This window comes from Benincasa hispida, chromosome 3 (assembly GCF_027475165.1).
Source record: "Benincasa hispida cultivar pf3 chromosome 3, pf3_genome.v1.1, whole genome shotgun sequence".
NCBI lineage: Eukaryota > Viridiplantae > Streptophyta > Magnoliopsida > Cucurbitales > Cucurbitaceae > Benincasa > Benincasa hispida.
Genome location: NC_143480.1, coordinates 42,390,723 through 42,462,811, shown reverse-complemented (window position 1 = coordinate 42,462,811; position 72,089 = coordinate 42,390,723). Strand labels below are relative to the sequence as shown.

At 33.9% G+C, this 72,089-nt stretch overlaps 2 protein-coding genes, 1 long non-coding RNA gene and 2 pseudogenes across 3 annotated transcripts; 3 read left to right on the top strand and 2 right to left on the bottom strand.

Annotated features, from left to right (window-relative positions):
• The first annotated feature begins 24,894 nt into the window (after positions 1-24,894).
• Positions 24,895-26,822, top strand: LOC120074089 (uncharacterized). Its single transcript, XR_005480884.2, has 4 exons — positions 24,895-25,155; positions 25,248-25,371; positions 25,472-25,522; positions 25,610-26,822. It is a non-coding gene; the product is annotated as an uncharacterized LOC120074089 (long non-coding RNA).
• An 8,140-nt stretch (positions 26,823-34,962) lies between these two features.
• Positions 34,963-35,403, top strand: LOC150037283 (uncharacterized). Its single transcript, XM_090311951.1, has one exon. It carries the CDS (start codon positions 34,963-34,965, stop codon positions 35,401-35,403), a length of 441 nt encoding a protein of 146 aa, XP_090168077.1.
• Positions 35,404-36,998: 1,595 nt separating this feature from the next.
• On the bottom strand, positions 36,999-51,906 carry LOC150037282 (serine/threonine-protein phosphatase 7 long form homolog; annotated as a pseudogene).
• A 3,234-nt stretch (positions 51,907-55,140) lies between these two features.
• On the bottom strand, positions 55,141-56,193 carry LOC150037281 (uncharacterized; annotated as a pseudogene).
• A 2,209-nt stretch (positions 56,194-58,402) lies between these two features.
• Positions 58,403-60,149, top strand: LOC120072739 (uncharacterized). The gene has a single exon (XM_039025212.2). The coding sequence runs from the start codon at positions 58,714-58,716 to the stop codon at positions 59,893-59,895; it is 1,182 nt and encodes a 393-aa protein (XP_038881140.1). The 5' UTR covers positions 58,403-58,713; the 3' UTR covers positions 59,896-60,149.
• The last annotated feature ends 11,940 nt before the right edge of the window (positions 60,150-72,089 follow it).

The window sequence follows — 72,089 nt, the reverse complement described above, 5'->3', positions numbered from 1 at the left end:
AACTTTATGTCCCTTAATGAACCAAGTGTTTCACGAATACCTCGACAAATTCGTCGTAGTGTATCTCGATGACATTGTGGTCTATAGTGCCTCACTGGAGGACCATCGACATCACCTCTAACTAATATTCGAAAAACTGAGGAAAAATCAGTTGTATGTAAAGAGAGAGAAGTGCTCCTTTGCCCAAGAGCGCTTAAATTTCCTCGGCCACGTGATTGAGTGTGGTCGGAATGGTATGGAAGAGGGCAAGGTGGCCGCGATCAGAGACTGGAGGGTACCATCATTCATGACCGAACTACGATCCTTCCTCGAACTAGCCAACTACTATAGGTGGTTCGTAGAAGGATTCTCAAGAAGAACAGGGCCATTAACCTAACTACTGAAGAAAGATAGCCAATGGAGCTGGACTTCTGAATGTCAAGCTACCTTTGAGGGTCTGAAAAAAGTGATGATTGAAGGGCCGGTCCTCAAAATTGCCGACGGGACCAAGCCATTTGAAGTCGAGACTGATGCTTCTGACTTCGCGTTGGGCAGTGTCCTCCTCCAAGACGGACACCCCATCGCGTATGAGAGTAGGAAATTAAATGATGTCGAACGGAGGTATGCTGCCTCCAAGAAAGATATGTTAGTAGTAGTTCACTGCTGAGGGCTTGGAGACAGTATCTCTTTGGGGCCAAGTTTGTGGTCAAGACCGACAACAACTCCATTTGCCACTTCTTCAACAACCGAAGTTTTCGTCGAAACAGGCACGGTGGCAGGAGTGTCTAGCGGCGTTCGACTTCCAATTCGAACATAGACCGAGGAAAAGTAACCAAACGGCCGATGCTCTTAGCCGAAAGAGCGAACATGCGTCCCTATGCATGTTCGCCCGCCTACAAGCAAGTACGTTGAGTGCAATAGTACGAGAAACTGTCAAAATTCACTTGACAAACGACACAGCGGCGTAGGCCATCATACAGTTGGCCAAATAGGGGAAGACACGCCAGTTTTGGGTGGAAGACGATCTACTATACACCAAGGGCAATCACCTTTACATGCCAAGATCTAGGGAGTTACGAAGGTCGCTGATGAAGGAGTGTCACGACACACCGTGGGTAGGACATAATGGTTGGCAGAGGACTTATGACCTCCTGAAACAAGGCTACTACTGGCCAAGCCTTCGAGACAATGACATTCAATTTACCAAGACTTGCCTTGTCTGCTAACAAGACAAGGTCGAAAGGGCGATATTAGCGGGTCTGCTAGAACCCCTACCTATGCCCTCTAGACCATGGGAGAGCGTGTCTCTTGAATTCATCACCCATTTGCCCAAGGTGGGAGAGTTCGAATTGATCCTTGTTATCATCGACTGGTTCTTAAAATATGCCACTTTCATACCAACGCCGAAGATGTGCACAGTCGTGATGACTGCCCAGCTGTTCTTCAAACATATCGTGAAATTATGAGGCATCCCCGTGAGCATTGTTAGCGATCGGGATGGAAGATTCACTGGGACATTTTGGACAGAAATGTTTAAAATATTAGGGTAAACACTGAATATCTCCTTTAGCTATCATCCCTAAACTGACGGCCAGATGGAACGCTTCAACAGTATACTCGAGGAATATCTGCGTCACTTTATCGACGCTAAACAGAAGAACTGGGTCCAGTTGTTAGATGTGGCTTAGTTCAGCTTCAATAGCCAGTAAAGTTCCGTGACCAGAAAGACGCCCTTCAAAGTGGTGTGCGGTAGACAGCTACTCATGCTACACTTGGTAGACCACCTTTATGCAGGCAAAAGTCCTCAAGCACATAACTTCACTAAAGAATGAAGCAAAACCTCTGAGATAGCTCGCCCCTACCTGGAAAGAGCGTCAAGAAGGATGAAGAAGTGGGCTGATAAGAAGCGGAGGGGCCTCGAGTGTCAAGCTGGGGACAAGGTCCTGATCAAGCTACGACCGGAACAGTTTCGTTTTCGTGGCCAGAGAGACCAACAGCTAGTAAGGAAATATGAAGGTCCAATGAAGGTAATTGAGAAGGTCGGGAGAACCTCATATAAGGTTCAGTTACCCTCATGGATGAAGATTCATCCTGTCATCCATGTGAGTATCCTGAAGCCCTATCATCCCGATCCCGAGGATGAAAAATGAAATATCCTAAGGCGTCCACCAGTCACGATGAAGAATTCCGCTGAGAAAGAAGTTGCACAAATCCTGAATAAACGTATGCGCCATTTTGGAAGACTGAGACGAGAACTGACAGAGTTCTTAGTGAAATGGAAGGATCTCCCCGACGAAGAGATCAGTTGGGAGCGGGCTGAAGATTTGACGAATGCAGCTCCAGCCATCGCAGATTTTGAACAAGGTCGGTTGACGGGGACGTCAACCAATTAAGTGGAGAGAATGTCACGGTCATGCTTGTCCAGGGCCTGTTGCCCATGGCCGCATGCCCGATCCAACCCCCTTATAGCATACTTTCATATCATGTATTGTATTAACTTAGTTAGCTTGCTTTCTTTACATTTTCATTGTAAGTGACCACTCGCCCTTTTGCATATGCAAGGGTGCTAGTTGGCTTTTTGTTCCGAATGCACTATATAAGGATAAGACTAATCATCACTTCTCGATATCTGGAGTAGTACTCTATAAAGCTGTTGTTGTTGCTTATTGCTTTCTAGCCTACTACAATCTTTCTTTCTTTATTCACACTCACAAAAACTGCTTACGAAAACCTTTTCTCCAAATCCGTTTCCTAAAACTGTTTTCCCTAAAACGGGGGTGGAGGTTGTGAGAGGCACTCGTTGTGCCACCGATAGTCCGTATTCAAATTGGCTGACTTGTTCGTGAGCGGGAACAAGTGCCGCACAATCACTAAGAGAAGCTCCCGAAAGAGCGATTGTGACACTTGGCATGGGCGCATGTTGTTGGCCACATACGCATGGGCATGCTGCATAGGCTGGTTCCTCGACGCATTGGGCGTGCTTGGTCGTAAGGGTTGTGTGCGGTGTCTTGATGCTTGGCCGGGTACTTCGGCGCATAGGCGTGCTACTTCGACGCATAGGCGTGCTACTTCGACGCATGGGCGTGCGGCATATGCTGGCAATCGTTCGCTTGCTCGACCTTATATGTGTGCTTGGCTGGATGGCAAGGCACCTCGATGCATGACATGGCTGCTCGGTAGGATGCTCAACGCATAGGCATGCCTACTCGACACATTGGCAGGGCGTCCGACCGAGGCTGCTCGATGCATGGCATGGGCACTGGCTGAGGCTACTCGATGCATGGCAGGGGTGCTGGCCGAGGCTGCTCGACGCATGGGCTACCTTCCAACGCATCACCTCCATCTTTCTTCCTTTAGCCGCATGCCATCCCCAACCACTCTCCCAACGCATCAACACCACCCTTCCAACGCATCAACACACAAAATTTATACTTAGCCAAATTTCCAAATTTTCCCAAAAGTTAAACTTCCAAATTTCCTCTTTTCTTCAAATCTCCACTTTTTCCTCTACCATTCTACACTAATTTCCACATCAACTTACTCATCACACTAGTCTTAGTAGGAAACATACTCAAGTAGAGAAATTAGGATTCGGGGTTCACACTAAGGCACAGTGGAAACCATAACATACAGAACCTAAAACATTTCAAAATGCCATTTCAAACCGGAACAATGTTTTTTTTTTTTTTTTTTGAATAAAAACTATAGATCAAAATAGATTTAGCATGTGATTTTAGAAACAAAACCTACAAAGAAAATAAACCCTAGCTTGCAAACATTTTGGGAATTCTATGGAATTCTTTCGTACAAATTGGGAATGGGCACCACCACTTGTAGTCTTTCCTATTCTTGCAGGGAAATTAAGAAATTGAGAATTTTGGGATTCTCTTTAGAAATTAGGAGGATTTTAGGAAAAACACAGAGAGTTTTTGCTTCTACAAAAAAAAAAAAAAAAAGAAAAAAAGAAAAAAGAAAAAAATAGAGAGATAAAGAAAAATGTTGTACTTTACCCATTTTTTTTATAGTAACTCCCCTACGTCGGGAGTTATATTTTTATTTAAATAAAATTATGTATTTAATTTAAGTAAATAAATAAAAACCAATAACCATTTAAATCATATTTCAATGGTTCCCTCTCACATAACCTATAGTTTTAATGAGCATCTATTGTGCATTAATTTTAACCTATAGTTTTGATTTATTCAGTTTAATTAAATTAAATTTAATTAAATAATTAATTAATTCTTCAATTAATTAATCATCTAATTAAATATCACTTAGTTTAATTTTCCATTTGAATCATATTCCAAAACACATCTCTCATTTATCCTATAGTTTTAATGCGCATCCAATGCACATTATTTTTAACATATAGTTTTCAATATGAATCTTATTCATATTAAATGAATATTTGAACTTCTTTAAAATATTTTTTTCTCACATTTATTAATTTTGAATCATATCCAAAGTTAATAATAAAGTCTAAAATCAAACTCTATATTAAAATGTATCAATATATATTAAAAAATTCCAATTTTGAATTTGAACATTTCTAATTTAATTAAAGACAAATTACCTTAATACCCTTTACAAGCAAGGAAGGGAACCTAATGCACCTGCAAACCAGAAGCTCTAACGATGTGAGATTAATTGGTTAAATTCATTAACCAAATTAATCAATATTTATTAACTGCGGGTACACTCCACTAAAGGCTCACAGTTGCACTCTTCTCACTACAGATATATTTCTGAATCCATGGATATAGACCAATAACATCAAGTTAGTCCTTCACGAGTGTTCGTAATACCAGATGTGTAATATCTTGAAATATTGTTCGTAATGTAATTTCAGTATTTTATAATATTCGAGATCATTTTTTTTAATTTTGAAAATTTAATTGGATTCCTGAGGTTTAACTATTGAGAAACAAAGGTTTCAATTTAATTGAGTAATCAGTAGAAAATTGTGGAAATTGAACTTTTTATGCCACCCATATTTTAATTTTAAATTAATGTCGAGAATTAATTCCATATGGAAGGGGATTGGTTAAAGTATTTTGAATGGAAGATTTAAAAAGGAATGAGGGATTAAAAACAAAATTTGAAAGGAAAGAATAAAATAATACAAAAGGAGATACGATAAAATAAAATAAAAAAAAGTATTTTATTTTACTTTATTTTATTTTATATATTATTCTTTTTATTATCTATATAATATTCCTTCTCTCCCTTACCCCTCACGTTTCCCAAGCTGCCACCCCTACTCTCCGGCCTTCGACCCAGCGCACCGCCACCTCGTTGACCAACCCCTTCGTTGTTGATGGTTTCGCCTAGTCCCCAGCCGCGCTGCCAGCCAGTCTTCTTTGCGCGCCAAATCTTCCTACCTAGTGTCGTCCGAGAGCATCGCCCACGCTCGCTAGCAAGCTTCAGTCGTCCGCTGTCGTTCCTCTGTCCCGACTAGCCGCATCTGTCCAACACTGCCCAGCCTCGCCATCGTGGTTGCCTTCGGCTCTATTTTGGGAAAGTTGGTGTTCCTTCCCTCGAGTAAATCTATTAGCTATGGTGTTGCTTCACTATTTTGATACGCTTTTGTTTGGATTTTGAAGTCAAGTTTTAAAGAAGCCTGGAAGTCAAAGGGGCGCCATCAAGAAAAGTTGGAAGTGGTTTCGTCTTTGGGTAAGCTTTTGGGCATTTAAATTTTGGTAATCTTTCCGAGTTGTGTTGGTTTGGGTATTTTGGATTTGGACCTAAGGATTTACAGTTAGCTGTTTGCGCTGAAATTGAATGGTTGTATTCCTATGTTAGGACCGTACCTTAAGTTGATGTATTATTTTGATTGCCTGATTAGCAGTGAATCTTGATATTGAGGTAAGTAATCGTACTATTGGAACTGCCTCATGCCAGGAAATATTAAGCATGTTGTATTGAGGTTGTTTATTAGATTGATTGCTACATATGATTTCCCTGTGTGAGCTACACAAACTAGATACGCATGTAAGAGGATTGAATGCTAGCATGATTTAAGTACATCATATTCTTGGAGATTCTGTTCAATCTGAGGATGATGGGATGTATATGTATGTTATGGAACTATCATGATGAGATGTATATGCATGTTATGGGACTATGATGATGAGACGTATATATTGGGATTGATGCCCTAAATCTTGTACGATCCTATAGTTTGTAAATATTATTGAACAAAGTCATTGTCTGTTTAATAAAATATCATATATTTTATCTATTTAATAAAATATCTAATATTTTAGTTGCATTAACAACAAATAAATAAACTAACATCCAAGGTTATCTTGTAACTTAAACATGTATGTCAAGATATACGGGTGGATCATGTTTAAATGATAACCTAAATGATATGTAGTAGATGGATAAGGCTGGGTACCTTATCCTGGTGACAATACGAGTATGACCCCCTTTGTAGGTGTTACAATTATTGTAAAGTGCTACAAATGATCTGATCCTGATCATTCATGTATAGACATGTGAGCGGGTATATTCTATACAAAGGAGTTTGTATAAGTGATAACGGGTAGAAATGCACGTTCTTACAACACAAAGATATAATACAATATAGGATTGCGACGGTAAAAATATGTAAAATCGTGAAATCCATCAAGTTGAGAACATTGCGCTCGCATGCGCCAATTGCATTAAAGCAGCTAATTTACGTATTTTGTGCAGGAAAATGTGTTGGCGTAAGGCAGAATTGCGATCCAAGGAATTCAGTGTCTGAGCGTATTAGAAGATTGCGACTGTAAAGCTATGCGATCGTTTGCGTTCGCGAAGATCTGCTCAAGAAGGTCGCCGCATAAAGCCGATGCATCAAGGTGAAAGCTTAATAAATCATGATGGGACAGAAAGCTAAAGATAGTCAAATTCTAATTTAGCTGACAAGCTGTTAACGACACACTATAGCAAGTACACTTAACTTTTCGTTGACCATTATTCGACGCATCAAACAGAGAATTAATGACATCCCATCATTGCAATTATTAGAAAAAAAAATCTTCTTCACATTGATCTCTATAAATACCAAAGGCCACCATTGACAAACAAGCTTAGCCATATAGAGAGTTCGCCATAGAGAAGATAGCTAGTCGTTGTTCATAGTTTTCTTACACCGAGAAAGTGGAAGCGAGTGAAGAATTGAGGACGCTAAGAGATCACTCCTGGGAAGCTTGAAGACTGCTGGGAGGTGTTGCAAACGGAATGGGGGCCGACTCTTACGGAAGCAAGAACATTTTTTTTGGCAGAGTAGAGAAAAACACAGTGCAAAAGCCTTGGGAAGTAAGACATTGCTACCAGGCTCACTATCTGTACTTTCCATTGTCATTCTCTATTCTGATTCTATTTATAAAATGGAATTTGCATCTTTATATCTGTTCACTCTCTTCACATTACGCATGAATAACTAAACTTCTGAATGGGTTGAGAAGCACTTAGCTAACATGACCTGAGATCTTCACTTTATACGATCATCTTGTATTATGTATGCATCATTCGTCCTTTAGAGATGCTCGGGAGGGTGGTCTAAGGATAGAGTCTAGGCTTGGGAAAGTCAGATTAGAATCTAGGTTCGGGAGAGTCAGATTAGAACCACATAAGCAAGAGATAGAAACTTAGGAATAAATTCTGTTTGCTATTAACGCATCGCATGCACCCTAGAGATAGGATATGATAGTATGCAGTCACTTTGTGTATGTGTGCATCATTCATCATCACATAGACAAGAATAGAGACTTAGGAATAAGTCCTATCGGCATCATCATATACATCGCATGCGTCCTAGAAATAGGAACTATGGCATTTTCATTGAAACATGATTTTCTGTTGTGTGTGTGTAGTATGATCGCATAGCTTGAACACAATCTTAAGAAGTGTTAGCTAAATCTTTTCTCAACCCGTTCTCCGCATACTCATTGTATCTTTTGCTATTATCAACTCTTTCCTCAATTCTGCCGTATAGGATTTATATTTTAAACAAACATACCAACCAACTTATTGTTTTGATTGTTACCACAAGGGAATCAGAATTGACCATCGCATACTATCGCCATAGCCCATGTGTTTGACCCTGGGCTTACCAGGCAACCTAGTAGAATTTATACTTGAATTTTACAAGGAAAACTTGCATGTGCAACGCATACACCACCATCACAATATACATCATTATTTCATCATATTCACAATGCATCAATAAGACTGGACCACGAAATGTACATTTCGATACTAAACATTAAGAACGGTGTTATATAATAAGACTAAACATTTCGTGGTCCGGTCTTATACAAACTCTTTTGTATAGAATATCTCCGCTCGCAAATCTAATACATAAATGATTAGGATCAGATCATTCGTAGCACTTTACAACATTTGTAACATCTTCAAAGCGGATCATACTCGTAGTGTCACCAAGATAAGATACCTAGCCTTATCCATATACTATAGACCATTTAGGTTATCACTTAAACATGATCCACCTGTATATCTCCACATACATGTTTAAGTTACAACGATAACCTTGGATGTTAGTTTATTGATTTGTGGTTAATGCAACTAAAATATCACATATTTCATAAACAAAGTGAATAAAATATCAATTATTATTAATCAGACACAAGTTTGTTTATATAAGGTTTACAAACTATAGGACCCTATGAGATTTAAGTCATCAACCCCAACAATATTGTATGTGATACAATATTAGATCTATAGGTTATATGTTATATGTGATATAACCTATAATTTAAAATATATATATATATATATATATATATATAATATGATAAGCTAGTTATCATATTTATATTTATATATATTAAATATCAATTTTATTTTATTTTAAATAAAAATGAGGGAGGGAGTCAACTCTCTCCCCATCTTTTCTCTCCACCCACGTAAATGGGTGGTTGTGGTATTTGGTTCTTTGAAAGACAGAAGAGACTCTTCTTCTTCTAATAATCTGATTATCGAGATTGACAGTGAAAAAAGAGACAGAAGAGTTATGTGTTTTGTAATTATTGTTGAACAATTTGCAAATCTTCTTTCTCCTCTTTACTAAGTTTCCCTCAATCCAAAATAGTCAGAGCCCACCACTCTTGGGTTCTCAGCCTAAAAATACCGAGGAAGTCTTTGTGATGGCATTCGTTCTTGTTCGAAGTTTTCCTGAAGAAAGTTTTCCAGTCGTTCGTGTGCTGTTTGAAGGACTCTTGAAGAAAAGTCTTTAAAGGTACGGTTTCTAAAACCTTTTGTTAGCATGCTGTAATTTACATATAAATGCATATCTTGTTTCTTTGTTTTACTGTAAAATTTATATTCAATGAAAAATGGGATTTGAGATGATCTTTCTTCCGCTTATACTTCCCTTTAGTTTGGGTTCTTTCAGCATATGTATGTTATGGAACTATGATAATGAGATGTATATGTATGTTATAGAACCATGTTATGATACTTGTGATGTTGAAATCATGATAGTGTCCTCACTATTAGTTAGATACCCACTAGAGGTAGTGTGTCCTTCGGGATTCATTAGAGGTTGTGTGAACTTTGGGATTCACTAAAGGTGGTGGTTTCCTTCGGGATCCACCAGAGGTCGTGTTTCCTTTGGGATTCACTAGAGAAGGTGGTTTCCTTCGGGATCCACCAAAGGTTGTGTTTCCTTTGGGATTCACTAGAAGTGGTGCTTTCTTTCGAGATCCACTAGAGGTTGTGTGTCCTTCGGGATTCACTGGAGGTGTGGTTTCCTTTGGGATCCACTAGAGTTGTTGTTTCCTTCGGGATTCACTAGAGGTGGTGTTTTCTTCGGGGTTCACCAGAGGTTGTGGTCCTACTGAACTTACTAGTTGTAATGGGTATACTTAACTACAGTAGGATGAAATTCAATTATTCATGTATATATGTCTCTCATGAGGACTAGAAGAGTGCTTACGTCCCACCAGAGGTAGGCATCTAGAGGCATAGATGCCTAGCCTTACCCTAGTAGTGAGGTTACTTACTGAGTATTTTATACTCATTCTTTCTCATGTTGATGTTTCAGGTAACAGTAGGGACGCATCGACGAATGACAAGCAGAATCCATGATCGAGCCACTGGGACCAGTCTTAATGCTTCTGCTGATATTTTAAGAATTATTTTATGCTTTTAACTTTCAGTCTTGTTATTTGGAAACTTACTATTAAGGTTTGTTTTCAAACCTATTTATTGTTATTTATGATTTATGGGTACCCTATCGTTTGATTTTAATATTTGAATTTAATTGAGGTTATTTTAAATTACCTTATTTATTTAGCATTTATTTCGCTATAAAAGAGTGTCGTTTTAAGTTCTATGCATGCATGTGTTTAGTAACGGCCTAGTTTGAGTCCTAGGGAGTCGGGTCGTTACAAGCTGGGTCAAATTATCATTTTACCCCTAGGTTACCCCTACATCCTTATGTACTAGTGCTTCTCTAGTGAACAACCTGTTTATGGTCCAACCATTAAACAGAAACCCCTCTCGGGCCAGTGAGAGGGTAGGTCATTTGTTCAAGTCCTAGAGACACTATTTAAGTGAACACTCATCTACTTACCCTAAGTCGAGAAGGAGTGAAATCCATCTTGTATGATTATGTTCCTAGCTACCCACTCGGTATTCTCCCCAAAATGGTAGGAATATTGAGTCGACAAACTGACCACTCTCACCCATACAAATCAAAGGACAATCCCTCGTGAATAGAAGTTTATAATCTACTTAGGAGTAAGACTAAGTTGTCTAGGTCATCCTATTGAATAAAAACCCAATTAAACCACAGAGTTACATCAAGTGGTTATTTCAAGGCTCGGTCTTGTGCTTCCTTGTCTATAGCAAAAGCAGAATATATTGTAGTAGGGAGTAATTGTACTCAATTGCTTTGGATGAAGAACAGGTGAATGGAGTATGATGTCTCACAAGATGTTCTGACTCTTCTGTGTGACAATATGAGTGCAATTAGTATATCAAAAGCCAAGTTCAACACAGTCAAATTAGCATATTGACATCAGACACTATTTTAAAGAAATTGTGTTAGAGCACGTTAACACAAAAATCAAATTGCTGACATTTTTACTAAGGCTCTTGACGCTTATCTTTTTCATGCTCTGAAGGAAGCATTAGGTCTTCGTGTTTTTAAGGCATAGCAATTAAAGTCATGGGTTGTTCAACTGAGAATCTCGGCGCATCAGTTGTGGAAGCTCATAAGGCAGATCATGCAATTAACTGCCTTAATTATGGTTGGTGAGAACTCAGGAAAGTTTAATTAGGTTTTAACATCAGATTTTTGTTTGAATTCAAATTATAGGAGGTTTGATCGTGACAGGTTTCCTTGTTACATCGTGAGTTTCTTTCTCTCTCAACTGCCTATGTTTAAAATTTATGTTCTTGATTATCTCACCCTGTCATCTCCAAGGTGAGTACTCGCCAAGGGACTCACACATTTAACAGCAAAATAGTAAGATACAAAGAAAAAGCTAAACGCAAGATGTATGTTGTTGATACAGTTTCACCGCCCTCTACAAACAAATATGGTGTTTGTATGCAGGGTTTTGCTATTGAAATTAAGGAAGTTGGAGTTCCACCTTTCTTAACAGCAAGTTAGGACAAAAGTCACCGATGGGGTGAACAAGTGCCCTTTCACTAGGATGAGACATTCTCAACCATTAGACAAAAACAACTCTTGTAGCTGACTCTAACAATCACCATTTTTTCGGCCTAGAATTTGTTAACATTTAACAATTCTGCATAAGTATAACCCCTCATTTTAGGCTATAGAGTTTTGTCCTAATGCGGCCATCATACGGAAAAATCAGATTAGAATAAGAGACTAAAGCAACCTTATCCTTTTCAAGAGATCAGATAAAGATTTGTGCAGCACAACCATCCTTTAGGGCGACAATCCCAGGGTGTCTCGAGGCGATGCACAAAATGTTATCCAACCTAATGAGAGAGACCGAGGGATATGTTGTCATACGTCCCACTCCCACTTACTATGAACATTCTCTCCGTTCACCTTGTTATTGACCTACCCAAACATCATCCTTTTGAGGGATACTTCAGTGTGCCACGAGGCCGAGGATAGATCTCACGGTGTGAAATTTAGGGAGAAATGTGTAGAGTTTTAAGTGAAGTATCATATACCCCAAGTACCTTCCACTGAATGTTCTACCTAGGGATTCATTAACTTAGACAATCTGACACTGATTTAATCTAAGTGAGAGTTTAATTTGTTAAAAAAAAACTCTTGCTTTTGATAATTAAACAAGTTCGAATCAAGTCCCATAAACACTTTTACAGACTATCATCGAATTTGCATGCATGCATCAAATCTGTCTAATTCACCTATCCAGGTAGGTTCCCAAATAGAGGTGTTTCATTTCCGTCAGTTTAAATACCCTAGCCTAGACAGAACCGACCTTAGACAAAAGATCCCTTATAGATAGATTTGGTACATATTTAATCTTTTATTAGTCGATTTAATCCTTTTAAACTGATGAACAGATTAAACTTAGATTTCTAATCTCATTATAACCGTGATCTTAGGTCTATCTCAACCAAATTTTAAAATTCTTTTAAAACATGATTAAACATAAGTTTGAATGCATGCCTTTCTTATTGATTTTAGTTCTTATTTCCATTATAACTCTTATAAACAGAAACAACTAAAACCATTCATATTGCTTAGCTAGACTAGGTATTTATAACTTTTATAAATTAACCTATTTGTCATGCTTCATGCAATGTTCACTCATTACTATATAACTCTTATATAACTTGTAATTAATCAAGCATACATGCTTTCATACACCCTTATACTATAACACTTATAATATAAAGATGATACATGAATATGCTTAATGCATGCATATATTATAACTCTTATATTATACGATGCATGAGCATGCATTAAAGTAATTTAGTCACACAAGCTATTATATCATAACTCTTATAATATAGAGATGATGCATGACAAATGCATAACCTATGGTGGGTTTTAAAAACTATATGGCATACTTTATGACATATAAAAATAAACATACATCACATGTACATTCATCAAGAATCAATGGACCGAGATGATTAGCCTGAAAAATCGAAAAAATTAAAGCTATCTATTACAAAACCAACGAGCCAACCGGTTCTAACAGGCAAACCGGGTCTTGAACCACCCGGGTGAAGCATCATTCATTTGATCGTATATTAGCTCCTTGTGATCGTCTAGTGACGCTGAATGAGAATAAACGATCGTGTAGCATTAATTGTGTGCTTATGACTATGCGATGAAGCATAAAGGCCACGCAATCATGCAATGTTGGAAGGCAATTTGGGGGAGCCAGCGTTGGAAGAACGTTACAATGCTGCTCTCTGACGCTTCAGATCCAAGAGCAATTTGGAATAGGGCGGCATTGCAACACTACGGCTTCTACGCGCAGCTGGCATGACCCCAGCGTTGCAATGTTGGTTTGCCGCGTTGCAATGTTGCGAGCATATTATAAATAATAGTGTTGCGTCTCCAAGTCTGAGGGGAGAAATAGAGTGAGCCGACTTTGATAGATTTTACCTAAATTCTAGTTCGTACAAGAGCCGAAACAGAATAATTCTGATCGTTTTTGGTTGAAGACTCGAGATTTTGATTGAGAGTTCATCTGAGAGCGTTTTTGGATTGATTGTGATTGGAAGATTGATCGTGATCGTGCAATTTTATTAAAGAACAATCCGGTAATCGTGGCGAGAGTCGAGAAGATCATGATTGGCATTCGATCCTATTGAGGGGAGATCATTCTTCTTTATTAATTTATATTTTGCCATAATGATTGTTTGTTTGTTGAATACTGTTATTAGAATCATGTGTGGCTAAAGTCTTTAATTCTAGGGTGTTTGTGGATTGTAGGGATGTTACTTTGAATATTGAATTTACAATTAATTGATTTTGCATAGATTTCTAAATTGTTTGTGCTTAATGCTTTTGATTAATTGGCCACTAATTGAATAAACTTAAGTTAATTAGATGTCTTGAGAGAGAATTTAATTCGTTGGACCCAATTATTTAGATTGTTATTCGAAGTTGCATGGGAGTGAATTTAGAATAATAAGGGGTGCGGTTAAAGGGTTTTAATGTTGTAACTATTCAAGCGATAGAAGAGATTCGAGTCGATGGAACTATAAGGATGGTTTGAGCTCGAGAGAGGATTTCCTGATTTTAAAACTTCTAGCCTCAATCTATCAATTTCAATCAATTGCATGTCATATTCATTGTATTCCCTAAATAAAACAACACCCTAGAATTTTTTTGCTCTGAATTGTTCTTGTGTGTGACTAAATTTTTGTTATCCGTAGTTATAGATAAAAATAATCTTTTGGTTGCTGGATAAAATTGATGAAGAATTGTGATAACTAAGTTAGGAAAATTTTGCTCACGCTGGTTCCTGAAGACGATACCCTATTTGAGATTTATTACTTCGATTGCATGCGCTTGCGCATACCATCAAGTTTTTTTGGCGTCTTCGCCAGGGACTGGCATGAAAATTTTTTCCAAGCTTAATATTACTAAAAACTGAGTTGATCTTAATTTGGGTGTTTTTTTTTTTTTTTTCATAGTTGTTGCAAAATCCTATGTATGCGAAGAAATCAACAGGCTGAATAGATTCCTTGTGATCTAGAACTTTGAGCTAATAAGAGAGTTGAGCTTAACGCCATGGGAGACCAAGGGGGAGCTATTAGAACTATCATAGATTATTTCCAACCAGTTGTCCCTACAACCCAAACGAGCATTGCTAAGGCCCTATATAATGCAAATAATTTTGTGCTAAAACCTGGTTTAATTCAGATGGCACAGGACCTTGCATTCAAGGGAACTCCTCACAAAAGTCCACATAAGCACATTTGCTTTTTTGTGAAAATTATCGGGATGGTAAAAATAAAAAGAGTCTCTTCTGATGCTATTCGATTGAGATTGTTTCCTTTTTCTATGCAAGACAAGGAAAAATATTGACTGGAGTCACTTGCAACGGGAAGCATTGGGATAAGTTGGCCAAGCCTTTCTGAAAAAATTCTTCCCTCCAACAAAAACGAGCAGACTAGGAACAGAAATATGGACATTCAGATAGAGAAAAGACGAACATTTATTCGAGGCATGGGAATGCTATAAGGAGTTGCTACGGAAGTGTCCCTAGATGGATACCTTGATTGGTTACAAATCCAGTTGTTCTACAATGGGTTGATCAGTACAATGAAATCCTTCTTAGATGCTGCTGCAGGTGGCTCAATTTTTGCAAAAACTACCGATGCTGCTCAAGCATTATTGGAGAACATGGCTGCCACGAGCTATAATTGGTCCTCAAAATGATCTTCATCTAGAGTGGCTAGAGTTTATGAACTCAATGAGGTAAATGCTTTAAAGGCGCAGATGGCTACTTTGATTAATGTCATTAATCTCTTGTTTATAGGTACCTAACCATCGATTGCATCAATGACAGCTTGTAATGCACTCACATCGTGGGAGGTACCTAACCTTGAACAGGAAAATTATGTGCACTAAGCGAACCAATTTCAAGGAGCCCATCAAAATTCTTATCAGATGATCCAACCCACTCATTATCACCCAGGTTTGCGCAATCATGAGAATTTTTCATATGCTAACAATAAGAATGTTTTGCAGGCACCTCCAAGTTTTTCTGAAAAGAAACCATCTGTGAAGGCTTTTCTTGGGGATTTCATAAAGAAGTCGAGGAGTAGAACCAATTTCGTGGTGAGCATAGTAACAAGTCATGGGAAGGCCATCCGGAACCTTGAGGTTCAGGTTAGGAAGCTCTCATGGTGGTGTTCGAATTGTTGCTGTAATTTTTTGCATTACTTTTGAGGAGGTGAGACCAGGAACGTGACCGTTCGTGTGATCAGGAGAGGAAATGTGAAGAAATTGCCTCTCTAATTTTATGTAGACAACATGCTATATTATTTTTGTTTATCTTGAAAAACTATTTTTCTCTGTACGTTCGATGTTGATTTCAAATTGTAATTGAATCGTACGACATTCACACGCTTCCATTTGGGATTCAAGCCTTTCACATTTAAGGTTCTTGCTACATTTCCCTGAGGATTGAAATCTTTCTTGTTTAGATTCCAACAATCCTTCTTCAAATGTCCCTTCTTTCTACAATTGTAGCACTCTATGTTCTTCTTACTTTGTGATTTTGATCTTCCTTGATTTTTGCTCCCACTTGAGCCACCTTTAGTTGATATGCATCTTGTCACTACCAGAACTTCTGCTTGCTGTGAACTTACCAACTTATCTTCTTGGTTCTTGCGTCGATTTTTCTCGTCCAAGATAGCAGTTGCAATATCATCAAAGTTTAGATAGTCGGTGAGAACATTATTTGTCAGATTGATGACAAGTTGAAGTAGAAATTCAACACGTTCATTTGACTTTATTTTATAACCCAACGATGTGAGTTGAGAATATAGAGTATTCATCGTGTTCATGTGTTGTATCTTTGACGTGGATTCTGACAATTGAAGAGTATACAACTTCCTCTTAAGAAAAATCTTATTGTGAAGTGATTTGGTTTCATACAATTTTGTGAAGTGGTCCCAAATCTCCTTTGCGGTTTTCTTCCCAAATCTCCTTTGGGGTTTTCTTCTCTTCAATGCTTGACAATACATTATCAGCAAATGCTAGATGAATGTTTGACATAGCGTTCCTGTCCATCTCGTTCTATTTATTATCATTTGTGATCTTCGTTGGCCTCTCATCAATGGCTGTAAGAATAGAAGAATTCCACTATATAAAAATAGGAGTAACAAACTTTCTTTCTTATATAGGAATACCAAACTCTTTTACAAGAAGAAACTCTCTCTATTTTATCTTACTCACTTCTTATTGATTTTTGGGATGGTTTGGCAACCATGAGTCCCCATCTATTTATAGCTCAAAGAAACTTGGCCATCAAGTAAATCCATTGACTCCAAATTGTCCTTGATAGATGTGAAGGATCCAATGATTTTAATTGTCCTAGAGAAATGTTAAAGATCTAATGATCATGAATTGATCTTGGATAAAGTGTAAGATCAAATGATCCAAATTTATCTCTAAAAAATTTCTTGAATAATAAATAAGCTTAAAAAAATCTTGATAATTATCCGACATATATAGCATTAATACAATGAATTGCCGTATTAAACAAGAAAATAATAATACCAATAACTCACTTCGAATCTCAATAGTAGTAGACGTTATCACGAAAATGGTAGTTATATTGTACATTTAAAAAGAAAGAAAGAAAGAGGAATCTTCCCCCCCACAAATGGGGGATAAAATGTAGTCATTTCAGTCCAGTTCCCCTGTAGAAAATGAAGCCCAAAATGTGTTGAGAATTGCGGGCGTTACAGTGAAAGAGCCATTATTAGACATCGCAACATGAAATAAAAAAACTTGGAGAATGAACATGTTGCCAATGAACGAAAGTCAAAAGCATAGTTCTTACGCAATATTGTATTGTATAGCCATCCAATTTCTTTAGCCATAAACAAAATTAGATTCCCATAATTTTAATTTATGTTTCCCCATAAACAAACCTAAGTTTAGGCCCCCAAAAATAATGCCTATAGATATATAAGAGCACATTCTGTTTTTAGGTGTTATTTGATGCATGTTTGGTGTGTGTGAACTCCAATGAGGGGTAAAATAAGGCGCCGATTCCCCTTATTAAACTCCTCTATAAATTTTAATGCTCTCTCTTTCATTCAATGAATATCATTAGACTCCATTTCATGAAAAATGCTTTTTATATGTTACAACCCACATGAATATTATTGTTTCTGTAGCAAGTCAAGTGATGCTGCCAATTCCCCCATGCTTTACTCTTTTTTCTTTTTGGCTTGAATTTCTGTTATCCTTTAAAAGCTTTAGAAAAAAAGATTCTCTTTAGATTAAATTATGACACTTCAGATTGTTTTTGCAAGAGATTTAGTTGGGTGGCAAACAGAGAATCAGCTTTTTGAGAGCTTTTATCCCATGCACCTTTCTTTCTCTCTCTCCTTCAGATGGTTTCAAGATTTGACTCAATTTACAATTAAGAAAATCCTTGGTCTAGTTGCCATGCTTTTCCTTGGATATTTGTGTTATAATATGCAATCTAGTGCTTCATTACTTGGATTCCATTTGAGTTTAAGTTGGAAAAAAAAAAAAAAAAAAACAGTTCCTTAAACTAAATAAGTAGTTAAAAGTGGAAAGTTTAAGACAATCCTACATACTTTCGCAAAACGTGGGAAATCTCAGGATTATAAACCATAAAAATACATTCCTTTAATCACTTTGGAAAAGAAAGGTATATTTTCTAAGATAATGATTAGGTGAAGTCTATACAATTCTTTTACTCATAATAAAATAAATAAATCAAATTTTTAATAGAAAATAAAACTATCACATAGCATATTTTTATTGGGTGTAGTTTGGGATGCGGAATTAGTAGATATAGTTGCAGATGAGGTCGTACCAAGTTTTTTTTTTTTTCAATTATTATTTATATTTATTGTGAATAACTTTTTGAATTTGTAGAAGTAAACAGTTAATTCATTGTAGCTCGGTCAAAATTGAAAATGTTGTGTGTTGTACTTGGGCAAGGTAAGTTTGAAAGTTGGAAGTGTAAAAGTAAAAGAAGAAAAAAAGAAAAAGAAAATGATAAGTTAAAGAGAAAGAGAAGGCAAGATGGGACAAGGATGATGATGATGATGGTGCGCTTAAACTACATCGTTTTGACAGCCAACCCAAAACCATTTGGGGTTTTTGAATTGGTACCTTTTATGTCAGTTTCCCTTTGAAATTTTTGAACTCTCTTCTGCATGGAATGTTCCTTCCATCCATTTCCATCCCCCCTTTCATTTTAAATATCATTATTGTTGAAGTAATTTTTTTTAACATTTCCAAAACACAAACATAACCATCCCACACTGTCACACTCACGCCTGTCCCTAAAATAAACCTCCTCTATATATACATTTATCAACCACTAATTGTACCCTACCCCTAATTGAAGCAAAGGTCAATAAATTAAAGAGACTTTACACAATGAGGCCAATTTTAAGTCTATTATTGGCCACCTACTTTTAAGTCTTTAAATATCTCCACGAGTTTTCTAATTAGGTAAATGTTGTAAGCACTAGGTGATTGTTCATTATAGGTACTATAAACTAGTTTAAATACTCATAAATATCATAAGCAAAATGGGTTTGTAAGAATATATTCTTGTCCCTCTTCAATTTTTTTTAACCTTTGTATTCTGTTTTAATAATGTTGAAGAATCCGTATGGTGAAGAATTGAAAGCAGATACAGTATATGCCGGAGTTAGTACTTTTCATAATTATATATATATATATATGATTTGATAGAAGAAATTAATAATACGGTGATAATTGATAAATTTAATTAATAAAAAAGTTGCTGCTTCGAAAACTGTTCAAATATGGGAGTTTTGGAAACTGATAAGACCATTATTGATATAAGTAATTAATTAACTTTATTGTTCCATGACACGACGTGTGTGTATATATATATATATATATAAATAATTTGAAAAATAATATTGGAATTCAAATGAGAAAGGTAAAGACAGTCATTTTGTTGATGTGAGAGGGAAGGGAATGGGGGAAAATCCAAGCGTATGTTTTTTTTGGGGGAAATGTAAAGAAGGGAAGAAAGTGGGAGGGGGCCTCACTGTTTCTCTAATTCTCTCCAACTAAATTATACCTACCAAACTGCCCCTACATATATTTGTCACCTTTCAATCATATTTTTCATACGTTTATATTAGGGTTGTTCATTGATTGGATTGAAAGATTTTTTAGACTCAATCTAATCACAATTGAGATCGTAAATTTCTTCAACTCAAATAACCACCCCAACCCAATAATAAAATATTTAGATTAGATTGGTTCGGGTTACTCATATCATTTATTTAAAATTTTTTCATGCTTTAATTATTTTCATATATTAAATTAAGATTAGCAACTCAATTTCAATTTATATAATAAAAACTTTCTTTTCAAATGGTTAAAGAAACTATTTTTAAGAGTTTGTTGGAGAATAAATTATTAAAGATAATAAAATTAAATTCAATATATGTATACATAATTGTATTATAAGTAACAATAATTAGGTGAACCCATAAACCAACACCATTTATAAAATTTAATCCAACTCAAATCAAATAAGTTGATAACCTAATTCATTGGGTTAGGTTCATCGAGGGATTCTCGAATTTTTTAAACATCCCTAGTTTATATATTCGTAATAATATTTTAGAAAAAAAAAAAACTAAACTAAAACACATAATTAGCAAGGAAGAAAACTAATATTACACAACTCCAGTGCATAGATTTTGAGTTTAGAGGAAATTAGCTTCATATTATATCGAAGTAAAATTTTTTATATTCCCAACTTTCGCAGGGTCGTGTAATTAATTTTGGACCCTACGCATGAGGAGGACTGTTAATTTCATTGCAATATTTCTTTTTTTAAAAAAATTAAAGATTAAAAAAAGCATAATTATGTAAAAGATAAACCTTTAAAACCATATATTCCTTCAACTTGAAGCAGGCTGTGTGTAAAGCAAAGTGCAATTCATTAATTATTATTATTATTATTTTCATCTTTAATGTCACGCATGAAGAGATGCGTACTCAATCCCTATCTGGTAACAGCCTCACATATATTAATTTATGGGTTTTTTTTCCCTCTCTTAAAGTATTAATTAATCTATAGTTTTTTTTTTTTTTTTTTTTTTTTTTTTTTTAACTGTGCGTGTGCATAACATTTGATGATTGGCTTTGGTAAAAGTGAGTACCAACCCCAATGTAATCACTGCACACGAGTGTGCCCCAAAATTTTCACTTTTCTATTTTAATTATTCATCTCTCCTCAATTGCCTTAAGAAACAATATAATAAAAAGTTACATAAATTTATAGTTTCTACATAATTATTGATGTCCACATCGTTAAACTGATTCAAGCTACTTTATTGATAACTATCTTGATCAAAAGGAGTTAGGACCTTCTCAATATATTCTTCAATATTATTATTATTATTTTTTATTATAATTCAAGTTGCCTACTATCATAGCTCTAGCTTATAGACTTGTTAGTTAAATATTATAATTGAATTAAAGTTTCAAGCAAGAGATAAAAGTTGTTGTTTAAGTATCATTTCATACAAGAAAGGCACCTAGCTATGACAAAATAATTGTGAAATAAGTTATTTAGTGAAGCACATGGGATACAAGTTTATGTCTCTATTGCAACCAAGTAAAATTTGTTATTCTTTTGAAGAAAAGATAATTAAAGTAAATTTTATTATTCTTTTGAAGAAAAAATGATTTTGTAAATAAATTACTACCAACTTTCTTTAGCTATGAAGAATTCAAATTTCGAAAAGTAAAATAAATATGTAATCTAATCAATAAAATATTAAGGTCTCATTTCCTAACTATTTTGTTTTTTATTTTTAATTTTTTTTGAAATTTTGGTAAGAATATTCTAACTCTCATTCTTGGAAGAATTTTGAGTGAAAACAGAATAAAGTTGTTTTGAGGTTTTGCGTAAATGAGGTCATTGTTGAGGCAAGCGACTTACATTATTGGAAACAAAAAGGGCTGAAAAATGGAGCTTTGTGGACAAGAATTTCAGTGAGAAAGCTGTGGGAACGGACTTTCTATAGTGGACAAACACAATCCATCTTTCATAACTCTAAAAATAAAAATTAAAATAGAAAAATAAAGATAATTATTTATATAAAATATCAAAATTTTAATCTTTTTCTTATAAAGATGGATAGAAAGTCTATTAGTATCTATCAATAATAAAAACTAATAGAAGTCTATAACTAATAAATGTTGATAGATGTTTTTTTGTTATTTCTGTAAATAGTTTGACAATTTTTTTCTATTTGTGAAAATTTCAACTCATTTGTAATACTAAACCAACAAAAATACTTAGATTGATGATTTTGATCTACTTACATATACTAATAACAAATATATTTTTGTATAGATTAATGCATTGGAAGAAATCTAAATTCAATCTAATGTAATTGAATGCTTGGATCTACAACAATATGATCTTGAAATGTAAAATTTCAATTTGATCCAACTAATTATACTATAAATTTGAATAATGGTGAAACTAATATTCTCTTAAAGAAAACAAAATATGAAAAATATGAAAAACCTATAATGACTTGAAACCAAACCAACAGAAAAGGTAGATTCTAACCGCAAGAAAGCAAAAGATAAACAATAAACAAATAAACAAATAAAAAAAACCTAGCCATAAGAACATTCAAACTCCATCTCTACAAAACCGTTTGGATTTAGCTACAAAAGTTTTCTAATATGGAAACTATACCAACTAAGGATCAACAATGAACTAACTAAAATAAGTCAAAGTGAGTATAATTCAACTACTATATGATATTTTTACAACTAAAAGGTTTGTTGATTGAATTTCCTTACCTCAATTATATAGAAAAAGTACAACAAATTAAATAAAAATAAAATAAATAAAAATGGAGAGAATCTAATGTGGCTAGGTTTCTGCCCTTTTGTATTGGCTAGATTACACTGGACCAAAAGAAGATATGAATGTTGACAGTTTGTAATAACAAAAATCAATTTTGGTTGCCAAATTCAAAGTCCTTAACTCTGAGTGTAAAGCCAATGTGTCAAAGTCAAGAGCCTATGGGCTTCCTTTACTTGGCAACTGAAATTGAATTTATTGTGAAACTCACTAATCATATAATGACAACCACCCAAACTCCAAACACATTGGCTTCATCTCTTGACCTTTCAAGATCAGCCTCTGCCTGTGGTCCTTTCCCCTCCCCCCCTTGCAATTGAAACAACCAATAATCTGACTGATTCCTTGACCTATCAAACACATTACTAGACATTGCTTCCATCTTTCACCAAAACATAATGAATTCATGTCTCCCCCTTCTCTCTCACACTCTTCACTTCACTTCACTTCATCAAACCCAACCCACTAGAAAACATGCCTTTACTTTTATATCAATTTTATTATTAGAATCCTTTCTTACATCTAAGGTCATTGGAATTGACTTCTAATGTATGATGGGAAAAATTTCCTGAAATTTATTGTCTCATCATTGTATGTTTTTTTTTTTTTTGGTAGATTTTATATGTATGTATGGTGTCAAATTAATGAAGTTTTTGAAGCAGCGAGATTACCATATGTTGTATTTCAATTAATGACGATGATAACCATTGTTAATTTTGAGAAGGAAGAAAATGGACCCAAATCTCATATTATGTTGGCTACAAAGGTAACCTATTGAATAAAGACATGAGAGTACCATAGTCCAAAGCATGGGTTATAGAGTGGACATGTGGTTTGGCTTTAGGTGAGCAATAGTGACTTTCCATTAGACTTTTGTAGCTTCAAAAAATGTTTGGTGACCTTTGTATTTATTACACATTTGGTCCATATGCTAAAAGCTCCTACAAATCTAAATCACCTAGCTTTCTTTTCGTGGCCACCCTATGCTTGGATCTTTTCCAAGTTATTGCTCCATTTCCTTGATTTAGACCTCCAAAAGCTATATCTTTAACAATTAAAATCAATTTATAGCCAATGAAAAATATTAAAAATCTTTCATATGGACAATAATCAATCACCTTTAGGATATGTTATAGAGTAATTTTAGAAGGACCAAAACCTCTGTTTTAAGTTTTAACATGCTTAAAATTATTCCTCTAACAGTGCGTTTGATTGAAAAAGTGATTTTACGAAAGTGATTCCTAGTCAATTACTTAGGGGGTGATTTTTTTTTTCATAGGTGATTTTTGTTATTTAATTGTAAGTGGTTTTCTTTTAAAACGATTATTATTTTATATTAAAATTAAAATTCTCTCTTATTTCAGTTTATCTTATTCAAAAAAATTTAGAATAATTGTATTTTTCCTTTTAAAAGTTATGTCCATTTTTATCTTTATTTCTTTCTATTTTAACTCTCTCCCTCGTTTTCTCTAATTTTATTCTATTTTTTAAATTTTCATTTTTATCACTTTTTCTCTCTACAATGGTTTTTAACTGTCTCTAACTTTTCTCTCTTTTAACTTTTTTTCTCTCTAGTTTGTTGACCTATTTATCTAACCTATTTCTCTTAAAAAAAATTGTCCTTAATTTTATTTCTCTGTCTTCGAATTTTTTTGTATTTATTAAATTTATCTCTCTAAATTTCTTCTCCCTCTCTAACATTTTGGTATCTTACAAAAATTCTATAGCTTTTTGAAAATAGGAAGGTAATCTAGCTCACATTCATTAATGTTATTAAGAATGTTGTAACATTTTGTAGAACTACACAGATAAAGGCAAAGAACAATATACAAATGCAACAAAGAAATTGATTACCTAGATCGGTGAAATACAGCCTACATTTGGGGAGACTGTGTGGCCACGAAAGATAAATCCACTAATATATAAAGTAAAACAATTACAACGTTGTACTTATTTGTAAAGACAAAGCTATAACAATGACACATATAAAGCTTGGCTTCTTGAATTGACACTTGGGCTCCCTCCAAATATGAGGCTCTCTCTCAAAATACTTTAAGCTCCCCTTAAGTACAGGTACACTTGTGACATCCCAAATTTTTTGAGGTAATTTTTTTATTTAATCATTTATTGTTAATTGAGATGTATTTTGAATTTTAAGGCTCAATTGAATTATTTTGAAAGATCATTCAATTTAAATTGAACTTGATAAAAAATTTGGATTCAATTCTGTCAGTAGAAATTGAATTTAATTTGGAAGGTTGGGAGTTGGATTTATTTTTGGTGATTTAAGAAGGAAATAGAAAAAAAGGTTGTATTTATGAATATACACATTCATTAGGGCCTCTCGTTGGTGATCTGCTCAGTCCACCGTCCGCCACTCAACCCAATCGACACCAGCCATGGTCTCTGCCGTCGAGTTGTGCATAGTTTGTCGCGCCAATCACAAACGTCAACCAGCCACGCTCGCATCCAATCACGTCTGTGCTTACGCCGTTCGCATCGTCGATCCATCGTGCGTCTCCGGTCAACCGCGCCTCCTTGCCCAATCGACCGTGTCACCGTTGCTCGCCAGAATCTTGAGGTTTGGTTAAGTTTTGGGGAATTTTTTTCTTGGTATGTTCTTGAGCACCTATTATGTTGGGTCTAATTTCATTGTTCTCATGACATTTGAAGGGTGATTTGGAGTTTTTGGGAGCGAAAGCGCACTACCGAGCGGAATTATGCGTTTTTTGGCAAAGTATTGGCGAGTTCTTGAGCTTTCTATGAAGTTTTTGGATTGTGGTTGATTATCAATTAGGTTTCTGGACTAACCTTGTTTTACCCGTATGATGTTGATGTTGGATTTGGAGGGTTGGAATTGATTTTTGGTTTAAAACGCTTAACTTGGTTTATGTTAGGGTGGAGATTCAATTAGGGTTTAGAGGGAGACTTGAGTAGCCGCACTTTGGGTAAATTGATTGGAGTCATTGATTTATTTTAATTTGATGGTTGAAATTGGGCTACAAGCTTGAATTAGAATTTGATTTATGTTGTAGGTACTAATTTGCGTTTTTCATTGGGGATCGTTTCACTTGGTGTTATTTGGGCTTAATATTGAGGTAAATGATGCTATTATCGGGGTGCCCTCGTGCCAGGCGCCCTAGTTCAAAATTATCGAGTTATTAATAGATTTTAGAAGCATGATTTGAAATATGTGTTACTTTATTTGATGCATGAAAGTTATGAGGACTATGAGCATGTTGAAATTATATGTTGTGTTGTGGGATAACTTACGAGACTTATGTATGTGATAACTTGTAAAAATACAAGTTATTTATGCTGCCTTATCTAGATATTGCGGCCAAAAGAGAAGGAATATGCGTCGATTGTATGAAAATTAGCTCAGAAGTACAATAATTATGAATTAACATAATTACACCCACTAACATCATCAACATGGTAGAAGAGGATATTTTTACTCTGTTTCGTAGGAAACCAAGTCACCGCTTGCGATCAAGGCTCAACAAGAAATTGAACAACGCATCTCTGTTACATTGCACCCGTCAATCAACAATGAAGAGACAATTAACGCAATAACGGCACAATGCGACAATCGATCCCGAGTTGAATTTCAATCGCATGCGGTAATAAAAACAACACCGCATGCGAGGAACCGATCGAAAGATGCAAATGAACAATGCAAAGGCGGAGGATTGCGACACGTGTACAACTAACCGTTGTGCAGATTTGACGGTCTGATTGCATAACAGAAGGAATATTTATTCCTCCATCTTCGGAATTTCCATAACAAAAAGTGGGGTCCACAGCCAAGAGTCAAAGCTTTTCACCTATACCCCCATAAAATTCACAGAAGATATACTTGATACGGGTATAATTCGAGGGCTAAGTGCTGCTAAATTACTGAGAGAGAGGTTGAGCTGAATATTGAACGAAAGAAATCCAGGAAGAAAAGAGACAAGGCAGAGAGGTGAGTCTCAGTGCTATTCTATCAAATCCTCGCCACGAAGCTCTATACTCAGATCTCTGCTACTGGTTGAGCAAGCCTGAGAGGGAAGCTCATCCGTCTGCATGATCCATCCACACCGGCAAGCAAATCTCCATCCAGATCGGCATTAAGACGTTGGCGCTCATTTGTATTTGTTTCTAACTCTATTTTTATCAAATGTATTTCACCTTCTTAATCTCTTCATTCATAAATCATGTATCAAATGCTGAATAGAAATATTGAATGTCTCGATCGATTTCATATCCCCTTCTCTGTCTATTTTCGTTCCTTCGTTTATCGCTTTCTTTATAAAGTCTTCATAATCCCTTGGTAATTAATATGAATTAAACAAGTAACTTACTCTGTGCTAAAGAAATAAGAACGTTTAGGTAAAGCATGCTAGACGACATCTTCACCTGTGAGAGCAGAAGTGAAGATGTCATTCTGATCTGTCGAGAGAAGGTTATAAGAATGCGTTAACTAAAGTAAGAAGTACTTCCAGAGATGGAAGCAACCTTGCGTTCATTACGTTTGTCCCTGTTTCACCACAGAGATATGGGAGCATGGCCGATCACTGAGAGGTGTACGTCAAGGGAAAAGTGGAACCGTACTTATACCTTTAGCGTAATTAGGAAACTTGCGATGTTTATATTAATTATCTTTTCTGTTTCTGCTTCGTACATAAGACTTGTCCCCGCAATACACGATCTTTGCATAATCTTCACAGCCAGCCTTGACCTCAGTATCTTGTATCATGAAACCTGTATTTTGTATCATCTTAGCTTAGATTTACTTTAACGCAATTTATTTTATTATCGCATCTTTACCGCTTACTTTACTTTATCGCATGTTTATATTCTTGTACACAACAACTTTATTAATTGAAAACCTCTGGTCGCATGTATCACAAGCAGGATACAATAACCTCAAACAGTCTCTGTGTTCGACCTCGGATCACACCGAGAAACTTGCGGTGAAATTATACTTGGTTTCAACGCAAGGAAACTTGTGACAACGCACAACATACTACAAGAACATTGTTAATTAACGTATTTCTATAAGTAGTATCACATGGGCATGAACCTTGCGTACATCATCATCATTTCATCACAATGCATGCACATCAAGGAATCTAAATTTCGCGTTACAGTATGTGATACATGTTAGACTAGTAAAGACGAATCTCATCTCATCGTATGTTTTATTATGATGAACCGACGAGTCCGGTTCCATGTTTTGACGGTGCGCTACTAGACCACTAGCCCTGCGTGACCTAACGGGTTCATTTGCATGTTAAGATATCGTGAATCAACATGTTCACTTTCATGTTTTTCTTACAGTGTGCCATCAGGCCATTAGACATGCGAGTTAGGGTGAGATAGGTTATCCCCTAAGATGACCATTCAAGAACAATTGCAGTATTCATGACCCACCAACCCTAAGCATTCATTGCAATTGCTTAGTCTGATTCTGATAATGGGGTCACTTACTGAGTATTTTATACTCAACCTTTATGTTTATATGTTTTTCAGGTAAAGGAGAGGATACACGAACGGTTGACAAGAGAAATCCGTGAAAATGCCTGTTAAAATGCCTTGAATCTGTTTGTTGCCTTGAATCTATTCAGAATTCATATTCAGCATATTTATTTATTTATTTGCAGTTATTTACGATTATGACCCTAGGGTTTAGAGTAGTACGCTATACAAACTTTCTAATCTTAGAGGCGTGGTTATGATATAAATTTCTGAAAATATTCTCTCTAATAATACTCTTTTCCCTCTGCCCGTGGATTTAGCTAACACACTGTTAGTGAACCACGTATATCTGTGTGTCGATCTTCTCTATCTCTACGTTCCTTTTTGTGTTCTTTAATTATCGTTTTCGCAACAATGCCAATGGGACCAGAAAAACGCTTCCGCATACAAGTTATTGTGTCATTTTATATTTTTCTTGTTTTCTTTTCATGATTTAGATTATGATAGAGCTAAGGTGTTTAAGATTTTTCAGTTAATTTTTCTTATTTAAAAGTTTATGTTTTAGGGGTACCTTAAATCAAAACGTTATGAATTTTTGAGGTGAAATTTTGTTCTAATTCTTTATTAAATAAAACAGTCCAACTTTCTGGTTTTAAATGTAAATGTTTATGTACAAGATTATGCATTCATAAAGTAAAAACCCTTGCAGTTGTCTTAGAAAGTTGGGTCGTTACAATTGATATCAGAGCCCATGTTTTGGGCTCTGTTGACTAACTTACTATGTCAGTCCAGATTGTCTCATTTGCCTATTAACGAATTCTTCGTCATCGTCAGGTATGTCCTTTAAGAAAAGTATCTGGGATAATATGCACAAGATTATGTTGGATTTATGATTGTAATTGACATTTTTTCTTGATAAATAATTTGATAAAGCTTTGTTTCATATGATTGTTAGGAAATGGTATGAGTTATAGGAAGAGGCTATCACAAGATTGCCAGAGGAGGCTGAAATTTTGAAGGCCAAAACCTGACAGTATAAGATCCACAGGTTTAGGATCCACAAGTTCGAGATTCTCAAGTCCAAAATGTTGGAATCCCGAGCGGAAGCGTGTGGACCGTCTTGCATTCGATTTTTACATTTTATGAAAAACAAAAACAACATGCTAAATAGAGAAAAAGGGGATAAACAACATAAAAGCATGCTTTAATGAAGGAAAAACAAAGGAAAAGAACCGTTCTTACCTTTGTAGACTCCTGGGCCTCTCGAACCTTCTTCTGGCTTTTCAAACAAATGTCTCCTCAATCCATCTCGAACATGACCACAAGAATAAACTTGTTATTCTCTTAGGAATTCCAATAATTAGATAAGTAGTATCCAACAATTCAAAGAGGAAGAGGTAGAGAAATTTTTTTAGGAGAGTGAAGAGAGGTTTTCCTTTTGGTGACTAAGTTAAAATCTCATCAAATGAAAACTTACACTAGAAAAGTCCATAAGGAGGAATTTATTTGGAGAAGGGGAACCCCTTCTCCAAGTTCTTCCTTTTCTTCCCTTGTTCTAAATTAATTAAATAACTTTTATTTAATTAAATAATCATATATATTAAATCCAGTTTAATATATATACATAGTTAATTAATAAATATAAACATCACATGTTTATATGCATCCACCTTTCTATAAAATTTCTTAATAAATTAATTAACCATTAATTAATCAATTAAGTTATTATATTAAATCATATTTAATATAGAGTTAATTAACATATAAATAACACATATTTATATGTATACAACTCTTTAGGAATCTAATTCCCATAAATTTGCTATTTGAATATCATTCAAATATATCTCTATCACATAATGTGAATTATATATCACATCTATCATTAATTATATCTTAATCACATTAATATAAAATTTCCTCAATTGATTTGAACTATTCAAATCATTCCTTATCAATATCCTTTAGCGAGCTAACAAGGGGACCTTATGAACCTATAGATCAAAAGCTTCAACAGTATGAGATTAATTGGCTAAACGCATTAACCAAATTAATCAATATTCGTTAATTGTGAGTACACTTCACTAAAGACCCACAGTTGCACTCTTCTCACTGTTGATATATTTTCGTGTCCACGAATATAGATCAATAATAGCAAGTTAGTCTTTCACAAGTGCTCATAACACTAACTGGGTCAAATTACCATATTTTTAAGTACCAGTGCTTCTCTAATGAACAATCTGTTTATGGTTCAACCACTGAACAAAAATTCCTCTCAGGCCAACGAGAGGGTAGGGCTCTTTGTTCATGTCTCGAAGACACCACTTAAAGGAACAGTCATCTATTTACCCTAAAGTTGAAAAGAAGGGAATTTCATCTTGTAATATTATGTTTCCTGCTCCTCGCCCAGGCTTGTCCCCAAAATGGTAGGCTTATTGTGTTGGCGATCTGGCCACTCCCATCCATACAAATCAAAGGACAATCGCTCGTGAACAGAAATTCATAGTATACTCAAGATTAAGATTAAGTTGCCTAGGTCATCCTAGTGAAATATAAATCTAACTAATCAATGGTATTACATCTAGTAATTACTATTTTGCCGCTCGGTCTTATGCAAACTCATTGCATTAGATAACCCCACTCGTATGTCACTTACACGAACGCGTTGGATCATTGCGTTTGTATCAGATACAAAGTGAGTCATATCTATAGTGTTATCAGGATAAGGTACCTAGTTTTATCCTATATTATAGACTATTTAGGTTGTATCTTGAAAATTGATCTCTATATGTCTCCACATACTGTTCAGGACTCATAAGACAGCCTAGGATGTTAGTTTATTGGATTTAGGGTCATTGAGACAAAATAGAATACAACATAATCAATAACATTTATTCAATTAACATCAAGATCTCCTTATTGATGAAATAACATGATAACTCTTTATTGATGACGACCAATCAATTACATTTACTATCTATGTGTTTTAGAGCATAAAACCCATTATAAGACCCTCAAGTTCAGGACCCTTCTAGATTAGGTAATCCTATAGGCTTAGTAACCCTTATGGGTTAAGGTGGCAAAGGGTTCAAACAAGGAGTCGAACTCGGAATATGATCGTGCCTTCATATACACCGTTCTCCCAATCATCCCGACTGAGTTTTCTGATTTGGCAACAGTGATAAGAGAAGCGGTCACGTTAGGGGTACTAGGTAGGGTGAAGGAAGTGATGGACGAGCGAATGACCTAGTTAGCTCAGTCTTAGCAAATACCGAACTTGTCAGTGCAGACGCCATAGGTTTAGGCTCAGAATTAGACATAGTACCAGAATACTTTAGATCTCTCAATTGAGGCCAAACACCTGCGGGATTTCAAGAAATACAACCGTTGCACCTTTGATGGGTCACTAAAGGATCCTACGAAGGTCGAGAAGTGGATATTCTTTATCAAGACTATTTTCTTTGATATGAAATGTCCGAATGACTATAAGCTTCAATGTTGACAGACGATGTAGAAATTTGGTGGCAGTCGATAGAAAGATTAATGGACACTAGCGGAGACCAAATTACTTGGGAACAGTTCAAAGGGCACTTCTATGAGCAAAACTTCTCCATCAACACGAGGTACAATAAATGGGAGAAATTCATGACTCTGAAGCAAGGGACCAAGCTATCTCGTTTTTCTCCCAAAATGGTGGCCACAAAAAAGGACAAGGCGAAAAGATTTGCCAACGATCTAAAGGATGAACTGAGAGGCCACGTATATGGTCATGAGCCTAGTAGTTATGAAGCGACTTTTTTTTATACTTACGACGATAGATTCCATGGCAAGGAAGGAATACATGAAATTGTAGGAATCACGATTCTCTTCGAAGCAGAAAATAAAGACATTGCAGAAAACTTCTGAGCTTCAGGAGAAGGGACAACATTTAGAAAACCATTTTGGCACTTCAAGTAGAAGGCTTCCAAATCAGTAATGGTATAGAGAAGTCGACCACTGTGTAACTCTTGAAGCAGACGTCATTGCGGACGATGTTTGGCTGGCTCTGGGGTCTGTTTTCATTACAAACAGGAAGGGTACATAGTTGATGAACACCCTAACAGAAATGCACCAGGTTATTGGAACCAGTTTTCGGGTTATCAGAAGGATTCGAGTAGGAAGTAGCAACAAAAAGGTTGTGTTTATTTAACCACTCGACAGGAGGTCGAGAAGTCAAGCACTATGGTGACAAGTATGCTCCCAATCTTGGGGCACCATGTGTTAGTGTTGTTCGATGATGGATCATCCCATTCATTTATATCATCCGCATTTGTGAAGCGTGCTATGCTAGAATTGGAACCTTTGCATTATGTTTTATTAGTTCATACTCCATCTGGAGAAATTATGTTAGCAAAAGAAAAGATAAAAGCATGTTAGATTATAATTGTGAATCGAACATTAGATGTGACTTTAATAGTCTTGGACATACGTGATTTTGATGTTATATTAGGCATGGATTGGTTGGTTGCCAATGATGTCAACATAGACTATTTTCATAAAGAGGTGATTTTTAATCCTCTTACGAAAGCTAGTATTAAGTTTAACGAGGCCAATACCATAGTCTTGCCCAAAGTAATTTCAACTATAAAAGTAGTAAGTTACTTAACGAAGGTATCTAAAGTATTTTGGCCAATGCATTATGCAAATGTTTTTCCACAGAACCTCCCGGGTTTGTCGCCATATCAGGAGATAGATTTCACTATTGAGTTAGAGCCAGGCACAACTCCCATCACAGAGGCTTCTTATACAATAGCCTCAATAGAGTTGAAGGAGCTCAAGATTTAGTTACAAAAGTGGCTGGATAAGGGTTCTATACGCTCGAGTGTGTCATCTGGAGGTGCACCAATGTTGTTTGTAAAGAAGAATGATGGTTTGTTACGCCTTTTCATTGACTATAAAAAGTTGAATAAGGTAACCATCAAGAATAAATACTCTCTCCCCAAGATTGATGACCTGTTTGATCAGTTACAAGGAGCAATAGTGTTTTCCAAGATTGATCTATATTCAGGATACCATCAGTTGAGAATAAATGACAGCGATATCCCTTAGACAAAATTTCATTCTAGACATGGACATTATGAGTTCAATTCAATATCGTTTGGCTTGACTAATGCTCATGTAGTATTTATGGACCTAATGAGCAGGGTGCTCTTAGATTTTCTTGACACTTTTGTGATCGTTTTTATTGATGATATCTTAGTTTACTCCAAGATAGAGGTAGAGCATGAGGAGCATTTACGAAATTTTTTGAACACTTTCAGGTCGAATAAGTTGTATACTGAGTTCTCCAAGTGTGAATTTTGGCTACATTAGGTGTTCTTTCTAGGGCATGTGGTGCCAATGAAGGGGGTATCTATTGATCCAACAAAGATTGAGGCATTTATAAGTTGGGCTTGTCATACAATAGTCAATGAAGTGTGCAGTTTTATAGGGTTAGCAGGCTATTACCATCGGTTTGTTTAGGACTTTTCTCACATTGACATTTCATTGACTCAGATGACCAGGAAGAGAACCTCTTTTGTTTGGAGTAAGGCTTGTGAGGACAGTTTTCAGGATCTTAAATAAAAGTTGGTTTCTACACCAATTCTCACAGTACCAGATGGATTAGGAAGTTTCATTATTTATAGTGATGCCTTCAAAAAAGGATTGGGGTACATGTTGGTGCAGTAGGGTAAAGTGGTTGCTTATGCCTCTGGCCAGTTAAAGAACCATGAACAAAACTACTCTACACATGATTTTGAGTTGACAACAGTGGAATTTGCTTTAAAGATTTGGAAATAATATTTATATGAAGAGAAGATATAGATTTTCACATATTACAAGGGCTTGTAGCACTTCTTAACTCACAAGGAGTTAAATATGAGATAATGCATATGGCTGGTGTTGATAAAAGATTATAATTGTGAGATTTTATACCATCTTGGCAAGGCAAACGTAATAGCAGATGCTCTTAGTAGAAAAACAACTCATTCAGTACCCTTAATTACCAAATAGACTCATCTATGTAATGATTTTGAACGAGCTAAAATTGCGGTAGCAGTAGAGGAAGTCACTTCACAGCTGACACAGTTGACAGCTTGAGGTAGAGGATTATTGATACACAACAAGGTGATTCTTACCTTGTTAAGAAATTTTGTCAAGTAGAGTTAGGACGAGATAGTGAATTTTCAATATCCTTAGATGATGGCCTCCTTTATTAGGGACATTTATGCATACCTGCAGACAGTGACCTTAAGAATGAATTGTTGACAAAAGCTCATAGTTCCCCATTTTTTTTATACATCCTCTAACAGCACAAAGATGTATCAGGATTTGAAACGGTATTACTGGTGGTGTGATATGAAAAGAGACATAGATGAGTTTGTTAGTAAGTGTTTGGTGCGTCAGCAAGTGAAGACCCAAAGATAGAAGCCAACAGACTTGTTGCAGCCTCTAAGCGTACCATAATGGATAGGAGAATGTATCTATGGATTTCATTGTGGGTTTGCCAAAGACAGCAAAAGAACATACAATGATATGGTTGTAGTGGACAGATGCACTAAGTTAGCACATTTCATTCCAGAAAAGTCTACATATTCATTAAACAAGTTGGGCTTAGATATACATCAAAGAGGTGGTGAGATTACATGAAGTGCCAATATCTATTGTGTCTGACAGAGACCCTCGTTTCACATTTAGTTTTTGGAAGAGTCTCTAGATAGTGTTGAGTACTCGATTTGATTTCAGCACAACTTTTCACTCTTAGACAGATGGGAAAACGGAGAGTTTGAGCCAAACATTGTTGGAAATGTTACGCGCTTATTCGTTGGGGTTCTTAGGGAGTTGGGACTCTCACTTGCATCTGATAGAATTTTCTTATAATAATAGTTTTTAGGCTACTATTGGCATGTCGCCATTTGAGGCCCTGTATGAAACAGGTTGTAAATCCCCTATTTACTGGTATGAGATTGGTGAACGAAAGCTGTCAGGGATTAAGTTAGTACAAATTTTAAATGAAACAATACAAAGGATTAAAGCTCGGATGCAACCAGCCCAGAGTAGACAAGAGAGTTACGTCTATATTAGGTGTAAGGACCTTGAGTTTGAGGTGCATGATAAAGTGTTTCTGAAGGTGGCACATATGAAAGGTGTTCTAAGTTTTGGTAGAAAAAATAAGCCAAGTCCTCGTTTCATTGGGCCTTTCACGTTCTTGGAGCAAATTGGTCCTGTGGCATATTGGTTAGCACTTCCACCATCTCTTTCGGTAGTTCATAATGTTTTCTATGTCTCCATGTTGGGGAAGTATATGACAGATTCGTCTCATGTGGTTGATTGCGAACCATTATAGTTGAATGGAAACTTGAGTTATGAGGAGAAACCTACCCAAATTCTTGCAAATGAGGTAAGGACTTTGTGCAATAAGAAGATAGCTTTAGTGAAATTTGTATGGTAGAATCACTAGTTCGAGGAAGCAACATGGGAATGGGAGGATCAGATGATAGCACAGTACTCTAAGCTTTTCCAGCAGAGAACTTTCGAGGACAAATGTTTCTTTTGGAGGGGATAATATGACATCCCAAATTTTTTTAGGTAATTTTTTTATTTAATCACTTATGGTTACTTGGAATGTATTTTGAATTTTAAGGTTCAGTTGAATTATTTTGAAAGATAATTCAATTTAAATTAATCTTGATAACAAATTTGGATTTAACTCCATTAGTGGAAATTGAATTTAATTTGGAAGGTTGAGAGTTGGATTTGTTTTTGGTGATCTAAGAAGGAAATAGAAAAAAATGGGGTATTTATGAATATATAAATATATGTATATTTAGGAAAATGATTAAAGTTTGGATTATACGTATGTATATATTCGCTAGGGACTCCTCAAAAGTAAAAAGAAAAAAAAAAAGAAAAGAAAGGGAGTTTCATATTCTTCTTTGTGAAAGCATCAGCCGTCACCTCAGACCTCACATCGGTGATCTACTCTGTTCACCGCCTGCCGCTCAACCTAGCTGACACCAGTCCTAGTCTCTACCATCGAGTCACGTGTCGTTCGTCGCGTTAGTCACGGATGTCAGCCAGCCACGCTCGCATTCAGTCGCATCTGCACTTGCCTTGTTCGCGTCGTCGGTCTGTCGCGCATGGCCAGTCAATCGCACCTCCCAACCTAATCCATTGTGTCGTCGTTGCTCCCTGAAATCTTGAGGTTTGGGTAAGTTTTGGGTTTTCATTTTGGATATATTCATGATTGGTTTTTATCATCTATCATATGGGTCTAATTTCATTGTTTTCATGACATTTTAAGGGTGGTTTGAAGTCACTGCCCAACAAAATTACGTTTTGTTTAGCAACGGATTGGTGGGTTATTGGGTTTTCTATAAGGTTTTAGGGTTGTGGTTGATTATCAATTAAGTTTTGGACTAAGCTTGTTTTACCCGTATGATGTTGATGTTGGATTTAGAGGGTCGGAATTGATTTTGAGTTTAACACACTTAACATGGTTTATGTTAGGGTGGAGATTCAATTGGGGTTTGGAGGGAGACTCGAGTCCAACCACACTTTGGGTAAATTGGTTGGAGTTGTTGTCTTATTTTGATTTGATGGTTGGAATTGGGCTATAAATTTGAATTAGAATTTATTTATGTTATAGGTCCTAATTTGGGTTTTTTGGTGGGGATTGTTTCATTTTATGTTATTTGGGTTTGATATTGAGGTAAATGATGCTATTATCGGGGAGCCCTCATGTCAGGTGCCCTAGTTCAAAATTAGCAGGTTATTTAATAGATTTTAGAAACATGATTTAGAATATATGTTACTATATTTTATGCATGAACGTTATGAGGACTATGACCATGTTGAATTTGTATGTTGTGTCATGATTTGTGTTATGGAACCACTTCTGAGACTTTTGTATGTGATGCTTGTTTGACTAGTAAGGATGATCTATCGTCTCGTCTCGTCATATGTTTTGTTATAGTGGATCGATAGGTTCAGTTCCATGTTTTGACGGTGCGCCATCATGTCACTGGACATGCATGAACCGACGGGTTCATTTTCCTGTTAAAAAACCATGAACCGACAGGTTCACTTTCATGTCTTTTTTTCTTTGTCAATACGTCATCAGGCCACTAGACATGCGAGTTAGAGCAAGATAAACTATCCTCTTAGATGGCCATTTAGGAACAATGACAATATGCATGTCCTACCAACCCCAAGCATTCATTGCATGTGATTGTTTAGCTTGATCCCGGTAATGAGGTCACTTACTGAGAATTTTATACTCAAGCTTTATGTTTACATATTTTTCAGGTAAGGATAAGGATACACGAGTGGCTGACAAGAGAAATTGCCAATTGATCCAAACAAATGCTTTTGCATACAAGTTCTTGCGTCGTTTCATGTTTTTCTGTTTTCTTTTCATAATTTAGATTTTGATAGAGCTTAAATGTTTGAGATTTTTCAGTTAGTTTTTCTTATTTTAAAGCTTATGCTTTAGGGGTACTCCGAACCAAAACATTATAAAATTTTGAGTTGAAATTTTATTTGATCCTTTATTAAATAAATTAGTCCAACTTTATTATTTTAAATATAAATGTTTAAGTACAAATTTATGGCTTCATGAAGTAATGACCCTAGTAGGTGACTTAGAAAGTTAGGTCGTTTCAATGCTAGTAGATAAACACTCAGGCTTCTCTTAAGTATGAGACTCATCTTCACCAAAAGGTTTATCTTTTCTTTCTTTCAGTAAAGCTCACTTCACTCTATGAACTTAGGATCCCCTAAGTTAGAGAATCCAGCTCTCTCTCTCTCTCTCTTTTGTTTATACGCAGTTGTCTCTATATGAGAACTATTGATATAGTATTCACAACCTTCTCTATGAAGGTCATACATTTGCAACTCTTGTTGAAATCACAAGACAACAACAATAACGTTCCCTTCACAAAAAGGAAAAAAAAATTGTCAACCCTAACAAACAGAAAGATAACCCTTAAATATGTACAATAGAATGCAAAAGTAAACCCTAACAAAATATTCTGAGCCCAACAGATAAGGAAACATAATTGAAGAAAATAAACTGCCAAAATCTTCCCGAAACTATCAATCTACAGAATCTACATCTTAACGCAAACACCATTGGAAGCCACACATGTTAAGACATTCTAAAAGACACTTGTTAAAATCGGCCAACATGGTAGCATAGACAAAACATAAACAACCCTTAAGCAAATATTGCCAATAACATAACTTAACACTTTTTACATTTTTCTAACTTAAACTTTCACTTCTTCCTATATAATTTTTGTCGGCCACAGATTTTTTTTTTTCAATCTCAAATGTAATGTTTTGTTTTAGTAATTTAATTATTCTAAAATTACCTTCGAGAACAAACCTTAATAATTTAAAAATAATTTTAATTAAATTTAAATCACTCTTAAAACTATGAAACCAAATATTAACAAGATTTATTACATTTTTTTTTTTGCAAAACTAATTATAATTAAATAATTTAGCTTAAAACAATTGTTATAAAAATCAATCTCAAACATATCATTAAGTAATTGAAAATCACTTTTAAAAGTACAAAATCACATATTAAAATGATTAATATATAAAAATTAGTTTTAACAAATGGATGTTTTTAATATAGAAAAATAAACTAAAATATTTACAAAACATGGCAAAATTTTAGAGATGGACATTAATAGACTTCTACTAGTGTCTACAGGTAGAAGTCCATCAATGTCTATCAGCGTCTATCATTGATAGTTCGAAAAATTTGCTATATCTTGTAAATATTTTCAACAGTTTTATAATTTGAAATAATTTTTCTTTAACAAATCACTTGTTAATAAATCGATTTTGTTAAAATTACTATTTCTAAAAACACTCTCAAATATGCATATATATATTTTTTGATCTTTGAAATGATGCTTGCTTTCTATGAATCTTACAATACTTTCCACATTTTTTTAATAAAACATTTGAATTCTTAACCGAATTCTTTAATACAAGAACATAAATTTTAAAAAACTACTACTTTGAATTTTGTAAAAAGTAAATGACCAAAAAAAAAAAAAAAGTTGAGCCTTGACATAGTTTCAGAAACAAAAATATATATATATTAAAAACCACATATTCACCGACGATTTGATCAGCTTTTCTGATTCAACAGTTGATTTTGTTTCTTTCTTTTCATACGCATGTTGTTTGTTTTTGCTCAAAATCATAATCAATTAAAAAGATAGGTAGAGAAAACAAATCACTTCATTCCTATGTTAAATGCTGAAACCTGTTGATTATGATGAGGAGTTTTCGATGAAACCATGCTATGGTTGATCGAGTGATGAATGAAATGAATTATCAAATCAAATTTGGTTTCTGTCTAGTTGATTTAAAAGGAAACTTTTTGAATGGCTAAAGTGTCTCAGATTTGTTCTAATCTATACACGATAAATTAATCCAACATGTAGCTTTTAGTCTCTCTCTATATATTTTTAGAGGGAAAAAAGGACAAAAAGAAGAAAAGAACTTCTCAAAAGTTAAAACAATGGATTTTCTCATTGTCATGAGGATCTATAAGATATACCTTAATTTTAAAAATTTTATACTTGATTCCACAAAGAAAAATCACTTATTGATTAAAACAATTTTATTTGATCAATGAACTTCATTAATAAAATTTAGATTTTACTTAATAATTGCATGGGATTTTAAAATTTAGGTTAAAGTATCACTTTGCATTGCATTCCATTTAAGTCTTTATTACTCTTGATACTTTAAATTTAGTTTTCATACTTTAATAAATTTTAAATTTCAAACTTAATTTTATTGAAATTTGTTAAATCATAATAATATTTTTTATGTAAGAAAAGATACTGTATGAAACATCTTTTCACAACATATGTATGGAATGTTAATAGAGACTTTTTTCTTTTGAAATGAATTAATAATAAGTTCACTACAAGAATTTTAGGTTTTAATATCGGTTGGAAAAAGTGAAAACTGGATGTATAATGTCGGATTTTTTTTAAAAAAAGTGGATCTTTAATGTCGGTTTAAAACCGACATTAAAGATCCCCATTAATTTTTTTAACTTTAGTAAAAAATATCTCTCTTTCATTTCACTAACTTTTTTCTCTCTCTTTTCTCACTTCTCTCTTACAAATCCTCTCTTCCCTTTGACCACATCAGTCATCACCAACGTTGGCATTGTTCCTGTCGTTGTCATCGCCGGCGTTATTCTGGTCGTTGTCATCGTCGCGTCGCTCAACTTTTTTCCAACTGTGCAGATCGCGTGTCGTCTGCAGGTCGTTCAACTCGCCTTGTTCGAAGATCAGCCAACTTCTTCGTACAAGCTTAGGCGTGTTGGGTAAGTCGTCTGGTCGTCAAATCTAGTCGACTAGCTTCGTCATAGGGTTTAGTGGAGTGCAGCTCGCCATGGAGGTGGGTAACTGGTGTTAGATCTATTAATTTAGTCGTGGACTTTTCGATCCAGTCGTCTATTTGCCCTATCTACTCGTGGGTCTTCCGATCCGATCGTCGGCATGGTGATTCAGCTCTGTTCGCAAGGTCCGACGCTCGTCGACGTTGTCACCAGATCTATCGGTTTTAGCTTAGATTTGTTCTAATCTTCGAGACCCGGTTTGGATCTTTTTAAGCTTGTGGGTTGTTTGAATTGTTTGATTGGAAAGGTAAAATTTTCTTTTCATATGTATTCTCAATTTAGTAATTTAAAGTTTTTTCATTCATTTTATTTTTATTCTAATGATTAAGCTTCTTGAAATTTTGAAATGTTTGAATTAAATTAATTCAAGAATATATATTTTGTTGGTAGTCTTGCTTGGTGTGGTTCAAGTGTATATTAAAACTTTTTTTTCAATTATATATAAACTAATTTGGTCTTACTTGGTTGATTAAGCTTGCTTGGTGTGGTGCAAGTGTTACTTCATTCATTTTATTTTTATTCCAATGATTAAGTTTCTTGAAATTTTGAAATGTTGAAAAGAAATTAGTTCAAGAATATGTACTTGGTTAATAGTCTATTTTTTCCGATTATATTTAGCCTTCAATATTTTCCTTGTGTTATTTTTTCTGAGTTTATCTCAAAATTTAATGTAGACTAATCTAGATATTCTTTTTGATTATGGTTCATAAGATTTTAAAATGTTGAGAAGAAAATTAGTTCATGAATATGAACTTGTTTGATGGTCTTGCTATCTTCTTCTTTTTTTTTTTCTTTTTTTTTTTTGTGGCTAATATGTTTATAAACATTTTCTTGGGTTATATTTTAGTCTTGAAAATATTTTATTTGTGTTCTTTTGTGTTTGTCATGTTGATATAAACAAGTTTTAGGTCTTATTGTTGATTATAGTTAAGTTTACAAGCTTAAGGTTACATAATTTTTCCTTGTTATTGTTTGTCTTTTTTGTAGATTAAGTTGCATATTTTACATTCATAGATAAGTCATTGATGAAAATGAATAAAATGTCAATGAGTATGATTTAAGGGTTGAGATGTTTATTAAAAATGGTCTACAACATTCAAGTGTGTTGAATGTCATGAGTTGTCCATGTATGAAGTGTGTGAATGCAAAGACTAAATGTGAACACAATAAGAGATCACTTATTTTTTAATGGTATAGATTAAAATTATCAGACTTGAATTTTTCACTGTGAATCATTACTGATTAAGAAAACCAATGAAAATGTGTCAACTAGTGAAAGAGACAAACTTGATGAGGATGACATTGATGTTGATGACACAATTAAAATGTTTGAGGGTGCACACAACTATTTTAATGAAAAATCCAAAATTTTGAAGAATTAATAGATGATGAGAAGAAACCACTGTACCCAAATTGTAAGACTTTTACCAAAATATCTACATTGGTAAAGTTATATAATTTGAATGCTAAATTTGGATGAAGTGATAAGAGTTTCATTAAGTTGTTGGAATTAATTCTGAGTCCTAATGAAATTCCAACTTCCACTTATGAAGCAAAAAGGATTTTGGGTACTCTTGGAATGAAGTACAAGAAGATTCATGCATGCAGCAATGATTGTTGCTTGTTTGGAAAATAACTCTCTGATGCAAATGTATGCCCCATTTGTTGTACGTCAAGATGGAAGCTTCTTAAAAATTTAAAAGAAATGGCTAAGAATGTCCCAGTAAAAGTCATGTGGTATTTCTCTCCAACTACAAGATTTGAAAGAATGTTTTGAAGCAAAGAAACATCAAGTTTATTGATGTCGCATGCCCAAAAAAAAAAATGAAAAGAAAAGAAACAAATGGTTTATTATAACATCCCAAAGATGCACTATCGTGGAAAAAAAAGTAGACAATTTGTGGCCAGAGTTTGGGTTAGAACCTAGAAATCTTCGTTTTTCTCTTTCCACAGATGGGGTAAATCTACATGAAGATATTAATAATAGATATAGTTGTTGGCCAGTGATATTAATGACATACAATCTACCTCCATGGTTGTGCATGAAGCGAAAATTTTTTATGTTGACTGCACTAATATCTGATCCTAAACAATGGAGAAATGACATAAATGTTTATTTAGCTCTGTTAGTAGATGATTTGAAAAATTTTTGGAAAGATGGGGTGGAATGTTACGATGCATATGAAGAACAACGTTTCACACTTAAAGCTATTTTATTATGGACCATTAATGATTTTTCTGCATATGATAACTTGTGTGGTTGTATGGTTAAAAGATATCATGCATGTCCAATTTATGGAGAGAAAACTTCATCCACTTATTTCCCAAAAGGGAAGAAGATGACATATCTATCGCAAGTTTCTACCATGCCATCATCTATATAGGAAATAAAAGAAAGCTTTTAATGGTGCACAAGAGTTAGAATTTGCTCTAGAACCATTGAGGAGGGAAGAAATTCTTGCGGAAACAAGTAAGTATCAGTATTCATTTGATAAGAAAACTATGAAGGAAACGAACAACGCAGATAGCCCTTCAACTTATTGGAAGAAAAAATTTATTCGTTTTGAGCTAGAATACTAAAAGTATCTTGATGTGCAACATTGTTTAGACGTGATACACATTGAAAAGAATGTATGTGCAAATATTTTTGGCACATTGTTTGATATTCCTGGTAAGACAAAGGATGGAATAAAAACTCAATTAGATTTGGTAGAGCTGAACATTAGACCAGACTTAGCCCCTTACGTGGGAGAGAAAAAACTCTTTTCACCTCCAGCATGTTATACATGAACATAAGTTGAGAAATTGAGCTTTTGTTAGATACTATCAGAAATTAAAGTACATGAAGGCTATTCATCGAACATTCAAAATTTAGTATTGCTCACAGATTTGAAACTTTACGGACTTAAGTCGCATGACCATCATGTTCTTATGCAACAATTATTACCTGTAGCCATTCGTGATATTTTACCCAAACATATAATACTTGTAATTACTCGTCTATGTTGTTTCTTTAATGTTATATGTTGTAAGGCGATTGATTCATCTTAGTTAAAGGATATACTAGAGAATATAGTTGTCACTCTATGCCTCTTAGAGAAGTATTTTCTACCATCATTCTTCACAATAATGGTATACCTTGTAGTGCATCTCTAAGAGAATTTGAGTTTTGTGGACCTGTTTATTTAAGGTGGATGAATTATTTCAAATGATACATGAAAGTGTTGAAAACTTATGTATGAAATAGAAATTGACTAGAAGGATGTGTTGGAGAAAATTATATCGTCGAGAAGACTATAGAGTTTTGTTCTGAATTTATATTTGGAGTTAATTCTATTGGGCTATACTCATCGACAAGGAAAACAAACTCAAACATTGATAGATCATTCAGCTGCTTCTTTTATCAGACTGAGTAAGGATGAGTTGGATCAATCTCATCTTTATGTCATTCAAAATGTAAATGATGTGCTTCCTTACGTGGAGTATGTAGATCTACATGATTCATATCAATTTGAACGAGCACATATTTGGAAGGGAAAAATTTGTTTATTTAGGCCATGATTATCTGATTCATTATTGCAATATGGTTGAAATTGGTTATATGTGTATTTGACATACATTGCGTAAGTATTACTCATCTTGATTCACAATCTTCATGTATATTTTCTTTTTCGTGTTTAAATAATAAATTTTTCTTTGTTTGGGTATCTTTGGATGAATGTGACCTTGATATTATCAAGAAGTTTTTTATAATTCACCAAGCCAATATATCGCCACATGTGAAGTCTCTAGATCTTCGATCTAGAAATTTAGCCAACTAACTAAAATGGGTTAATTTAGACCAATTAGTTCTTATTCCATACAGCACATGGTAAGTAAATACAAGTTCTTTAGTTATTTTTAATTTGCATTATATGTGTACTAATATTTCAAAATTATTATTTATTATAGTTATCATTGGATATTGATTGTAATCAATCTTCCAAAAAATTATGTTTATGTTTTGGACTCTATTCAAAGTATGGTTCAAGAGAAATTTCATGGAGTTATAAATATGTAAGTTTAATTGAACTTTCTTAACTTTTGATTCAAGTATTTATGTTTGACTAATGTTTTCAAATTATTTAGTGGATTGAAAACATGGCAAGCCAAGCATGATCTCCAACACCATCCATCTTCTCCAAAATGGAAACCTATAAAGGTAAATTTACATTCATATTTTAACAAATTATGTTCATTCAAACATAAGAATAATTGTTTTCAACTTCTTCACATGCAGTGCCCCCATCAATTAGATTTTGTAGGATTCGGGTACTATGTGCAAAAGTATATATATGAAATAGTGCATAAACCTACTACTCCAATTACTAGCCTCGTACGTAAATTATTTATTTTTTTATATACTAGCTTTAACTTAATAATGATGTAAACTTATGTTGAGTTTAACTTTTTTATTTTTATTTTTGTAGTTCAATAAAAAAAAAACACACATACCCAAGAGAGATTGACATAATTCGAATACAATGGCAAGTTTTGTTGGCCGATTTGTATAAGGATGTACTTATTGTTTTTTTGTCTCAATAATGCAAAAACTAGCTTAGAGTGAATCTTGACGAGTTTTGAGTAAAATATGCAAGTGTAGAATGAATTTGAAGTATTAATCGTTGGTTTGTGAATAGACGAATTATTATCTAGCTATGATCTTTTTGTTGGAAGATTTATGTATAACTTTTTTGTTTATGGGTATTTGGTGTAAGTACTCATGGAAGTACCAATGGATATTTGTGAAGGAGAAAAATGATTATTAATATTATAGAAGTGTTTGGTATTTCTAATTGTAGTTTTGGAGAGGTGGGTGGTTCCATATGAGTGTTGGATATGATAATTTTAATTGTTCTATGGAAGTATGTTATCGATATCCAATTGTTGGTTAATATGTTTATTCATATTAAAAGCTATATGATCGATTATACAAAGCTATAAGATCAATTATACAAAGCTATACAATCTATATCCATGTACTAAACGAACCATAAACTCTAATCAAACCCATGTACTGAACGATTTCAAATAACGACAGACGAGGGTACCATGCCTTTTAGATTACTTGAACAGTGGAGAAGAAGTTAAAATGAAAGCGAAAGTGAGTAGATACGACCAATGAGCAGCGAACAATATCGAAGATGAAGGGAGACGTTGAGAGAAAATTGAGAGGAGTACTCGAATGCGAAAAGGAATGCGAATAGGTGCGCTTATAAACGAGATGAAATAGACACTTGTTTGGCTTTAAAAAGTAAGGATATATCTAGTATTTCACAAGTGGAAAAAGTTAGTCATACAAAAGTTTTTAAAAATAGGTTATTCATAGAAAAGTTTTTGCCTTTTTTTGTTATTTTATGAAATTGTTCAACTTTGAGAAGGTTATGAGACTATTGGATTTTCCTTTTTTAATAAATTATATATATTTGAAATTGGAATGAATCGGACCTCTAATTTTAATGTTGGTGGGACAAATTTTACTAATGAACTATCAAGTAAAATTTATATATATGAATTTTAATGTATCTAGAATTGTTTTATTTATTATTATTTGCAAATTTTGATTTAAAAAATCCAATAACCAATTTTCTTTATGAAACAAACACATCTTGTTGTAGACTTGTAGTTGTTTGTGAAAATGACATAATTCGGCTTTTATAAGACGACTTCACGTGCCGATCACATGTTTCTGTTCTTTTAGTTTGTGGCTTTGTGCTTCATATAGAACGTAGAAGTCATATTTTTTTCCCCTATATTTTTTATCAGGTAAATATACTTAGCCAGATATATATATATATATATATATATATATATTGCACTATGTGAATATTAATTTGATGTAAATAAAATCATCTTTCGAGTAACATGTGATTGGGCACGTGAAAAGAAGACTTCAACTTTTGCCTAAAAAATTAATGTGAGATGAATTGTATATTAATACCAAATGTCCATGAATTTATTAGGGGAGATTTATCTATCTAAATCTTGAACTAATAATGGTCGAAATTTAAACTCTTGAATTTTTATTGATATATTAATGTACACCTTCCATTTTGTTATCTGATAAACATAATATCATATTTTTAATTGTATTCACTAAACTGCTAAATTTCATAGATGAATTAATTTAGACTTTTTATTAAAATTTTCTTCAATAATTGTCTTTGCATCAATTCTAATCGTCCATTTCATTCATCTGACAATAGAAGAAGTCTATACAGGTGTAAAAATTGAATGGTTTGATGATTTTTAGATATAATCTTAATTAATAATCTATTCTTTTAAAGAAATAACAATCTAAATTGATTATTTAAAATTTTAATTTACAATATATTATATATTTTACACAATATTTTTTGAATTAATTTTGAAGGAGTGTGTAAATTCACACTTACAATGTTTTAAGGCTTAGATTAATACAATTCAAAATGAAAATTTTTCTATATTTTAATATTAATATATAAGTAAGAGTATCAACATGTTAATTTAAAATATGCCTTGTTTTATATTAAAAAAGATTAAAAAAAATTACTTCCCTTCAATTTTATCCTTTTTAACACACACACACATATTTGTGTGTGTATCTTTTCAAAAATTAAATATTATGTCTTGAAATCTTTATAAATGTTTCAAAAGACTGATATATAGTAAATTTTAAAGTTTCATTTGGAAAAATAGCAAAACGATTTTTAAAAATAAGAGATACTAATAACAAATATCCAAATTACCATCAAAAACTAAATCTAATGAAATCATACATCACAAGCTAAAATAAATAAAAATAATAATTCAACACAAATACGTTGTACTATTATGCAAATACACTGTAATTAGGGATGACAAAATTCTCCACGGAGTCGGGTCCTCGCAGGTCCTCAGTCGAGGATAAATCCCCTTCCCCTCTCCTGATCCCAACCCCTGTCCATGCTCCGATTTTTTTAATTATTAACATATAATAATAAAGATGATGATAATAATAATAATAATTACAATTACAATTAGGAAAAAAAAAGTGAAACAAAACTTTTAATTATAATTTTTTTCTAAAGTGGTGGAGCATGTGGTTTAATTCGATGCAAATTATTGTTATTATTATTATTATTAGAATATAATACTACTTCAAGCTACTATTTTAGTTAATTTTTTTAATTTTATTTTTCTGAAATAATAAATTTTATAATAAAAAGTTAAAATACTTTTTTAATTGTTAATTTAAATAAATATATGTAAAAATAATACTAATTTATTACATAAAATTTAGAATTGTAATATAAATGCTAATTTTAGATAATAAAAATAATAAAATAAGAAGCGGGGACCCGAATCTCCGACTCGACCCCAACCCCCAAAATAGGAAATGAGGCGGGGACGGAGATTAAAAATCCCCACAGAGACAGGGATGGAGAATGCATCCCCACCCCGCCCCGGCTCCGTTGCCGTCCCTAACTGTAATATTATATTACATTTAAATCAGATGTCCTCGAACACACTTTGTTAGACAACAGCTAAAATTACCACCAAACTTCAAATCAATCAATAATTTATTTGAAGCTAATCATGTCACGGAAAAACAAAAACCCACGACAAAAGCCCATGATATTCACCTAAATACCACATAAACATTGTTGGTCGATTCCTCTTACGACCACACCATAACAATAGTGATAGTGTCTAGTAAACAGCGGTGGAAAGGAGATTTGAGGAGTGAGAGAGGAAATGAGAAAAAGAGAGTGAATGAGCTAGGAAGATTCATGATACTTATCGAAGCTAACTTTCGTGATTGTAGTGGTCTCAGCAAAAACCACACGTGAGGCGATCGATGGCGTGTGGTGGACTGCAATCGAGTAGAATGGCAGGGATGATGGTGTGAAGAACAGAGTGTTGCTCTTTACACGAAGGAGGAGAATAAGGCGAGGCTCGTGAATAGGAAAAGTGGGGAGGGGGTGGGGGCGGAGGCGGGGGCGGGGGCTTTGTGCGACTGTTAGATAACTAAGGTTTTTTTTTTCTCCCCTTTTTTAACTTTTCTTTTATTTTTTTTTTATGTTATTTTAACCTTAAAAACTTATTTAAATAATAATAATAATATTAATAATAATAATAATAATAATAAGTTTCTCTTTTCCATCTTAAATTCCAAAAATATTGATATTCTAATATCTCTTATAAGATAATCTTTCCACTAAACTCAATTTTAATTCTTAAAATTCAAAATTAAAACAAATACATTAAACTTAAAAAATGATGAAACTTACGTTCAAAATCTCTAGTTCAAAATTTTGAAAACTAAAATATTTTAATTTAATTTATTGTAAATTTAACTTATTAGATCTCGAACATCTATTAAAGTCAAATTAAACCAAAATTTGATTTTATTGAATCCACACTTATTCCAAAAATAAATAACAAAGGCTCCATAATTAAATTTGAATTGATGAAAAATAACTATTTTTAAAAAGTCGGGTGCTACATAAAACATCATAACTTTACATTACAATTGCACGGTATGTGTAGAAGTAGATTAGTGAAGTCTCATAACTTTATATTACTATTACATTATATTTGTAAATGTATATTAGCTAATTACCATAATATATCAGTGCTAATAGAGTTTTAAGGAGACACAATATAGCGTTATAATTAGGAATCATGGAAAATGATGGTTAGAACCCTTATAACCTTACAATACAACTACATTATAGGTGTAAATATAGATTAGTTAAATCTCAAACCTTCGTATTACTATAATATGAAATAAAACATGATAAGAATACAAATGAATATATTGAAAAAAGATGAAAAATAAGAAATATTTAGATAAACATTGAATCTTGTAACAAAAAGTTAAAGAAATAAAAAGAATAGTTAGATAAAACTAAATCTACAAAGAAAAGATAGATACATAAGAGATATTTGGGGAGAAAAATGATGAAAGATTATTTGTTCAAATGGAAAAATAAATTAATCAAGTTGGGAGATATATTGGGGAAAATTAAAAGGATATTGTCCTTTTAGAAACTATTTAGGAAAATAAGGTTGTTTTCAAACTATTTGTAAAAACATTATTTTTTTTTTTAATAACTCGAGGGTTCAAAATTCGACCAAGATAGGTCGAATTTTGAACCCTCGACCTTGCCCTTTTTTTTTATTTTTTATTATCACACATTCTACCTTCTTCTTTCTTTCTTCTTTTTTTTATTTTCCATTTTATAAAAATAATTTCTAAAAATATTTTATTATTTGATTTAAACTCTAAAAAAATAAATTAAAAAAATAATATCTCATAAAAATAAAAAAATGTAAATTAAATATCTTATTTATATAAAAATAATTACAAAAATGAATGTGTCCCACAAGGCGGACGTCGTCGATTTCGAGCTAGTTGTCGTCGTCGACTTCGAACTTGAGGTTGCTCGGGTTCTTCTTGATGTTGCTCTGGTACCTCTACAGACGCTTCATAACATAAATATTCATTATGCTCTTCACGACCCCGACTATGTCCAACACGTATGAAGACGAAGGACTAGCCTCTGAGTCATAATGTCCTGAACCAAATGCTGGCATCATCATCATCAGACTAACATTATCAGTTTGACTCTGCATCTGTATCATAGGGGGCAACTCTTTCACATTATGTGTAACCTCATCAAACTCATCCTCTTCTCGACCAGGTCCTCTATGTCTAGGAGCTAGTAGAGGAACAATAGGTATATCGTACATATAATGAATTTCCTCCATATAGCTTTGGTTGTCATTACATATAGCAAGAACCTGGTTCGGATCATTCGCAACCTCACAGAGTCTACTGTTGTTCGATCTCTATGAATTATAAAACAATTAGACAATATTTAAAATAAATTTAAATTAAAAATAATTAGATAATATTCATTCATTTACTAGATGACCCATAGCTACTCCCGGACGAGTGACGTAGCACCTTGTAATATTATTATACTAATGAATATATTCTGGAGTGACATCTGTGTCGAACTATTCAATAGAAACCCCCACTGCAATAAACCTTGCACGATAGTGCCATCGCACTACCAAATGTGTAATTTTTTCGTACTAATCTCCAGTCCTTATTTCAATATCATGAAATACGGTTTCAGTATTACAAGGCGATGGGACATCCTGCTGAAAACCGAATTGTCTCATCATCCTGTTAGGAAGATGACACTCACCAAAATGAAAACGTATGAGAGGACTCATCGTCCGCCATATGTTTTGACCATTCGTAAAAAAATTAGGCAAAGTATGCATAATAATTTTGTACGGCTCCCAAATAACCTGAAACAAAAAATCTTATATTAGAGAATATTAAAGACAAATACAATAAAAATGTGTAGAAAATAATCAATTAGGTTTAGTGTAATGTACCTGACCAGGTTGAAGCAAATCAAACATGTATCTATACTGGCTGACTACATGTGTGGTTGTCCTAGTCACACAAAATTTGTCTCTCCACCTAAATTTTTATATTGATAATTTAGAATTTAAATTAACTAGATTAGTGATATAAAAATTAAATTGATTTAAAATAACATACCGAGAACCGTAGGCTCGTCCAATTAACTGAGCGTCATTAACATATTGTAGCTGTGGAGCCATTGTTGGAAATCACTCCCAAGCCCATAGTTGCAAAAGTATGAGAGACCCAGCTATCTCTTGAACCTCAGGTCTTGTTGCTTTGCATAGTTATCTATACAACCATGTCAAGCATGCTCCACCCCACGAATACCATCCCGCATCATGGAGGTTAGCTAACAGTGGTAGGAACATCAAGTGAACAGAATGACTTGATTTATCTGAAAACAAACTTCCACCCATCATTTGTAGTATATATGCTCGCGCATATCTTATGATGGTTTCCTCGTCTGCATCATCCGTGAGCTCACGAAATTGTGTTCCTAACCATATTAAACTTAACCTCGATCCTTTAATCTTGTCGGCATGTGGGGTCGCATCGAGGTATAGTTGACAAACTTCTGACCAATCATTTTACATCACTCTGGTGACGGGCTCACTGTCAACAGGTAACCCCAACAACACTTCTATGTCTTGTAGAGTGATAGTGCACTCTCCAACAGACATAAAAAATATATGCGTCTCGGGCCTCCATCTCTCGACCAAGGCTGTGATCAGATGTCAGTTCAACTGAATAAATCCTAATCTGGAAACTCCATAAAATCCAGATGTGCGCAGAAGCAGTAGTATTCGAGGGTAGAGCGGGATAGTGCGCTAAAGAACTGCCTATCGACACCTGCAAGATATTTCTTCAATAGTACGATCTCGCCATACAACAGATGATCGATGAATAGACTGGTCATACAAAACATCTGGATCAACAGGTTCTGGGTTTAAAGCCATGATCTGAAAGAAAAAAAAATATTTACTTCTTAATTAAAAAAATATTTGTTTCTCAATTAGAAGAATAATGTACAACTTAATTAAAAGAATAATGTACAACTTTATAATTAAAAAAAATTGAATATATAATAAAAGTATCTACACTTAATTAAATAAACATGATAAAAGAAGTATTCATTTCTCAATTAAAAGCATGATATATTTGTCGTCATCCACCCATATCTGAATCCTCCATCATGTGCTTGAGTCCATTGCTTTAAACTAATGTTGTCAAAAAAACTCAGACAGCTCCAATTTATTCCTTTGATATCTTCAATTGTTTTGTTGAACTTTCAATTTGAAACTGACACTCAGCACGATAAACATAATTTTTCGATGAATTAAATTTATACTTTTTATTGAAGTTGCTGACATTATATCGTAACAGAAACGATGGTGACATTTCGATCCCGTCCAACCATTTGTTGGGTTATTCTGTAACGACCCGACCCTCTAGGACTTAGGTAAGGCCGTTACTAAAATAAATGCATGCAAAGAATTTAAAACGACGCTTAGTTATTTGAAATAAATGCTAATTAAAACAAGATAAGTTCAAAAGACATTTATTAAATGCAATTGTTAAAAACAATAATAGGGTACCCATAAATCATAAAGGTTAATAAATACATATGAAAAACAATTCTTAATAATAAGTTTCAAACATCAAAACTAACATTAAGAGAAACATAAAAAGAACTCTAAATCTCATGATGCAGAAGAGTAAAAACTAGTCCTAGTGGCTTGATCATGAATTCCACTGCACTATCGCCGATGCATCTCTACCCTTACCTGAAACATCAACATAAGAAAGAATGAGTATGAAATACTCAGTAAATAGCCCCCACCACTGGGGTCAGACTAGGCATCTATGTCCTCTAGATACCCGCATATGGCACATAAATACATGTAACAGATGAGAGACTGAGTCCTATCCTATTGTAGTTAAGTATGCCCACAAAACTGGTAAATCCCGAAGGAAACACAAAATTGGTGAATCCCGAAGGAAACACAAACTGGTGAATCCCGAAGGAAACACAAAACTGGTGAATCCCGAAGGAAACACAAAACTGGTGAATCCCAAAGGAAACACAAACTGGAGAATCTCAAAGGAAACACAAACTGATGAGCATCTAACTAATCAATGAGGATATTCACACATTTTTAACGTGCTATGATTCAATATTGTATGGTTCTAAAACATACATAAAAATCCTTGATACCATGGCTGCATCACATACACATAATTCTTAATAACATATGATATATCATCCATGTATAACTTATATCATAAATCCACAACATGCAAGTATACCTCAACACCAGTAGATCAGACATCGACATATGAAAATACATACTATCACATACTAACGTTCAAGCACTTAGGTGTGTATGTAAACAAATCAGAATTTGTGCCAGAACATACTTCGATTCAGGTCATACTGTCAATCAACATGCTAACATTTACCATAACATATACTTATCATGCTAGCATATAACTAAAGCCTGGTCCATGGTCAGTTCCAATGGTAAGATTACTTACCTAGAAATTAAATCCAAAGAAGCCCAAGCAAGCTTATCCTTTTCAAGACAAGCAACACCTAAGACAAATCCAATATTTAAATCAGTATTTTAGGTCTAACTCCAATTAACCAAATTATTCAAAGACCTTCAATTTTACTTCACCTAAACTATAGCTCAGTCTAAACTTAATTCCAAAACCCACTTCTGTTGGTTACCTGAACATACACAAAGTTCAAAATTAATCACTTAATTCTCTACAATTAATCTTAATTCAAAATAACCACCCAACAACTTACTCCAAACTTACCAAACTTCAAAAGATAATTGGCCTTTACTTTGATGAGCAACACCTTAAACGTCTCAAGTTTTGAATCTAAAATCCAAACCAAGGAGATGTTAACAATTTTAACCCAAAACCAAAACATATAAAATTTAATCTAACCATCCCCAAACTAATTGGTGTTCAAGAGTAATCACAAGAATCGCAAACCTTATATAAAACACCTGTCGAACAACCTTGAATTTAGTGGATGGTCGCTTCAACAATTTTCAACTCTAATCTAAAGTCAAATAATGCAACCAAGGTTAACTCTCATTCCAAACTTAATGGGCATCCAAAAATCATTTAAGAAACCCAACCCAACAAGAAATGATCTTACCCAAATCCAAGATTCCCTTGATATCACGCAAAGGCAGCGAGTGAACTCCAGTGGTTGAGGCTTCGACGATGACAAAAACTTCAATGGCTGAATGTGGACGGCTAGCTGGGGTGTCGAATGGCCTCACGGAAGCTGAGACGAAAGCGAGGCGCATCGCTGGACGACGTTAAGCGACGACTGGACGACTCCACTCGACGGGCGACCTGGCGTAAGGGCTAGGCAAACAGATCGAGCGGCAGATGCGCGAAGCCGGAGGGCGAGGCTTTGAATGCGGTCGGGCCTCGCCAAACGGTAGGCATCAGCTGGGCAAAACCTCGGCGGCAAGCGGCTAGGGTCGGACCAACAGCGTCTGGACGAAGGGTTAAGAAGATCGGCTGCTGGCCGAGGTCGGCAGTCGGAATGACGCGGTGCAGTAAGACGTTGATGGCAGCTAGAGGAAAAAGAAATTTAGGGGGGGGGCGAATGCGTGAGGAAGAAAAGGGGGTTTGATTTTTTTTTTTATATAAATAATAATAATAATAACTAAAAAAGGAAATAAGTATAATTATACTTTATTCTTTTTCCTTATTCCACTTTATACTATTAAATTCCTTTTCTTTTCAAAAGAAAATTAATTCTTGCCATTAATTTCCAAATTGAATAATTTCACGCTAACAATTAAATTCTGCAACTACACTTGACTTCCAAAATTCCACAACTGCCCTCAACAATAAAAGGAAATACTGAAATTACATAAAAATATAAAAAATATTTGGGGGTGTTACATATTCACTATTGCGATTATACTAGCATGTCGATCTGAAATTAAACACACCTCTTCGTGATATAATTTCTCTCAGGTGTTTCAGGAACCATCCTCATAAGTCTGCGGACTCTTCATCAGCAATGACAAACGTAAGTGGAAGAAAATAGACGTTCGAGTCAACTGATGTAGCAATCAACAGTTTTCCTCTATATTTTCCGTACAAGTGTGTACCATCTATTTGAATTATCGGCCGACATTTATTAAAAGCTTCTATACAAGGACCAAATGCCCAAAATACAGAAGTTAGGATAACATGTCCTTCAGTAAGCGTTTCTTTAACTCTCCACTCTACACGTGTTCCGGGATTGGTCTGCTTAACTATATATAACCACCTAGGCAACAACTTGTAAGACTCATCCCAATCACCAAACACTTTAGCCAAGGCTTTTCTATTTTCCTCCCATACCCTATGGTAAGGAACATGATATCCAAACTTTGATTTGATGTCGGATTGCAGTTGTGCCACATAGATAGATGGTTTTTCTCTTATGGCGTCACAGAACTTTAGTGTAATCATTGATGAATCCAATTGCACGTGACTTTGACTTAGTTCTGAATAAAAACATGTATGCTGCTCATCATACTTAGTGATCTCGAACAAGCCATACGATTTTTTCTTTATTGCACGAAGTGTCCACTTGCAACCTTCCTCCCACTTCTTACACCGGATTGTCCAAATCATCGGTGTAGATTCAACAACCTCATATGGTACGTGACACTTTATTGCAAAACATTTGACCGCGTGTTGTAGCATTTCCTTGTCTTGACAAATCATCCCTTTATATAATTAAGTATTGTCAACGTCCACAGGGGCTACAATTGGTTCATGTTCCCGAATGCTATCTAGTACATTCATATCCAAATCATTGAATGTATCTGAAAGCATCTCATGTTCACGACCATCGAAATCCAACTCTTCAAATCGTCATCTGTTTCTATTTTGAAGTCTCTGTACTGGTTGTTAGCCGCCATATCTTTATTATCACATGGCGATGCAACTGACTCCGGATCAGGATCGATACATTGAGTTGGATCCTCAAACTGGTTAAATGATGTATCAGGATCCACCTCTATCCTATTTACATTTACATACAAATGCACTAGATTTGGCAGTGACATTGCCACTGAGAACATCAAGTTCATAGCTTGTGCATTCGAAATAGGGATTGACATAAACCTCATTGATCCTGATGGTTCTAAATTAGGATATCTATATATTATTTCTATCTGATTTGCTCCCATATCTACATTAAGTAACATCCCAACTATTTCAAAAAATTGTTAAAATACAATTTCACTGTTCACATTTATGGTAAAACTCTCACTTGTGGTTAGTCATACTCAACTCCATCAATACCATCAATTGTATTACTATTTGTAAACAACAAAAATCCCAAGCATTTGCCTGCCATTTTCTATAAAAAAAAAAAAAAAAAGACAAACATCAATTTTTTCTATTATTCTTTTTATAAGAAGTATATTAAAAAATGTTAAATTTTTTAGTTTATAAACATAAACTTTTTAAGTTTTATGAACATCAACTTTTTAAACATAACAATAAATTAAATTTTTTATAACTATTTTTAAATATAACAATAAATTAAATTTTTTTATAACTATTTTTAAAAATAAAAACAAATTAAAATGAGGTACTTTTTAAAGCTATTTTTTCAAATTTAATAAAAAAAATAAAAACTTAAATTAAATTAAACTTTTTCAAACTATTTTAAACTATATTTTCAAAGTTAGTACTAAAATTTAACGGTATTAATATCAATTTGAATTGGAAACTAATACGGATCAATTATTTTCATATGAATAAACTAAAATTTTCAAACTATATTAAACTTTTGAAACTATACTAAACTTGTTAACTATCACAATAATTTTGTATTAAACTATAAATATCAATTTCTTAAACATAACAATAAACTAAACATTTTAACACTATAAAGATCAAAGTTAATACTGAATAAATCAAATATCATAAGAATAAACTAAACTTTTCAAATATCATAAGTTCGTTTCACAGATTCGACGGTAGTTCTCTTTTTTACTTCAAAGTGACAATGTTCACCATTTTTTCATGTTATTTGTTATCTGACAACAACTACAAAAAATTTTTTAAAAAAATTAGAATCTATAAAAAAATAATAATATAAGAACAAAAATAAAATGTATAATTATTCTTAAAAAATAGTAGAGTAATGAACCAGTATAGTTGTGTGAGAATAATTTGTATTAAACGAAATACAAGAAGAGAGATGGAAATGGAAATGGAAGGAGAGGAAGATGATTTCGAAGGCAGTGAGGGGGCAGTTTGCTATGAAGGGGCAGTGAGCAAATCAAGGGGAGAGGAGTGAGCAAAATCAAAGGGAATGAGCAAATCACGGGTTTGGGGTGGTTAAAAAGGCATTAAGGCTATGACAGAGGGGCATGCATGCGTCAATGCATGCAGGGAATCGGAGTAGGGGAATCGGATCAGTGGCGGGTAGAGGGAGCATGCATGCAGTCGGTCAATGCATGCAGGGAATCACGTAGGGGAATCGGAGCAGGGGCAGCATGGTGATAGGACCTCACACTGCATATCGAGGGTTATATGCCTTTCCTAACTCTTCTTGGCCTAAAAGGATATAATTCCTGGTTAAACTACTTAGAATTCTTAGCAAAATACCTCAAATAGTTCATTTACTAATAGAACTTTCATCAACAAAGACCACATTGCTAGCGAGATACTCATCTTGAGTGAATTTACCCTCATGAGCGAGATCTTCATGAGCGAGATCAAACATTTCTTTAACAAACCGTCTTCCTTGCGATGCTCACCTTACCAGTGAGATTCAGCCCACATTTCTAGCGAGATTCCTTTCTAGAGCAAGATCCTCATCACAAAATTAGCGAGATTTCCTTCTAGAGTAAGATCCTCATCACAAAATTAGCGAGATTTCCTTCAGGTCATTTATTCCTTGTCGAGGGTTGAAGTTTCGACTTATGTATGTCGAAACTTCAATCTTTGACAACCCTAATATACATATTGTTTTCAAGTTTTTCTTTGTTTGTCGAGTTCTCAACGTTCGACTTCTAGTCTCGATCTCTCAAAACAACAATATTTCTTTAATAAGTTTCAAAACAACCTTATTTTTCTAATAAGTTTTGAAAACAACCATATTAATATAAAAGGTCCAATTTATTGAAAGAGAGATATTTGAGGATAAAAAGTAAGAAGGATTATTGGTTTAAATGAAAATAGTTGATCAGACATATAATTAAAATGTTTGTAGTTGAAATTATGTATACTTTTGAGAGAAAGAAAACATAGAAATGTGTGTTTGAGAAGGGAAAGAAAAAGGAAAAATAGATGAAATAAAAAATGATACATGCACGGTTTTCAAAAAGAAAAAAAAAAAAAAGAAAAAAGAAAATTGCAGGGTGTGCGGTGGGAAAGAAGTGAAATTACTGCGGTGGAGTTGGGAATATAATATTAAAATATTATTAATATTAGTCATAATAGAAACTCGAAAGTCGCAACGCAAGAAGTGGGAATTAGTAAATAAAAGAAAAAGAAAAAGAAAAAGAAAGCACTTAAATGAAAATCTGAGATGGGGTCCACTCCCATTAACATTGATTTAAACACACCCAATCACCCACCTCTCCTCCTCTCTACCTCTATAAGTACCTCTACCTTACCCTTCCTCTTCTTTCCGAATTCTTCCCTATCTTCTTCTTCTTCTTCTTCTTCTTCTTCTATTTATCACTGCTCTATCCATTCACTTCTGGCCTCCAATGGTGGACGTCGACCGTAGGATGGCTGGTCTCAACCCGGCCCACATCGCTGGACTTCGACGCCTATCCGCTCGTGCTGCTGCTGTTACTCCTTCTCACCCCTCACGCGCCGGCCTTCTCTCCTTCTCTTCTCTCGCTGACAAGGTCATCACCCATTTGCGCAACACCGGCGTCGAGGTGCAACCCGGCCTCTCCGTCGCCGAGTTCGCTCGAGCCGAGGCCGAGTTTGGCTTCGTTTTCCCTCCCGATCTCCGAGCCGTACTATCCGCTGGTTTACCCGTCGGTCCTGGGTTCCCCGATTGGCGATCTTCCGGCGCCAGGCAACATCTTAGAGCCACGCTCGATCTTCCAATTGCGGCCATTAGTTTCCAAATCGCCAAGAATACGTTCTGGTCCAAGTCTTGGGGTCCCAGGCCATTGGACCCCGAAAAGGCCTTACGGGTCGCAAGAAATGCTCTCAAGAGAGCGCCTCTTTTGATTCCCCTCTTCAATCACTGCTACATTCCCTGCAACCCTTCTCTGGCGGGGAACCCAATCTTCTCCGTCGATGAGAATCGGATCTCCTTTTGTGGTTTGGATCTATCCGATTTCTTCGAGCGGGAATTCCTTTTTCGGAGCTCCGACTCCAATGCCCACCTTCTCAAAAAGCAAAGGTCCATCAGTGAAAAATCCGCGGGCTCCTCCTCAAACTTCTCACGACGGAGCCTGGACACCGGAGCAAGAACGCCAAGGTGGGTGGAGTTCTGGAGCGACGCAGTGGTGGATCGGCGGCGGAGAAACTCGTCGTCGTCTTCATCTTCATCGCCGGATAGGGTAATAGAGATGCCGAGGTCGGGAATTCCGAAATGGGTAAACGAATACATCGAAGAAATAGGATCGACTTTGAGAGAGGGGGGATGGAGCGAAACGGACATCACAGAGATAGTACAGGTGTCAGCCTCCGGATTCTTCGAAGGAGCAGCGATGGTATTAGTTGACAACCAGGCTGTTCTAGACGCTCTGCTTCTAAAAACGGATCGGTTTTCGGATGTTCTCCGAAAAGCCGGATGGAGCTCGGAAGAAGTGTCGTACGCTCTGGGGTTCGATTATCGACCGGAAAAGGAACGAAAACCGGCAAAGAAGCTATCCCCAGAACTGGTGGAAAGAATCGAGAAACTGGCGGAGTCGGTTACTCGGTCATAGTACGGGCATCCCAATTCCCATCTCCCCAGATTCCTCACTTTGCTTTATTTTTAAAATTTCAAGGTGTTGGGTATGCCATTTTCTGCCCTCCAGTCATTACTATTTTTTTAAAAAAATTATATAAATATATAAATCATGGTATTGAGGAAAAAGTAAAAACAATCAAACGGTCCAATTTATACGATCCCGTTCATGTATGTATACGAATAATGATGATAAATGAGAAAAGTAGAAATATTATATTATTTTGTGAATTTGAGTCCAGCTCATTTATTGTGTAATGGAAAATAGGGGGCGTGGTAGCTGAACTGTATCAGGTATGTAAAGGAGACTCCAACGCACGTGTGGGGGAAATTATTTTATTTTGAATCATAATTATAAGAAAATAAAATTAAAAAAAAAAAAAAAAAGACGTTAAGGAATGGGTCCCAACGCTGGCCCTCCCATCCAAATCGAAAAAGAAATAGAAGGAAAGAAAAAAGAAAAAGGTTTAAGGAGTAAGGTGTAAGGTTGGGAGAGGGAGGGCGTGGCGTGGGGCAGCAAATCAAATGATATTCCATGCACAACTTAAAAGGAGGTCGTCGTTTAGCGTAGGGAAATTAAAAGGAAATATAAGATCTTATATTTTGGATTATGTGCTTTAGTTTCGTGGTTGAGCTGTGGCAAAATGAGACCATTTTTTTCTCCTTATTATCGAGTATTTTGGTAAAATTAGGTACAAAAATCTCATCTCTTGGGTTTGCATCCCACTTCCTACTGCAAAATCAGATGTATTGAGAATTGGAAACAAAAAAAGCTGCCTCTGATTATATTTATTGGCATGCGGTGTGCGTATTAGTTCTATGCCCTTACATAAATTTTTTAATCTTCCTTGCAGGATATTAAAGTTTCCTGCCTACATTTTAATTATTCATTTTCTATTCATTTTCCTACGTACTAGGGGCATCAACATCATAACTTTTTTTTCCTCTCTCTCCTGGCTTCCATTGTGAAAATAATTTTTTTTAATAAGTTAGTGTTTTTTCAAATCATAAGAATTAAATTTTAACTTTTTTCCGTTGTCCAACAACTTCAACAAAATAATCCTGTAAAATAATTGATCATATATAGAGTTAAAGTATAAAAATTAGGAATTTTATTATATCTTAATTATTTCTATTAACTCCTTTTTACTTTACTTTCTTATTTATTTAGCTCTTAGTAGTTTTTCTTTTTACATTTTATTCAATTAATTGTAATTTAGTTTTAGATTTCTTTAGTTATATGGCTGATACTTTTTCTAATCTGATATTTTGAATAACAACTTAACTAAATTCGTATTATTGCAACTTAGTCAATTGTAGATTGAATATTTTTTTTCGTACTGAAGATCGAACTTTTGAACTCTAGAAAAGAATATAATGTCAATTATCGTTAAGTTAAAAGTTCACTTTGAAAATTAAATCCTATTTTCATTTTTATTTTAATTTTGGATCTACACTTTGTTCACTCTTCTCAACAGTGAAGTAAATGGTAGAACTCAAAATAAATAAATAAATAATAAAAGATGTATTTTTTCTTCAAATATAATACAGATACGATCAATTTGATAATAGTTAATGTATATGAGTTATCCGTATGTAGATTGTCCAAATAAGTATATATTCATACAGTGCCCATTAAAGTTGAAAGAAGTGTTTACTTAATTTGAAATGTCAGAAATCATATTACGGAAACTATTAAAAATAATTATAGGCTAACATATTCAATGAGATTTTATTAATATTGAGTCTATCATATATTATTTATAGGTTTAAATTCTATTTTCGTCAACTTTGAATTTTATCCCATTTTAGTCCCTAAACTAGAAAAAAAAGAACCGTTATAGTCCCTGAACTTTTAGAAAATGTTTATTTTAACCCTTACTATTAAGATTTTATTAATTTTTTTTATGAAATTGCGTCGCATGTGTTAAAAATATATATTGTATTAATAACTAAGAGGTCACCATTTAACACACTTCAGAAATAAAAAATCACATAACTCATTAATGAAATTATATGATAGATTATATTAAAATTAAAAAGAACAACAGTTCTTTTAAAATCAATGGAAAAATGAATTATTTGCTGTCCTCTTTCTTAGTTGGAAGTGTTAAAAGGGAGGAAAAAAATAAGAGAAAATTAGACGCTGAAAATTACTCTTTATTTTTAAGTGGTCCAAAATTAATAATTCCTTAGAATTGGACCATCCAAGTTCAATTATTGAGTTATATGCTACAAGTTATTGAATAACAATAATTAAATATGACAAAAATATAGATAATGCTTCTCTAAGGCAAATTAGGAGAATTACTAATTACCATACCCTATTTCTTTTTAAAATATTAAATATCACATAAACAATAGAATTAATGCAGAATATAACATGTTACTTGTTTTGCATGCATTCTAAATTATTAATATATATCGAATATATGACAGTAAATAGAATTCAAAGAAAACTAAATGACATTTGTGACTAAAAAAAATAGTTGTCATATGATATACGAGATTTATGGAATGGTATTTCCAAAATTAGAGAAAGTTGTAAATTTCTCAATTTGAAAAAGGAAAATTATATTACCGTCACATAAATTAAATTTTCACAATTAAAAGTAACATGAAGTTTCACAAAAAAAAAAAAAAACTCAAATAATTGAATTGATAGGCCTAGCTTAGGGCACACCATTAATTCATACATTGCTGAATATAAGCAATTATTCCAAATTGAATGTCGTCGGAACGACGACGTCCTCAACCTTCAACAGTGGCAGAACATCACCTGCTTTTGCGGAGGAGGCTTTGATTTGAGAATATAGCATTATTAAAATTACTGTGTTGGTCTGCAACCCCTCACATATTAATTATTATATGGTTAAACAGAGAAAAATTCATCAATTGTTTAATATTTATGCAGGTGGGTCTAATAAAAAAAAAAAGAATTAAACATATGGGGTTTCTTTTTTTAAAAGATAAATAAATAAAGTCGGATATTTTTACAAATAGATAAAAGCTTGGAGGCCATTTCAAAAGCGAATTGAAACATTTATGGATCATTATTTTGCCATCTCTAATTCATATTAACTTCCTATGTTCCTTCCCCCTTTCATAAATAGTCAACTTATTATTAGTCTTTTTAATTATCATTATTTCCATTATTTTAAGCAATAATTCAATTATTATTCCCATGCAATGCAAAGAAAAAAGCATTGGCTGGCCGGTGGGTCAGTACTGAGTAGAGAGACGGTGGTCGTGGTGCTGGGACGACGGATTAATCAGATTCCATCATTATTATTATTTCTTAATCAGTTAATTATTCAAAGATAAACGGTGGTTAAGCCAAACAGCTCATTGTAAAAATTAATAAGGAAAGTTGCATTTAATTTTCCAACGGTTGTTTACCAATTTCCACCACTTGACTTTACCGTTACTTATCACGTGCCATGCCACCACCGTCCTACTCCATACTTCTCATCCACGTGATCGCAACTGTCCTATTTCTATTAAATGCAGTCAAGGACGAAGATGCATAGAAAACCTTTTTAGGTATACAAAATGCATAGAAATATTAATATTCAATAAAAAAAAGACTTTAAAGTTCACATTATTAAATTTATTTCTTAGTTTTTAAATGGTACTTGGTAGCCGTCGACTCGTCGCTTGCTCATAATTTAAATTCAAATACTTCATAATTGTCAATAATAGATACATTGAATTTTTCAATCACTGCTTCAAAGTCTTTTTAATTTCTTAAGATACAACCTCCAACTTTTAGGGAAAAAAAATATAAATTATCGTTGAAATATGTTCTTCGATGTTATTTTAAATTTTGGGTGTAATTATTATAAAAACTAGTATATTTTTATTTAGATAGTACTTAGTGAGAAAGTTGAAATGTTTTGAATCGGATATCTTGCACTTCGAATGACTAAATACAACATCTCACTGATCGAGTAGAGATTCGAGGGTAATGTCCCGAAAACCTTAGTTGTATTTATATTGATGTTATTTGTACGTTTTACGATTTTGATTGCAAAGTTTTGAGAAGTACGCTCTATAAACTCTATGGCTATAGAGAAGGCCCTTAATCAGTAATATGATATTATTCTCTTTAATAATAAACTACTTTTTTTCTGTCTATGGACGTAGTTCACACACTATTAGTGAACTATATAAATTTCTATGTTGATTCTCTATTGTTTTATATTTTCTGTTCATGTTTGATTGTCGATTCTTTAACAAAAGAAAGTATATAGATTTGTTCAATGAATAGTGGTTAATATTAAAAAAAAAAAAAAAGTTAAAATATTTTAAACATTATGGACTAAATTAAAAAAGGCTAAAATATAATAGAAAATAAAAACATTATTTCCAAGGATCTAGAATTAAAGGATTCCCACAAAATTAGTTTGATAAGATGGGAGGGTAAGGAATGTGGGAGAATGAAGAAGAAGTATTAGGCTAATGGAGGAGACATGGTATGGCCCAATGGGCCTCCCATGCTGGGCTAAGGTACTCTTCTGATTCAGATCAAGTTTGTCTTGTTAGGTCAGATCCAAGGAACAGTTATAGCTTAGCCTGTTTTGGGATCTTGCTTCAAATCCTTGGTATCACACTTTAGGGTACAGGAAAAGACAATTACTTTATATCAAAAGATTACATATCCAATCCCTACTCTTCTCTCTATAATTCTATTTATGCAATTTTAACTTTTAATTATTTTTCAATAAATTATATAATTACAAAAAAATTTTCAACTTGATCCAACACCAATGGAGTAACTTAACAAATGGAAACGTAATTTTCAGATGAGATTTTCCCCCTAATCTTAGAAATTCAGTTGAGAGACAATTTTATAAATGAATTTCATACAATTAATTAATTAATTAATTTAAATTTTTTTTTTTTAAATGTTGGGGAGCAATGCGTATTATGTTGTTAAGTGGGGTGTCCCTACAAGCCATTAAGCCAGCATGCATATTTTCGGATTATTATGAATATTGCACGTACAAATGTTAATTATAAAGGATCATGTTTCATAATAAATGAGTAAGGGAGCATGTTTATTGATTAATGCTTTCTTTAAACAAAGGTATTAGTTGGAAATTGGAATTGTCGGATGCCGTTGTAGGATAAGATGTTAGGAAAATTAATATTATTGTCATACTAATTAATATTAAAAGGTGAATTACAGATCAACATGTATGCAGCAATAATTGTGATGGCCAGAGGACTTGGGCCAGAGCTTCCACTCTGTTGAACCTTTGGATCAGGGCTCAATTTACAAGCAAGCTTTGAGGGTTTCCACTCTTCTTTTCCATTTTCTTCCTTAAAAATGCTTCTTATTTAGTGTTTTTTCAGAAAGCACTTCCATGATTAAAGTGAAGTCGACATTGTTTACTTGTAGATAGATACACATAAGGAACGTTGGAATGCGTTGAACTTGTCTTGTGATATTTCGAATGATCCAGTAGAGTTTCCCTTTCAAGCTAAAGGAATGATTTGGATCTTTTGAGTTCTGGCTCAGCCCACAGCACAGGAAAGGGTTCACTTCAAGCCTTTGGTGTAATGACCTGTAAGCCCTTCAGAAATAAAAACATCAAAAAAAGGAATGGTTGCGGGAACCGACGGTGAGTAATTTACATTATTTACGTTATTTACGATTTTGATTTTTTTAGAAGAATGCGTGCTATGTAAACTCTTGAGCTTTATTGAGGCTTGGGGCTTCTGAATTTGTAATATGATATTTTCTCTTGTAATAAATTGTTATCTCCCTTTACTTGTAGACATAGATAATATATTGTTAGTGAATCATGCAAATTTCTATGTTGATATCTCCACTCTTTACGTTATGTATTTCTTTGATCGTAGATTTTCCTACGAGAAGTGTGAACATATTTATGGGAATTTTGACAATGGATTAGCGAACCTCACATTTATGGCATTAGACTAAAATATTTAGTTAGAAAAGTAAGCTATATACGTAGATATACAAGTTTATGATTAAAGTAAAAAAAAAAAAAAAAAAATTATGAAAAGGAATGGATAATGTAAAAAAGGGCATATCATTCACAAGGAACTCTTTTAGAATGGTTTTATACAAATGATTGAACAAAAGAAGTAATGATAAAGCTAGAGAAAGGCTTAATCAAAGTTAACAAAAATTTGAAAGTTGGAGAGAGAATATGGGGAAATATATATATATATATATAATTGGAGTTCATAGACAAAGGAAGGGTGGGGGATGTTTATACTTTATAGAATGAAATAATTGAGGTCATATGATTTTTGTTTCTTAGAGAGAACAAAGAGTAGACATTGCACATGTACCAAGCCCCTTCACAAGGGATGCATGTATCTTTTCCTTTCATCTTCTTGGATCCATGTTCTGTTTATGTTTTTTCCCCCTACCTCAAAACACACTACTTTATTTTTTTTCCCCCTAAAAACTATATATTGAAAACAACTTACCAATTAGATTTATTAATTTTGTTTTTCTTAGAAAGCTCACTAACATATATTCTAGTATATTTGGTAGCATCTTATTTAAACTATACACATAATGAAAAGAAAACTCATTAACATACTAATATTATTATATAAAAAGCATGGATAGTTTAACTAATAAACAAAATCTTATATTTTTATATAATTGTGAACAACATACATTTGTAATGTAAGAATATGGAAATGCGATAGTGCCAAACTAAATTATATTTAATTTTCAAATTTATTGTACTAGCATCCGAATTATCTTTAGAAATATAGGCATAAAACTAATAACAAATTTCCCCACTTTTTGCACGTGTTATCAAATCTTTGATATAAGGTATAAGCTTGTGTCATTATTTTTGAAGTCAAAAGTTCAATCTCTCATTTTGAATAGTGAAAAAAAAGAAAAAAGAAAAAAATTGGTATAAAAATATTTTTTTGTAGTTTTGGATACTTGTATAAATTTATTTTTATATTATTGTGGGATCAAGTTGTTGTGATAAGAATATTATTGTAGGATTAATTTTAGACGATGATCAACAAATTGTTATTATTATTTTTAAGTATAATAAGGATGGTGATTCGAACCATAAATCTTAGGATGGCTAACACATACTAGATACCAATTAAACTATGTTTTCCAATAAATTTAAAAAATTAAGCTTTCATTAACTAGTGCACCCTCATTTTAGTTTTAAATGGAATAATAGTTTCATTGTACATAATTTATTATCTTCCAAATTTGTTCTCAATAGGAATAGGATCATTCACCCGTTTTTCTAGTCCTGTTTCGTAATTTTTTGATTTTTGATTCTTCGTTTTAAAAATTGGTTTTTTTTTAATCACATAGATTTTTTTGTTGTTAGAAAACAGTTAATTTCGAGATTTTTCTTTTTTTTTTCCATGTTTTTAAAACAATAATAATTTATGAGTGGAAGTAGTAGTGTTTATTACCCTAATTTTCAAAAACTAAAATTAAAAAAAACAAAATACTACTCAAATGAGACTTAAAAACTATTTTATTTAGCATCGTTTGATAATTAATTTATTTTTAATTTTTATTTTTTGAAATTTATGCTTATTTATTAACTATTTCTATGGTTTTCATCTTTTTTTTTTTTTAATGACTGATTTTTCTTTTGTCAAATTTAAAAAACAAAATAAGTTTTTGGAAACTTAAAAAAAGTAATTTTTCAAAATTTACTTTTAATTATAAAATATGGTTAAAAATTAAAATTTTTCTTTAACAAAGATGGAAATTATTATAGAGAAAATGTGAAAAGAAACATAATTTTCAAAATCCAAAGATCAAATGATTATCAATAGAGTCAAATTTTCATATTAATAATCTAAAATTTCAAAACTTGACTTGAGTTCTAAAAATATATTTAGGAAGCATCAAAATATATATATATATATATATATATATATAATTTATTGGTAAAAACAATGTTAATAAGGTTATTTTCAAACTCAATAGTTATCAACTTCGAGTATAGAGTTTAAAATTTTAAAATAAGATATCAATTTAACCTCCAAATTTAGTAATTTAAATAAAGATTAAGATTTATGAAATTTGAATTAACTTCAATCAAATTTGGTAAAATAAGAAACAACAATTTTCATTTCGGAAAGGACAAAATGTGAACTTTCCAATGTTTATAATGAAAAAGGCTAGTAAAGCCACAGATATGGATTCAGAACGTGGTGAGTCGGTATCTTGGAGTTCTACGAGCAAAATAAACACCAACGTCTTTTGAATCTCTAATCTGTCAGTTTCAAGCGTAGTTCATGCGAGTCGCCAATTCGAGTGTTGGAAGCTGTAGCGTAGCAATCGCTAAAGGCTTCAAAAGCTTCTTGCCCCTCAATCATGAACTCCCTATTACACCCCTCCTAGATTTATCTCTTTTATTCGAAAGAAGGCGTGAAGACAACAAATACCACTATTTTCTGATACTTATTGTCCATTTTGACCTGTTCTATTTGACAACTTTTATAACTAGTTAAACCACAACATTCAAAATTTGATTGGCATTCACTGACGCCATCCCCGAATATGATACAGTTTAACCAACAACATAATTTAAACTATCTCTTACTCAACAACCAACTTAAATGTCTACCCAAATTTTTTTTGTTACAAGCTCCAAGCCAACTATAACCACAACCTAAGATCCTGAAACGATACTAAGATAGAAAACCAATCTTGTAGTGTGGTAAACCTCAACTTCATGTAGCACTAGGAGCTCTTCCGCTATTTGGAGTGAGAAAAAAAAAAAGAATGAGTTAGGAAGCCTAATGAATGGTGATTTTAATACAAATATAGAGCTTTCCTTTGAAAACATTTATAAAACCATTTTAAGTATAAGCCAACATCAGAGCATTGAAATATCCAAATGAGTTCCAAAACACGAGTATCAATAGATAAAACATATTAACTCAGTAAAATGGCATGATCATAAATTTCCTTAAACATATCCAAGGATAAAATCTACATAAACCACATTCAAGTTCCGAAAACCATTCCAATCCTTGTACCCAAAACCTTAGTTGAGGTAGAGTAAGCTCAATACACCTAATATCGAAAACCTTAGTTGATGTAGAGTAAACTCAACACAACAATGTCAATATTTCAACATACGTGCACGCAGTCATGCCCCAAAGAACCAAGCATCCCTGGACACGGCCCCCAGCCTGTGGTGGATCCCACAGACCTGTTGGATTTTCTGGATACCTTCTTCCATCCTTGAGAATTGGAACTCCAAGATTTTCCATATACCTTCTTCTATCCTTGAGTATAGAGAATCCTTATTTTAAGGTACAAAGTATATTTTGGCAATCTAGTGGTTTGAAATCAATTTTCTTCAAAACCACTATAAATACGAGTTTCTAGTCTAAACAAATTCAAAGATTCTAACTCAACAAATCATTTTCACAGAAATCATGTAGAAATAGTAAATAAAATCCAACATAAAACATGCTTTCTTGCAAATGAATAAATATAACATATTTATCTAAATCCAACAATTTAACCCGTAAAAAACTTATAAAATAGATCATGCTAGTTTCCCAAACCATATAATAGCATATAAATAAAAACATTTTAAAATAAACCACTCAGGGTTTACCGATAGGGATTCCTCTGCCTCCAAGTTGTCCCAGACTCTTCCTTGAGCCCTAAATTCCCCCAAATTCCAATCTATCCCGAATTATTCCAAAATTAACTTAGATTCCCAAATTTATTCGATTTAGGGCTAGAGTATCTTTAAAATACTTGGCTCTAAATTTCATTCACCAACTCAAACTAGTGCTTAACTAGGCTTTTGACATCTTATAGGTAGCAATTAGAGGATAGGCACGCGGTTGTGAGTATGCTAAGTGCACAGGGCATGACAGACAGGCGAGCAGCTACATGGCCATGCGGTGTTACTGGCATGTGCAGGACACAATAGATGGGCATGGGTAGGTGCACAGGCGTGGGAAAAGAGCGTCGATGTCGTTGGGCGCGCGCAAACGCAGGGCAAGCATGGAGCTGGGGTGCGTGGTAAAGACAGACAGGGCATGTGGTGATATTGCGTTAGGGGCATGATATGATGAGCTAGACGCAACGTGTGATGCATGCATGGGCGTGAGCGACAGGGCTGGGTATGTGCTTGGCCTGGGCGATAGAGCTGGTAGATTTTCCCTTCACTAACCTTTTTTAGTTTTCCTTCAAGTTTCTCAACCTTCCCAACCTTAAAACTTCACCGCAGCCCAAGTCCTCTCCTACACTTAATTCTCTTCAATTTGACTTAAGAATTTTTGAATTTGTCTGAGTAATTTAGAAAAACTTGTTGGGGTTGATGCCCTAAATCTCGTGGGTCATGTAGTTTGTAATTGTAATGTACAAGCAATTTTATTTATTTAATAAAATATGAGATATTTTATTCGATATTTATTAGCATTAACCCACAAAGCAATAAACTAACATCCAATATTATCTTTTATAGCTTAAACAGGTATGTAGAGACATACAGGTGGATTGTGTTTAAGTTATAACCTGAATAGTTTGTAGAAGATAGATAAGGCTGGGTATCTTATCTTGATGACACTATGAATACAACTTGCTTTGTAAATGCTACAATTGTTGTAAAGTTCTACAAATGATCTGATCCTGATTATTCATGTAGAGGCATGTGGGCGAGGGTATTCTATACAAAAGGGTCTATATAAAATCGGACCACGAAATGAATAGTCTCATTATATAACACCGTTAATAGTAGAGACTTACATTTCACTAGGATGACCACAGGTGACATGACCTGAATCCTTAATGAGTTGTGAACTCCTACCTATGAAGGCGGTCCTCTGATTTGCATGGGTGAGAGTACCCAGTTCGCTAACTCAATATATCTACCATTTTGGAGATTCGTCTAATTAGGGAGCTGGGAACACAGCTACACAAGATGGAATTTACTCATTCCTTAATGTCGGGATAAGTAGATAAATTGCTCTCTTAAGGCCTGATCATGGGGCTTGAACAATGTGACACCACACCCTCTCTTGGCCCGAGAGGGGTTTGGTCATAGTTGAACTATGAATTATTATTCATTAAAGGGATCAGTGATACTTAAAGAGCTAGATGTAACTATAGGGGCAAAACGGTAGTTTTGTCCCAACTGTGCTTATGAGTAATTTGTGAAGGGTCATCGCACTATTGACTAGTATATCAAATGAATATAGAAATATATCTGTAATACAAAGAGTGCAACTTTCGTTCTTTAGTAGAGCGACTCACAGTTAATGGAAGTTGGGCAATTTAATTAATAATTAATTATCCAAGTACAAATGGAGCTTCAATTTATAGGTTCAAAATGTTTCCTCGGTAGTTCCACTGGGATTAATTGAGAATCAAATTAATTTTGGATTAATTTGAATTGTTCAAATTAATTGAGATGATTAATTATATGTGATATAATTTACATAATGTATTTGATACATTATAATATAAAGTTTATTTTGAGAGGAAATATTTGAATATGATTCAAATATTAATTATATGAATTTGATTCATATAACAACTATAGGTTAAAATTTAATATGAATTTTATTTATATTAAATACTATAGGTTTTATGAGAGATTAATAACCTTATATTATATTTGATACAACATAAAGTTATATATATATATATATTAATTATTAATATATATATAATTAGTTATACATTCATATATATAGATATATAATATATAATTTTATAATTTTTAAAATAAAAATGGGAGGGAGTTATGTAACTCCTTCCACCTAAACTCTCTCAATTTTTGTTGCAAAAGGAGTAGTTTTCTTCTCCTAAAAAACATAGAATATCTGTGTTCTATTGCATGTTCAATCTGCCCTATTAGAATTTTCTTAGAAGAAAAATCCTCTCTCAAAATCTCTCCCTCTTCCAAATTAATTATAGAGCCCTACACACTCCTGTGATTCTCAATCCCCAAGAAAAATATCGAGAGCTCTCTTTTGCTGGTGTTTAAATTTGGGATTACTGTAACGACCCGACCCCCTAGGACTTAAGTTAGGCCGTAACTAAATACATGCATGCATGAAACTCAAAACGACACTTGGTTATGGCGAAATAAATGCTAATTAAATAAGGTATGTTCAAAAGACTTTCATTAAATTCAAATACTAAATCAATAGTAG

What these genes read in the sequence shown, in the direction of transcription:
- LOC150037283 (XM_090311951.1), top strand. Translation starts at nt 34,963, where the DNA reads ATGTCGCCATTTGAGGCCCTGTATGAAACAGGTTGTAAATCCCCTATT.
- LOC120072739 (XM_039025212.2), top strand. Translation starts at nt 58,714, where the DNA reads ATGGTGGACGTCGACCGTAGGATGGCTGGTCTCAACCCGGCCCACATC.